This window comes from Cinclus cinclus, chromosome 6 (assembly GCF_963662255.1).
Source record: "Cinclus cinclus chromosome 6, bCinCin1.1, whole genome shotgun sequence".
In the NCBI taxonomy this organism is placed as follows: Eukaryota; Metazoa; Chordata; class Aves; order Passeriformes; family Cinclidae; genus Cinclus; species Cinclus cinclus.
Window position 1 is genome coordinate 18,579,074 of NC_085051.1, and position 72,089 is coordinate 18,651,162.

Consider the following 72,089-nt stretch of genomic DNA (forward strand, 5'->3'; position numbering starts at 1 on the left):
TTTGTATGACCTCTGCTGTCAGCATGGAGGGAGACAAAACTGCTCATCATAGAAATCTCCTTCCCCTCAGACAGTAAAACACTTTTTTTCCTCTGTAATTTACTTTGTCTTCAACTCCATACCATGACCATGTAATCTGTTACTTCAATGGCTGAATAGAATATAATTGTCAGTGAGTCGACTATGTCCTTTGAAGTAATGGAGACACTTCCACAAGTCTTGATGGAAATTTCTATTTTTCAATGCCTTTGAATGAAGCCTTAATCATATATTCTATCAGGAAATAGTCAATCGTCTCTTGTCTGTGACAGTATAATATGAGCCTTTTGTTAATTTATTAATTTGTGTGATTTAGTAAAGCTTATTGGAATATTTTTTTCCCATTTTTCTGTAAAACTTGTATATCTGCAGCAAAGGGAATTGCAGTTGGATTGATGCAATTTTATGTGATTTTATTCACACCAATTGTATTGTTACAGCAGATATTTCTTATTGCTCACAAAAAAAACAAAGTCTACAATTCTGACTCATAAAGCACTCAACTTTCTTTTACAAGTCTCTCTTATTCCAAGCAGCAGCAGATTTTACTGGCAAGATCAAATGCTATTTAAGGCCAGACCTGCCGCGTGGCATAGAGGGGATGACAGGGTGCAGATACTTATTTCAGCTGGAAAGCTTGCAGACATCATAATTGTTGATTCTTCATGGACCAGTAGCAGGTCGATACTGAGTTTGTGAATCCCCTTTCTGAAGTTAGACTGAGCCCGAGACCTTGACGTGGGAACTGTGCAGTTGTTGCAGTCTGGGTGAGACTTTGGGGCTGTCCTTGAGTCCCTCAGCCTCTTGGCTTACCTCCTCAGTGCACTGCTCAAAGTGGAGCATTTTGCCATAGCAAAATACTCCCAGCCTAGTCCTGCATTCAGGTTGCACTTGGAGCAGGGAGCTTACTTTTGTTTTTTGACTCTTTGGTTCTACATCTGGTAAAATGCTTGCTGAATTTTAAACAAAAATGAAGGCTCCTGTTTCTTATTCCCTGCATCAACGGCCAAAAAATGCTACTTTGAAAGACAAGGATTCGGAAGGTTGGAAGGTTTGCAGTTGTCTTAGACACCTAGGCAAGATGCAGCTGCAAGAGAGGCTGCACAGCTGTCCCCCTTTCCTCTCCTCAGTGATAGGAAGGGTGGTGGGATCGTGGCAGACAACATTCTCCTAGATCTGTGTCTCCAGCAAAAATACTGCATGGAAAAATAGACAATAAGCAGTCTAGGGAGAATAAGGGAGCATAATATTTCACCCAAACCCCCTTTGCTTGTCCCTTCCCAAAATAATTTGCATCTTCTGTGCTTTGATGCTGTGAGACAGAGAATTTCAGGACTAAATTTAAGACAATCATAGGTTGTTATATTTTCCTGCTATTTTTTTTATTTTCCAGCACCAAATACTAGCAAAAACCCCGAGTGCATCTTTGAAGTATAGCTTGCCAGAGCACACAGGGTTAAGGAGGGCAAAGGGGAGGGGTTTACTTTAGGCACTGCTTGGTATTTGTGTCTGCTGTGAATGCAAGGGGTGTGTTCCACCAGAAAGCAGCCCTAGCGAAAGGATAATATGATCATTCATTTGCTATGTTGGTCTAAGGTAACCACAAAGACCTAGAGCTTGTACAGTGCCAGGTACTCCAAGCAGCACACTAAGATAACATTACCTGGCCCTAGTCCCAGAGAATGACTTTGCCCAGAGTCAAATTGACCAAGCCTATATTATATTACAAAATCTTACTCTGCACCAATTTGGGCTCATGGAAGAAGTACATCTGGGAAACTTTCTTAGGACCTCAGATTTGAAAATCCAGTAGTGATAAACTAAATATTCTCTTATGTCTTTTTAAAACTCTAGCCTTGAACCTCCTGGTTATGACATCTACTGTGGTACAACAGCATCTTCAGATATAGCTGCAACCCACAGAACAATACACCATGACGTGAGTATCACTTTTAAATACAGGCTCTTCAACATCTGCTTTACTTTTGGACAAGAGTCAAAGTCTTCAGCAACCCTATCCCAGCTGCCCCCCGCCCCCGATCCCAAGAGAGTTCAAGAGTGCAGCCACAAAACCTTTGTCAAACGAGATTCTTGCAGCCACCTCCCTCCCCAGTCTGGGGACTGCACAGAAATCCCCTTGCGAGGGAGTCCCTCGCAACCTATGCTCAAAGAAGAAAACAGTTGCTATAGTAACCAGTTCTCTACCTGCACGGAATTGGCTGGCTCTTCCCTCTTAATCTTCTCTGGTTTTATTAGTTCTGGGCGAGAAGCAGCTCGTCAGGTCAGGGCTGTGCTTGGTTCTGCAGGCTGGAGGAATGCGTGGAAGGCACTGAGGGGGCGGGGGGTCGTCACCCATCAGGTGGCTGTTGCTTGCTAACTTTGCCTGCTGAAGAATGTCCCTTGTGGGGGTTGCCAGCACTATCCTTTTGTGACAGAGCCACCTGAGCTGCAGAGGGACAGGCACTTAGCTTCCCCTTCCTGCCCCGGCTTGTGGTGGAACTCTACTGCAATCTTTTCCGAGATAGTAGACCTGCCACTTGTCACACACAGCCTTCCTTGCACATCCTTTGTAGCCTCACTGGGATACATTTCAGTGGAAAAAGAAACTGAATAGAGTTTCTTTGCTTTGATAGCAAATTTTTGCAACTCTTCCTGGGGTTAAAAATTACCACAGAACACTGGGAAAATTCTAAACTATGCTAAATTGTATATTTTCCAATATGTCTGCTGTGGCCAGATGTTAGACTAATAGTTTACTGCATTATGAATTCCATTTTGGAAGTTTATAGCTGGGAACCAAACAAACCTGCTGTAAGGAATAACATTCCAGACCCACCTCTAGTTCTGCCTGTGCAACACAGAGAAATTGCAGGCACAAGGTGGGGCATGTTCCCCTGACAGCAAGTGGACTCAGGAGGGTATGATGTGGTGACTAGGAAAGGAGAAAAATCCACAGAATTAACTACTGTAGATGTAGTTATGCCCCCTAATAAAAGGCTGCAGAGGATTGTGTAGGACAGAGCAGGTAGTGCACTAGAACAAGGCACCAGGCACTGTCACTGCTTGTGTTAAATGCTCAGAGCCTGTGTGCTGTGAAGGACCCAGAAGCATTGACTGGACACTGGGACAGACTAGGCAGGAACAAGCCAACTAGAAGACTTCCTTCTTATGTTCATGTAGCTGCCATTTCCATGATAAAAAATGCTCTATATTTAAGTACAACACAATAGAAAGATTCCAGAACACACCCACATCAATATGTTGCTTGAACAACAGCCAGTAGTAAAATAGAAATGTGCATACATTTCTAAAACATTTTAAAGTCTATTATTGATCCAAATAATGAGGTAGGTCACAGACTAATCTTAAAATGATTTTGACTTCTAAAATATCTTTTTTTTTCACTCTGTTTTCGCTTGTTATGCAACAATTCGCTATGCTAAGTATGCACAGCAATGGACTAATAGCAAGCTGAAATAACTGATTTGTGATGGAACTTGCAACTCCAGTACTGCTGGTTATTCAAGCATGGTGCAGCTTCCCCCTGTGTTAGAATGTAAAAAGTTGGATTCCAGATATGGATTCCAGACACCATAGTTTTGACTCAGGTGCTGATTATGCTTAAGCAATTTAAGCAGTTGGCATAGTTTTTATGGCATCCTGGCAGTTTCCCATTTACCAAAGAATGGTTTCTAGCTGGTTCTTTCCTCATGGGCCATTAAACCTCTAACAGTCAGCATAAGGAGATGGCAGAGGGAAGTTCTGGAATCTCTGGGGAGCCAAGCGTGCAGCAATGGCAGCAGTGGAACTCTGCCTGGGGCAAGACACATGTTCTAGGCAAGAGCTTCACCTCTTCACCTCACTCAGACCTATTTGTTCCTTGCCACTGATAACAATTAGCAGTCTGAGGTTAAAGAAAGGTCACTGAGTTAGAAAATTATTCCAAATGGCACAGTGTGATTATTCATGGTGAGCTGACTGCCAAAGAAGTGGTCACTGGACTCGGAGCACACACGTGGAGGTAAACATAGGAGGGTCACCAGAATAAAGAGGTTTGGTCGTTTCAGGGGCTGGCTGTGTTCTTCCTCACACACATGTACACACATTGATTTTCAAGTGCTCTAGCCTGAAACCTAGAAAACTACAGGTCTTGTCTGTTTTACACATACACTGAATTTCGTAGCCTAACTAATGAGATTTAAGTAATATTGCTATCTACAGGAGGAAGCACATCACTCTAAATTTCCTGTGCTCATTTATTATATATGTATATATGTATATATGTATATATGTATATATGTATATATGTATATATGTATATATGTATATATGTATGTATGTATGTACATATTCTCCCAAAAGATCAAATAAGATTTTTTAAGTCAGTCCTCTGACCTAATGTCTTTGACTAACAATATCTTGTTGTTTACAGGTCTTTAGACTTTCAATAATCTTTTAATTGCCATATTGGCATAAAATGAGTGGAGTGGGTTTTTGTGTGAAACACTCAAAATCATCCAGATAAATGGCCTTCCTTCAGAAACAGTCACTGATAATGCCTGGAAGATGAGGGAAACTTTATAGACAGCCAGAGTGATTTTGTGATAGACCTAAACTACCTTAATGTTACAGCTGTAGACTGGCTTTTGACCTCAGAATTAAGATCACTGTTAATTGTTACCAGAATAGTGCTGTACACTACAGAGCTTTTTAACTGTACATTACAGAACATTTTGAAACACTCATGATAACAATAACTCATGATAACTAGAAAATACTGGTCACCAAGAAATTAATCCAGATTAGAAACCCTCTGAAAACAGAATGAAATCCACCGTCTCTTTAAGCAGAGCATGTAGTACTCAGTTACAGGTATTTAACAGATGTATGAATTAAATGCAATATGATAGAATTAATTTTCCCTTTCCATTCTGATGATAACACGTGCCGACTGAATTTACAAATCTGGTTTGTTATATATTAACCAGTCATCTGTGAATCTGATTGAGTAACACAGCAGTTGTTGCAATACCAAGACTCCCATATAAATCATGCCTGAGTCCTAAGTCAATATTGGTTCAAATATTGATTCCCATGAGAGATAGGACTGCAGTTGAAGAGGTTACAGGTGCCAGCTGAACCACTTCAGAAAGGACTGCTCCGTCCGTGTTCGTTTGAGATCAAAGTGCTCACTTCAGTTTGGATTCATGAGAACAGAGCCTTTGCCTTCACTTTTGATGCTGACAGCCTCTATCAGAACCTAGTTTTGATGTGCTAAAATCAAAGGTATCATATTGTGTTTAAGTACTAAGTTATTCAGTTATTTATACTCCAGAGAGATGTAACATCTGGGAAGAGCAGAGTGAGACACAAGAAGTTCTTTATGGGGTACTAAAAGCAGGAGGGGTGGGGGACATGCAGGTATTTTTTTCTGCATATAGAAACTGTAACAGCTGCTACACAAAAATAAATGAACAAGTAGAAAAAGGAATGTGAAGTTAAGGAAACACTGAACATCAAAAGGAAAAAGTGTCTTCAACACTTTAGAAAACAGAAGTTACTCATTAGTTTTAGGAAGCTCAAGCAAAAAGGAGTGCCACATCCCATTTGTTTTTACTCTAACAAGAGGTATTGTGAGCCACATCTACACAGGCAATCTGGTCTTCCATTGCAGTACACTCACTTAGCCTTGAATCTCAACTGTTCTTCTGAGTAGGACAAGAACAGATCCTTCTGCATATACTTCGCAGTTAGAGATCTAAACGAGAATGAGATTCCCCAGACTCCTGGGCACTGCTGTCTTGGAAAACCCTTAGGCAGCAGTTAGAGAAAAGAGCATGCATGCTCCATTCCAACCACTCTGAATCAGTGCATTGTGAATAACATAAGCCAGGTGCTCTAAATCTTTATGTGTTGTAGATACTCATTTTAGGACTGGCACTATAATGGCAATATTGACTAAACCAGTTGCTAAGAAAAGGTTTATTCCACAAAAATGAAGTTCCTATTTTGAGCAATTTAAGATAAGTACATTTACATAAAAACAGCTCAATCTGGCCTACTTCTATCTCTTAGAATAGCTCATTGTTTCTATTATTTAAAGGCACAGAAAATAAATCTATGCATTATCTTTCAGACTAATACTGTTTTCTTAATAATATTTGTAACAACTCTATTGGAATCAATGCTTAGAGCATCACATCACATGAGACATATAAATCATAACATTTGGAAGTAAATACTACCTAAGTAGCCACTAAATTCAGACTAATTAAAATAATAGAATATCCTGAACTGGAAGGGACTCATGAGAATCATAAAATCCAACTTCTGACTGCATGCAGAGAAACCTAAAAAGTTTAAACAATCTAAATGTGTTGTCCAAATGCTTCTTAAATAGTGACAGGCTTGGTGCCATGACCACTTCCCTGGGAAGCTTGTTCTAGTGCTTGAGCACCCCTTCAGTGAAGAACTTTTTTCTAATATCTAACTAGTCCAACAAAACATCCTCTAAGTGGCATCTTTACTGTGATGTCCTTTCCACAATGCCATAGCACATAGTAAAAAAATTGTTCCTTGAACTCTGTGCAGACTCTCCTTGACATGGACACATCCCATGCATGCCGAACAGAATACTTTTGGGCTGCAGTATCTGCTGTGGTTGAGCCTCCCTACGCTCCATGGAATGAAGAACAGAGCAAATTCAGTTATCTCTTAATTCCTTCTAATTGCCAATAGCTGTAAGACAAAAACCCTATATGTATCATTCCTCAGCACGTTGTGCAATTTTAAACCCTTTCCTTACAAATGTAGCTAGCAGATTGCTCTGAATTGCACAATCAGTTCCTTTGTCCAATGGTTGACAAGCTAGTGAACTGTTAAGGATAATTTTTGCTATTACTGTCCAACTGCTGTAGCTGAAACAAACATGGTGGTTCCCAGCTTGTTGTAGCCATATTTTTTCCCCTGTATCACTGGCAGGAATTCAGTTTGCCAATCCTCTTCAAAATAAGCTTCCTTTTTGGGATAGGATTTAGGCAGGTGAAGGTCTGCTTAGCTTCTCTTCAGACTTTGACATGGGGCTGGCAAATCCACCTCCTTAGAAGAGCAAAGGACCTCCAACAGCAGCATATAGTAGCTCTCTGTTGTGAATTCCAGTAGGACATCAGGGATCTCAGCTATACAGCTCACCAAAACATCATGCCTCACAGCCTGATGCATCTGATGCTGCATGGAGTGATTCATTGCTGCATCTGGGCAGGAGGATGAGAGTGACCACAGCACTCGTTCCCCTGCATATCATGGTGGGATCTGTGCCTCAGCTGCCTGGGAAAACTTATGCTTCCATTTGGAGAAATGCCAAGTGTCAGTGTGGAGAACCAAAGCTGTGTGGTACCCAGCAGAATCACAGCTACATTAGACATATGATGAAACTACTAATTTAGGAACTAACTTCAGGAAGTGCTGCTCTGGACCTGATGTGCACCTTTTCTGCTGAGAAAAACAAAAGATCTCCTGAGCCGCTTGCAGTTCTCAGCACCACATGGGAGCAGAGAAAGTATTGTAAGCAAGGTGTGATTGATTGTTATGTCATTCCTTCTCCACCCTTCTCTAGTGCTGGGTTCAAGGAGGTAATTTTGTACCAGTGACACAGCCATTACTTTATGTAGAGGATTTTCTCCCAGCTTCTCAACAACAGTGTATAAGAGTAGTGTGCTTTCTGGACATGCTAAATATCAAAATACTCTATCTCAGCAATTGAGTGAGCTATGAGAAATAATTCTAGCTCGTCAACCATTTAAAGCAAAAATTATTGTAATTACAGGCTTACACAAGAACAGGGAAAAAAACAATTTAATTTTGACTACAGGACCAATATCTGTAAGATTCCTGTCATTTGAAGGTTTCAGGGCTGTCTTACTGAGCATTCAAGTAAGAATAAGCTCTTTCAAACACAAGTCATTAATTTGTTTTCTTATTCCTGTACGTAGATTTTGCCACACATTGTTTTGCAAGGCCCTTTGAAACCTACATTTATGCTAAATGAAGAGCTAGTGGATAAGACTTTTTTTCCTTGCGGAATGATGAAAAATCCCATTTAAACCTTTGCAAGAGGTTTCCTTCTTTCACATGTAGCATACCATGCCAAGGCTATGGCTGCCAAGGCTTTTGCTAAGAAAGTTTTGATTCAGGGATGAATAACTTGCTTAACACACTGACAGGGTGTGCAAGACATTGTTAAGATGCTCCCCATGCAGAAGGTTTGAAGTGTGCAGCTATTCTCTTGTCTTGTGACAAGAGAATTGTACAATAAGACCATTCCCCTCCTGGAGGTTCATTTTTGAGAACATGACCACAAAACCAGAGCCACATAGTGTGTCAACACAAGAGCAGAACCAGGTCAACTCTTTCATGCCATTAGCCTATTTGGTTTGGCCCATCCTGTATTTGTCTTTAGAAGGACGCCAGTATCCCCTTACCTGCCTGGCCATTGCTGTTCCCTGGCACAGCCCCAGCAGTCCTGTTATCCCAAGGAGGTAAGAGACAGAGGTCCAGCAGTGATGGCACCGGGCTGGGTCAGGCCATTCTGGCACTTGTGCATGACCAGCCTGTCAATGCAGCCTGAGGGATGCTGCCAGTCCTGTCTCTTGCTGTCCTTCAAAATTGCTCCTTGTGGCTGCATGGCTGCATGCCACAGAAAGACACTGCCCAGTTAAAGTTCAAACTGAATTTGTAGCCAAAAAAAACAACTACTGGTCCCTTCCTGTCCTGAATTAGAATCACTTCAAAACAAATAGGGTGACCCGAAAAAACAAAAATAGAAGTGCTATGCAGTCGTCACCTGCCTTCCTAGAAAATCCAATTTCCATCATTTGCACCTACTGGCAAGCCTCACAGAAGCTTCAGTTTTGTAAGGTTACACAGTCCAGCAAGCCAGCCCTGAAATGGATGACTTGCTGCCTGCAATATTTTGTCCCCCACCCTACAGGTCTCTGTTACACTTATTTTTCCCTATTGAAAAACCATCCATCTTCATGTAAACTTGGCAGAGTCACAACCTGAAAAGGATTTTCTTGTTCTTAATAGGTTTTTCATTCACACTCTTATTGTGATCCACACACATCCACACTTCCATCACAGTGCAGAATGACTTGGGTCTCAGGATCCCCCCCAGGATTTTATTACACCAAGGGAGGGATTTCACCACAGACACATGCATCTTGGTTTACCCCAAACTCCTGTGTGCAGTCAACAGCACCAAGGGCAAGATTTACCTAACCCTGAAAATTTTTCAAGCAACTGCTAGTTTCTTTCCTTTGGCAATTAAAGGAACCCAGACTGGCTAGCTTGGTGTTCACCTCTACTTTGCAGATATCTAGAATGATGATGTACACCATGAAAAGTGACTCTGAATTCTGTCTGAACAGGATTTCCCCTCCTGATTATTTTCTCACTATTCACACAAATGAAGGGAAAGCCAAGCATGCCAGGAACATGCTCTTTTTTTCCAGTAGGAGAGCCATACTTCCTTTTGGTTTGTACCTTTTGCAGCAAGGTTTCTTTCTTTTAAACACAAACATACGAGATTAGAGCTACCTAAATTCTGTATAGTCCTCAACATCTTGGGTGAGACAGTCTCTGGTATGTCCTTAAAGAGCATTTGCACTCCAGACAGATGCAAAGTGGTCACACAAAGATCAGTCCACGTGTTTTCCCAGTTCTGGCCCTTACAGGGCTTTTTGATCAGACACATCATTTGTCTTTCTCGATTTCAAACTTGGCCATTTGTTTGTGATAGGGCCCCCTTGAAATGACAGAAGACTGCCATGCACACACAGAAGAAGAAGAGGTAGCAACTGCTAGAGGCAGCAACACAAAGCTGTGAAAGTCTACTGTGTCTTAATGGTGAAAGCAAACTAGGACAGAAGGGACCTGTTGCAGATTTGCACTGGGAGGGTGGGAATGTGTGTTGGCCTGCTGGGAAGAGGGCAGAGGGCTTGTTTTTAGATGATAGTTAAGATTAGGTAGACCAGGTTGTTTGGGGAGGGATGAAGGTGTCTGTGTCTCTGTTTCTTCAGAAAAGATCTAGAGAAGTATCAGAATCAGCACAAAGATTGAGCACACATTCTGCAAAGACAGAAAGGATGGTATTTTCTGGTTTAGCCTAGTTGTTGCTTTTGGCTGATAACCAGTAAAAATAAAACTTCACTGTTATTATTGCCACATTTGAGAGATCAGTGTGAAGGACAATCCTGCCACCAGATAGAGAATAACATAGGAGAGAATCCAATAGTTCCCTCCTATCCTTTTCTCTTAGACTGTGCTAAAATGATAACATTTCCTTATCTGCAAACTAACAATAGCTCTGCAACAGAATAGGAAATTTAAACAAGACTTGAGTCAAGGGGATGTAGAGATTATCCCTAGGCACTGACTAAAGCTATAGACCACATATTCTTCTGGGGAAAAAATCAATCTGAAAAAGGAGCAAGTTTTGAGGTGTTACCTAAAACTGTAGTCTTGTGGCTCATCATGTTCCACCTTCAAATATCTTCTCCAGGTCTGGTCACAGGCTAGCAAGATAACATACATTATTTTTTTTTTGCCTTTAGATCAGAATGTATCCCCTGTCAATAACAGATAAGGCTCTAGCAGTGTATTTCATCCATGCAACAACAAAAATAGGAAAGAAACCCTGACACTGAGCCAGCCATCAATAGACAGGCACTGCATGGTGACTGAACTAATGTGCCCCCAGGAACTGTCCTGCTACAGAGAGGTTTCCTGCACATGGCAGGGCAAGAAGTAAGCTTGGAAATTTCTGCTCTTTTATTTATGTTCAGAATCAGGTAAATTTGCAGCTGAATGGTAAATACTTTCAGAGAATTCTTAAAGGAAAGACTGAAATGTAGCTTGGAGCATGTAGTTTCCCTGCTAGGACTGCATTAGCTCTGAATAACTCTGCTGCACTGCATCATGCTAAGCAGAATAGAGTCCTACTTCTAAGAAAGCTTTAGTGCTTCTAGTTACTGAAATCACAGACAATATACTTTGCATTGTACTTGTATGATTTTCCTCCTGTGCTACATCAACTTATTTAAAATATTACAGACTTCTGAGGAGGGCTTTCCAAGATGTAGTTTTTAAACCTTCTTAGCTTTCCTCTCTGTAAGGTGTGTGGTGTGTTCTCCTACACCCACCCTTTGGCCTTGAGAAGCAAATCCCTTAACAAACCACGCCACGCTCTGTTTGTTTTAATAATTCTTACCCAAGGTCTTTATCTTAGAATCCTGTTTGTGCAGCTTTGGACAAGATTCAGTACTTGGAGGGGAGGGTGAGTGAGGTGGGGAAGATATTTTAGTGCCTTTAGTATTTAATATGTTATCGCACCCATGACTATTAAGTAGATGATTTACAAGCTTGTTGACACTGAGATGGTGTGAGTTTCTGCCCCTTTACAGTAGATGCAAACACAACTTGAAAGAGCAGCTGTAGGAGGGGTAAGGGCTACAGAGAACTACAGTTTTCAACCTGTGCACAAAGCACCCAGGAAGTCTTTGAAGCAAACACCGTGGTGGGTAGCCCTTCACCTGCTCCTGGCAGGTCTGTTCACAGCAGCAGCACACTAAAATCACATCTATCTTCTCTTGTTGCTGCAAATTCACAGCTTACAGTGCTACTCCACACAGTGAATTTGCTAATGAGAGTTGTGTGTCAGTCCCTGACCAGGACACACTTGCCGAGGCCACGCTGCTGCAGCCTGAGCAGCATGAGCTGCTGCTCTGGGAGCTCAGCAGCACAGTGCAGGAATGCCTGGAATGTTTCAGTCAGCAGGTACTTCAGAGATCTTTCTCTAGGAAATGCCTGCACTTCTCATAGAAGTAGTCCCCCAGCCCACTGCTCCTCTGAGACAGTAACAGTGGGCTCCCTTTCTCCTCTTCAAGCCCCACACAAATCAAACTTTTCTCTCCAGCTCCAGTGTTAACCCCAGCTCCCCTTTGTGAGGCAAAATCTTAATGAGAAATGAAAATTCCATGAATCAGCAACAGAGCAGTGTCTTTCCAAACATGCTGTGGATCTGGATACAACCTTGGAAGGCAGGCTGCTTTTAGAGGATGATCCCCTCCATAGCTGTGGGGCCAAATGCTTGCAAACCATCAATTCAACAGCTTCCAACAGCCAGAAAAAGAAGATGCTCATCTGCCTGTTTCAGGCGAGAAAAGCTGTCATAGTTTTAAAGACCATCTCTGCTTTTGTATTAATCCTTCCTATGCTGTCTCCATCTTCCCCTACCTATCCAACACTGAAACACCTTGCAGACACTATGAGTTAAATTTTCTGATGAGTGCTTCTCTGATTTCCTATATCTTTTAAACTTCCCACCGCTGCAAACCAGTGCTTGGTAAAAGACCTTTGTCCCTATCACACTAATCACCAACCCAGCATATCAAGGACTTGCTCTCCCATGTCTAGGACTGTTGTGGGAATGAAGGAGATACAGTATGGACCTCTCTTTAATACATCTTAAAGCCACTTCCTAAGTTATTCTAACTGTGAAATACCTCTGTCCATTGGATTAATTCTTATCATTTCTGGACAGATAAAATGACTGTCAATAAACATCTTTTCCTTATTTATAATTGGTTAAGAAACTTCATTTCTAGAAGGAAAGAATGTGAAACACTCTAGCTGGCACTTAAATCGACAGGAAGGGTAGAGGTGTCAGTTTGAGGGGAAATGAAAGCAGGGCTAGCTGCCAATGTAGCAGTGTAAACCTCTGGAAAAACACTAGTCAACAGCATCACCTTTCTTGTGTCTGGGTTTACGCGGTCTTACTTGAACCAAAATGCCATCAACCAAACCAAACACTTGGGGTTTTATACCACCATCTGCCCCACTAATGAGATTTGTGTTAGGAACATGTGACCAGGGACAACTGAAACAGCTATTCCAAAATACTTTTTAGTCACCCTCTGCAAATAGAGGTCTCCTAGGTAAGTTGTAGATACAAATCTTGTACACAGGCAGGATATGCAGAGTTTTCTGAAAGAAGAATTAAGGCAGATTTGAGTGTTTCATACACAATGGCAGGCACAGTTAATTGAGTTGCTGAATATAAAATATTAATTTAATATATAAATATGAGAGGAAGGAAGAAATCAATTGACTTAACTGTAATTTTCTCTATGCTGTCAATCTACTAAAATCCAATAATCTCGGTGTTCAAAGCAGAGATTCCTCCAATGTTCAATGCATTCATTGTCACTGTTGACCTATAGCACTGGCAGAGGGCAGCTCAATCCTTCCTAGGCACGTAGGGCATAGAAAGGCTTGTTTGATAGGATGCCTCCATTTCAGTATCATGAAACCCCTCCTGAGACAAGCTGCTACTGCCTGGGGCTCAGCAGAAAGGAGCTCTGCCAAAGCCATGGGATTGGGGATCCTCCAGAGTGGCAGTGTTAGAGACAGACAGAGCTGCAGTCCTGAGTCAAGGAGCCTGGGTACCAAAGCTACAGCCCCAGCATTGCTGAGAGGTGGGGTGTCACTTCCATCTGGAACGTCCAGGACTGTAGTGTGCCAGGCAAGCTGTCTTGGCCAGGTTTCCCAAATGCTGTACCCAGAGACAGACTGTACAGAGCATGCCCTACACAGAGAACACCCCCGCTGTGCTGCAGCTCTTCCTCTGGGACCCAGTGTCCCATAAAAATCCTGAGCAAGGGGAGCAATCTGTCTGCCAAGGACACATCCAGAGAAGCTCTGAACTGCGACAGGATGGGCAGCACCCAGTCACGTGCTTCCTGCTCGTTTTGTACTCCTGTAGGCAAGAGAATCCATCCTCAACTTTTCCCTGAAGCAAAACTGTGTAAAGTGGCCCTGCCTAGATTGCTAAAGGGAAAGTAGGGCCTGTCCTCCATGTGCACTGGAATGAACTTGAGGAAAAAGGTAAAAAACAGCCACCTGAGCTCCTGCATACCACTTCTAGGGCCCAAGAGAGAGTAACATCAGCAAAATTAGGGCAGCTTCAAGGTTTTATTAACTGAAGAATGTACTGATATCCACACTACAGGCTTTGGTGAACCTGCCAAGTGTGTGGTGGAGCTGGTAGGACAGATTTCACTCAGTTTCTCAGTGGGTCTGGTCTGCCACTGACTAGAACTTCAAAGAAAATGAAAAATGTTACCTGCTCAGACTAGCTTGCATGGATGGTGCCACAAACTTTAGAGGAGGAGTTAGTTTGTCATGTCTTAACTTGTACAGAGAGAGGATTTTCCTTTAAATCATTATTGCTCTACCAGTCATAAAATCTCAGATTTCTGTTTGCGCATGACACTTCTCCAAACAAAGGATATTTTGTATGTATGGTTAAAATCCAGACCCTGGAAACTGTAAAATTGACTGTGTCTTCTGAAGAAGTAGCTTCTAGAAGAAAACCCAGCTCTGGAGAAAGGGCAAAATTTTTCACAAAACTGGGAGAAGAAACAGAAAAATCCCTTACTCTTGTATTTCTACTTTCTACGACAATGTTTCAGTCTTTCACTGCATAAGAAAATGGTTGCACCGTTGCCTGGAAATCTCAGTGCAAGGTCCCTCTGCCACAGCACAGTTTAGTCTCATTAATCTTTCCAAGGTCTCCCCTTTGCACTGTCTGTTGCCCTTCCTTCTCCTGGGCCATTGCTGTCTGTTATTCTCTCCTGCCAAGGTGGCTCTTATCTCTGTTCTTGTTCCATTCTTTCTACCTACCCCCTTCTCCTGTTACCATCTTTCAGGCAAATGCCACTCACCTTCTCTTGCTAATTCATCCAGTCTTTATCCCTTTCAAGAGCAGCTGAAAGGCAGGAAATAGGTAGAAATAGAAACAACAGCTTTCAAACCTGGATATAGGACCAATGTTTCTGCTGTCCCTCATAAGTGGAAGTCTTTGCAAAGAGACTTTGCCTTTCTGCTCTGGGTGAAGACACTGTGTTCTCACATAGTGTTTAAGTTTGTAACAAAAAGGCTTGTACACTCTGACTGTAAGAGCAGAGGAGAGACAGAGCAGGAAGGGCTGGGAGGCTGTTGTTCAGTTTGAACTGCAGAAAATAGTACTTCCAACTGGGAATATGGGCAGTCTGTGGTATCAGCTACTCTATTTCTGATTCACAGCTCAGGAGGCATCTATTTTCCACAGCCCCATGTTCAGCAGGTAGCATGGCCCATGCAAATGCCAGAGCAGACAAATGATGCTCACTCACTGGCTGTGGTCTGGCTATTGATATTCCAAAATTAGAGATTCAGCTCCATCCCTGCATGCTGAGTGCAGCAGTTTAAAGCACCATCGCCACCCTTGCTGCATAGTTTTCCCTCAGTGCATGAGTGACATAGGATGTCCTCTCAGTGCCCCAGAAGCAGGACAATAGCACAGAATTTACAGAGCCTGAGGGAATGATTTGCTGGAGCATACAGTGTTGGCCTGGTGCCACTACCATGGAGGTCAGGGTCGAATCAGCCATTGGCTTATGAAGCAGCTGGTACTATTGAAAAATCCCACCCTGGGCTCTGTGAACTTGGGCTGCTTTCTCTATCCCACAGTAGAATTAAAAACATCTTTCATCCACAGCACAGTGGAGAAGATGGGCAGTAGAGAAGAGCTATCTAGACAAATGTCCTTTTCTTCCTAATAACACTTGGAAATCTGCCCTTTAACCAGACTCCAACACAAACTTACAAAGTCACAACCATTTAAACAGGAACGTCTTCCCTACATAGATGTGTGTACAAGTAAAAATGAGACAGCCTGGCAGTTGTCAGAACCCATCTAAGGCCACATACAAAGCTTCAGTTGAACTTAGATTATTGTAAGAACCCATCCTGTTTGGTAGTTTTTCTCCATGTTTACATGAATGCCCAGACTCAAGCAAAAGGGGGGACAACAAAAATCCTGGGAGACCCACTATGCATTACTGTCACAGTTTAAGCATCGCTGTTGTGGTTTTAGATACAGACATATTTAGGCACTACAATGCCAGCAAGTAGAAGGAACATCTGAAAATAACTTTAAAACTTAAGCCACAATTGAAGTAATGAAACATGGAAGCAAAGAGCTAAAAAGACACCAAAATGAAGCATAAAGAGACTGGCCAACATCAACAGACAAAATCTGCTGCACACTCAGCCTTAACAGGAAGTAGGAATTCCTTGCCTAGGGATGTCTTCAGGACAAAAAGATTAGAAGACTGAGATTATAAACTGTCTAAGAGTCTTGTCCCTCGGGTGGTACCAGCCAACAAGTCTATGATGAGATGGCAAAATGAAGTAATACATGCTGTTATCTCAGAGCACATTACAAGGCTGGAGGTTGTATTGGTATTTATGAGGTGGAGATGGTATTTATATTGATGTTCAAGTCATTCTTTTTTCAATAAAAATGTGATTCTGTGGCCCTACAGTGATTCTTCAGCTGTGGAGGTCCAGAGTCTAAGGTCAGGTCTTCATAAATGGGAATTTACTCATGCTCAGCTGATTCTGATGTTGCCCTTTGAATGGACACATCAATGATACGAGTTAAACTGCCTCACCCACTTCCACTCACCTCCTTCCTTTTTTATACCGTATTGTGGATGCTACCTGGAAGCAGAGATGACAACTCAGACCTGTAAGAGTGAACTTTGGCTGCTGTGTGAAATGTTTACCCTGACTGCTGTGTCGTGTCACCCACCAGGCTGCAAAATAAACATGAACTACATGATCTGATGGTTCAGAGAACACTCACCAACAGGGGTGGAGCAAACCATCATACTCCAGCTAGTGCCTTGTGAACTGCAACACTGCTCAGGTGTAATATACTCTTCCACCCTAAGAAAGGACACACACAGCTTTACATCTCAAATCCCACTGTGCTCATGTACAAGAAAGGGGACATAAGCATAGCCTAGATACTGTTAAATGGGAGTGGAAGGGGCTGCTCACAACATAGACTTTTTACAGGTGCTTGCATGGCTGCTTGTACTAACTTAAAAGAGGCTATACTCTTAAGAGTTTACCTTGTTTAGGCTGTGTGTCTAGAACAGTAGTCTCCTAGGAGTGCTGTTAGCTCTAATACCTTGCACTGTCCTCAATCTGTCCTTCAGATCTTTGCCCGACACTCCCTGGAAAATTTCCCAGTGGTTCAGCTGACAGTAGCATTAAAAATCACAGCATGTGTCTGTAGTCTTCTTTGTATCAGACATTCAGAGATAGCACACTGCAGAGATACAATTGTTGCAGCTATGTGCTCTTAAAAGGCTGCATCTGTCCCAGGGAATGTCTTTAGCAGAGATGACCATCTCCAAGCAGACAGCTGCAGATCTCATCCAGTGAAAACAGTTTATTCCCCTAACAGCTATATAACTTCGTCTTTGCTGCAAAATCCCCTACTCAAGTTTTGCCCTTAATTTGAGGGTCACCCATGCACAAAACCTCTTAGATTTTTCAGTGGCACACCAAAATAAAGAGTAATACTATTATTCATGCCAGTCACTGCTATGACAGCCTCCCTGGCACACTAGTTTCCCAGGAATGCTGCTGAACAGATATCTTGTGCTGTCCTCCTCATCTTGTCCTTGAGAATTCTGCCCATTATTCCTTGGAAGTTTTCCCAGAGTGGTTCAGCTTACAGCAGTGCTAAGCATCACAGCATGCGTCAGTAGATGGTTTTATATCAGGTGCACTGAGATACAATGCAGCAGAGGGTTGAGTATCACAAAGTTAGCTGTGTTATATTCCCCCCTTGGTTATTAAAAACAAAACAAAACAAAACAAAACAAGACAAAAACAAACAAACAAACAACAAATAAAAAAACCCAAACAAAAACAAAAAAAAAAAAAAACCCAAACAAAATTAGAAAAAAAGAAAAACAGCAAAGGAAGGAATAAATAGTGAAGTAAGTCAACAAGAAACCACAATCCATTCCTTAAGTGGTAACCAGGCTACTGTGCTTTGGAACTTTTCCTGATACAACAAAAGACACCATGAAGACAGGAACTTTGGCAGCAGTGGTTTTGAACTTCACAACCCCCTGCTTTCCTTGGTTTTTCTATCCATATGTTACTGGAAATATAATCATCTGCTAGGGAAGCAGTCAACCTCCAAATAAAGACCTAAGCAGCAGCAACCCTCTGAAAGTTACAATTGCTAGAATAAAAAGGAGATTTTCAGCAAAGCACCCCTGAATTAACCTGAATTAAATTCCTGAATTAACCAATGTCCTCCTTTGCCCGACCACTGTCACCATAGTGACCACAGGAGCTGCTGCCGAGCTGAGCCACTGTCCTGTGGCTTGGGACGGAGGCGAGCGGGATGCCGTGCTGGGAATGAAGTGACTTTGACTCAGGGCCCGGTGATGGAGATGTGGGCTGTGGGACCAGGCACTAGGAGCAGCCTTGGGCATACTGTGGTGGGAAAGGTGGCTAGCAGAGAAAAGAGGTGCAATTCCTACCCTGAATGCCAGCCTTGAAGGGACAGCACGGCCAGAGCGGTGGCAAGGTAACCAGAGAAGAAGGTGAAACAAAAAGAGTTGATGAAGATGCATGAGGAAAGAAGGCATTGACAGCAGTACAGCAAACATGGTTATGCTGGAGCTGGAATAAGAACATTCATCCCCCCTCGACATCATTTGTGTGGACTGCTCCCTCTCCTGGGGAAAACTTGACCAAAAAAGAAAAAAATCACAACCCAAACCGTCCTCAAGCAAACAGTGCTCCCCCTGATCACCGGCAGACAGGCCCCCTGCTTCCAAGCTCAAGTTGGAGAGGGCAAGGTGCAAGACCCCTGTGCTGCCCTTGCCAGTCAGGCTGTGTCCTGGCTGCAGGAGCCCGGTGTGGTGAAGCCTGCTGTGACCTCCAGCCTGCGCAGACAACAGCAACACTTCTCCCTGCTTGCTGCTGCTTCCAAGCACCACCCAGACCATCCTCCACTCTCAAACCACTGGAGTTGTCCTGTGGCGCAACAGATGAGGATCCAGGAAACAATGCTTGCAAGCACTTTTCTGAGTGAATGCTGGAGTACAATTTCTTCTTTGCTGGAATTGGACAGAAATCACCACTTCCAGTCTTTAGTGCTGGCATGGACTGATAATTTTTAGCCACAGAAATGAATTTTAGAGTCTGTGAGTGAGGAAATGGAAGGAAAACCTTGAAACATACCCTCATGGTGAGAAATATTCACCACTTACTTAATTTTTGCTGCTTTAGGATTCCAAAGTCCAGTTAAAATCTTTGCAGTGAAGCTAGCTCAGAAGATCTTGCAATAAGATTAGAACCAGCTGCTAAAAAATGGCACATTACTACAGTCAGTAAATACCCACATGAACCAGTCCTAACGAGGTCAAAGGCTGTGCCGAGCTTAACAGCTCACGAGCATGTACCAAACTGGCTGATACTGGTGTATAAGCAATGCTTCTTCCATCTAAATCGTTTCCCAGATGATAACCTCTGGTGTGGAAAAGTGATGATTTAAATGCACACAATTAAAATGAGAAAAGAATTATTTCCATTTTACAGAGAGGGGTATAGGCTTGCCTGTAAACAGAAAGCAGTGACAGAGTGTAAAATAAACAACCAAATGAATACTTTCTGAAACCCTGGAGCTTGACCAAAGTCAACCACCTTGTCTACCTGCATGTGCTACAACAGCTTTGTAGAACCTTTCATCCTAATGTTGCAAGGATGTGAAAAAGCCTTGCTTGAGTCTTACTGATCTTTGAGAGTCATCATATGATACCATGTCAGGCAATCACATAATCAGCAAAGGTCACAAGACACACAGCCATTCCTCTTGGCTTTGCAGCTGCTTTCCACAGCCAAGACTCCTCCTTCATACACCATTTTGAAGTCAACTGCAGCAGCATTCCTGCCTGCCAAGCACTGGGGAACCCTGCCATAAGTCAGGCCCTGTAAAGGGCACATAATTTTTTTGTGTCTACAGGTGCCAACAGAGAACCATAATGGATTTACAACATCTAATTGGTCCAAATGGACCCTTACTGCAAGAGTCTGCAGGTGCATCTGCTTGGCAACATAAAAGAGGTGCAAGTCTCACTGGTACAGGTATGGTAGGTTGGAGCAGGGGTGAAAGCTTCTTCAAAACAAAAACAAATGTAGGAAAGTCTTTGTTGCTCTTTATCTTCTACACTCTAAAAGAAAAAAAGAGTTGTTCTAATAATTTTACTGTTCTAACTATGTGAAATACAGTTACCTAATTCAAGGCTCATACTACATACATCAAAGTTTGCATAACTAGGAAAAGTTCTTGTCCTGGGAAGCTTATAGCTTTATTGGACTTAAGGGCTTTATTAGGTGATGGGCAAGATCATCTCTATTTTGCAGACAGATTACAGATCAGGAGCCAGACTCCAATGCTTCAGTGATGTTTAAGGCAAGTCTAGTAAAGCCAATCTGAAGGAAACACAAGAACAGAATTAATAAATATGAGGTGGAAAAGTTCAGGACCATAAAAAATAATAAACAATGCAATCTTCCCAGAGCAATGCAGCCAAGAAGTCTTGATTCCCAGGCACTAAAACAGTCTCCTTTCCCAGAGACTGCCCCTCTGCTGCTGGGACTGCAGCATGGAATGGCAGCATGGGATGGCTCAGACTCCCTAGTGCACAGTGCTGTGCTTGTCCCCAACCCTCCTCAACCACAGACCATGTGTGCAGACTGAGAGGGCTGCAGTGAGAGGGCAGATCCCCTTCTGCCTTCCTGGTCTGCTACTTCTGGCAGAGGCATTTCTCAGTAAGTTGTAGAGAAGCTCAGTTCTCAGGGCCCTGAACCCACTGGTAACTATGACTACTCAGTCACTGATTAAAACCATCTAAATATGTTGTTTTGGTAGATTTGATAGATTTGGTAGAGCCTCCTATCTCCTCACCTTCCTTTCTGTGAGTCAATTTGACTTTCTGGAGAACCCAACCTAAGTCAGACTTTCGGAGCAGTTCAGCATTTGGGTATTGTTCTTTTTCTAAACAAGTAAAATTTGGATTCTGGGACCCAGTTCAAAGGCACACAAGCAGCTTATAATAGCCAATCAAGATTGCCTGCATCCCTCACCATTGCCACCCCTGGCTGGATGTCCCAGTCAGTTAGTCAGGGAATTCTTAAACTTCCACAGAAGGTCTTTTCTTAGCACTTTAACCAGTGTTTAGGAGATCAGTATTATTTCAGAATGTGCCAATGCTCTGCTGTCCTTCAAGACCATTGGGATATGTAGTAGACTGTTGCTGCATTGTTCTGGGTAATCCTTGATCAAAAAAAAGGCATGGGCAAAAGTAAGAGTGTGTAGACTAAACCCCATGGTTTCTCTGAGACCAGCAAGGCAGTGCTGCAGAACAAAGACAAACAACCACATAGCCTGGGTTGAAGGAAGGTCAGGTAGTGTTCAGCTACATCTTTCATTTTTTGTATTCATACATAATTTTTATTAAGACTTCACTGAAATTATTCTACCATGTCTGCTCAGATAATAAATGCCTCACTGTGTGGGGGAGAATAGCAAGTAAACCAAACATGAGAGAGTTCAGTATTCTAGAAAGAGATGCTGCCTAGATGGCCAGGATCTTCGTACTGCTGATAGTATAGTATTTTAGTATTTTATGCTGATAATATAGTATTATAGCACTTTTAAATTAAGTGCTGCATAGCAAAGGACAGGCAGCAACCAACTTGCTCTCACTTGATTTTGGGAGCCGTCAGACCAGCCAACAACCCTCCCCCCTGAAGGACCCATACAGCATTCCGGAGGCAAGTGTTAATACTGGATCTTGACCAAGAAAGAATTCCTATAGACTCAGGAGACGAGAGGAGGAGGATACACTGCTTGCTTTTTCCCACACTTGCCCTCATGCCCCTTGCACAAGCACCTTTAACACAGTGGCAAGCAGCTCCCAGCAGGATGCAAAGCACAGCAGCACATGCGGCCTGCCTGCCCTTGGCAGGAGTTGTTCTGACTAACAGAAACAGCAGAAACTTGAGAGACAGGCATGAAGAAGGCTGGAAAATGTTCAAGGGGGGATCTCCTGGTAGAATGCAAAAGGATTTAAACCAGCAAGAGCATAGCAGCATTCAGCACCAAGTTATTCCCAAACTGTCCTTACCGAGCATGGCTGGTTGTTTTCTTCCATCTAATGCACAGATATGATCCTGGGATACCTCACAGTACAAAACAATAAATGGCCAAACAGCTTGTAACTAACACACTCGTCTCCGGGAGCAATGCAGCATGGCTGAGAAGTCCCTCTCTTGGAATCTTAGTGCCACCTTGTGCTGGGAACGCTAACAGTCAGTGGATAAAAGAGCTTGTCCAGAACAGCGGACAGAAAGAGGAGGAGAAGCCGTCGTTTGATCAAAGATGCATTAAGCGTTTTGGATTTTGATTTTTCCTCTTGGTACAAACCAGCATCACTCCCAATGTCCCGCTGTAGGGTAGAGTCCTTTTATGAAGGGACAGGTGGGCTACAGCAAACAACTTTTGCAGGTTTGCCCTGACTCCAGACAGTGGCTTCGAGTCACATGTTCATTGTAACCGTGCACAGATAGGTGCAGCTGGCAGATGACAGTCTGTTCTTGGCACAGGCAAGACCGGGGAGAAACATGGTTTCACCGCAGACAGGAAAACTTTGCTGAGTATTACTGACATCCCTTCTGAAGCACAGTTTGCAGCAGGTAAACCCGTGAGTAGTGCGGGTGTGGAAGATGAATCAGTAACCTGCAACAAGCATTTTACAGAGCAATTTTCAGATGCAAAATACTGCCATCCTAAACCCATGCGCAGCTGAGAGGAGCCAGCTGACTTCCTTGGGGAATATAAAAGCAGGGTGTGAATGTCTTATTTGTTTCTTTTTAAATTATTTGAGACTTTTCTCTAAATATGGGTAAAAATTCTTTCTGGCCAAATTTGAACTTCTGAAAATGCTGGTTTCTCTACACTGAGTTTTAGGGGAGCTTTAGCATAGTCAGATTCGTGGTTTTGTTTTTTAGTTTGTTCAAAAATGAGAGGTTATTACTTCGTGGAAAAATTGTATTTCAAAGTCAGTTGAAAAGATTTTGAGCTGCTGTTGATCATTAAAATTTTACCTTTTTACCCCATAGAACATCTTTGCAAGTTGGCTGTGGAATTGCAGACAGCACTGCTTTGAGCTTTATTCATTTCAAGGTTTCTTTATAAACTCAAAGGAGGAAAAGAATTTTGAAAAATATTTCTGTTGCAAGGTAGGAATTCTCTTGGAAAGAAACAGGGTGCGAGTATCCTGCCAAAGGGGCAGGATGAACAAACACACGAGTATACTGACAGGGATGGGGCATCCACAGCTTCTCTAGGCAATCTGATCCAGTGTCTCACAATCCTCACAGTGAAGAATTTCTTCCTAACATCTTGCAGTTTACAGCCACTGTCCTTGGCCCTTGTCCTATCATTTGGGAATAGTCCCTCTTGAGCCTTCCTGCAGGCCCCCTTTCAGTATGGAAGGTGCTCTAAGGTCTCCGTGGGCCCTTCTCCAAGGGGAACAACCGCGGCTCTCTGAGACTGTTCTAACAGCCTCTCTCAGTCTCCAGCCTCATGGAGCTGGTGCTCCACGCCCTCTGAACATCTCTATGCCCCTCCTCTGGACTTGTGTCTTTCCTGTGCTGAGCACTCCAGACCTGGACACAGCACTCCAGGTGGGATCTTATGACAGCACAGTAGAGGGCGAGAATCACTCCTTTGACCTGCTGGCCTCATTTTATTGGATCTACCAGTTACCCACCAATTCTGTTATAGTGTGGCCAAACATGGCAATTACACAGAATCACAGAATATTCTAAGTTGGAAGGGACCCTCAAGGATCATCAAGTCAAACGCTTAAATGAATTAGGACTGGAGCAAAAAAAAAAAAAATAAGAAAAAAGAAAAAAAAAGAAAAAAAGACTAAAAATCTAATTACGAAATAGAACTGACTTCTGATGGACATCCTACAGGACCAGTGGAAAAAACTATGGTTTTGTTGGATCCATCAATAGCTCCATACCTGACTGAAACTCACTACTGAACATACAAATCTCTGCTTGTTAAGCAAAAGCCATCCTAAGCAACACAGTTTCACTTGTTCTGTATCTGTTTCAGCATTGAGATACCTGCACATGCATCAAGGAGTCTTCCAACACCGCTTGACCACCCAAGCTTCTGTGTCAGCGGCAGGAACTGTTCAGATCAAATTTCTTGTAAGGATTAATCCAAGTAAAATTACAGTTAAATCAAATGTAGATGCCTGGGAAGAAGTAATGGATTTTCTTTGTGTGGAGGAGTAAGACTGAGACAACCTGTATACCTTGCAATAATAAAAATAGTTGTAAAGTATTTGTAAACAAGGTATGTGAACTCAAGCACAACTGCCACAGAAGTTCCCTTGGTTGGCAAAAAGTGGGAGCTATAGCAGGCAAAAAAAGAGCAAATGTTACTGTTGCTGCCATAAAGTGATGCAAAAGAACAGCAACCCACCATAACCTCCTTACTTTGTGAAATTAAGAGTTTAGGAAGGGGCAACAGAGATTATGCCAGGCCATAGGTTTACTTAACACCCAGCCCAAACGGAAGAATAACAGAGGAGGGGGATTTAGGAAAAAGCATAGTACTAGAAGATACAATGCAAACTTTGCTGACTTTCCGCAGGTCTCTTTCTGCACAGCTCCCAACCTCAACCTTTCATTCTAAAAAGGGCAACCAACCATACAAATATGGGGAGCAAAGAAATTCTGCTTCTCATTTTAAAGAAGGTAAACTGGCAGTATTACACAAAATGCACAAAAAGAAACCAGGAAAAAACGCAGTCAACAGGAGACATGAACATACTTTGGCTATGCAAAGGGTTGGCAGCATAACTGCATGTGCCAGGATGCTCCCAAATCTGCAGCCAGCTACTCTGTCATTTTCCTAGTGCTTAGGATGTTTCTTTTATAGCTGAACAACCCGTCACACATAACACAGGATGAGCAGGCAAAGCTCACCTATAATACACTTCCTCCAGTTCTACAACCTGCTAAAAGGTGCTGTGGTCACCCCAACCCTACTCAGCTGTAGCATCTTTTCTTACCAGTATCCTGGGCAATGAGATGTCAAGGCTAGACAGGGTCCCTGACCATAGTCACACTCCTATGAGTTCCACAGTGCTTTGCAATCTGGACAAGAAACATGGCCAGGTTATCAGATTCTCATACAGGTGATGAACATACATCTTCCCCTGCTGCCAAGGTTATGGAAACATTGAGATCCACCAATTCACACACAGATGATGAAAGAAAAATGGCCACTTCCTGTGTCAGAGGAAGGGGGCACAACTGGGCTTGTGGAAGCCCTGCCTGCCTGCCCCACTTGGGGGAACACATTTAATTGTTTACAAGGTATCTGTAACACAAACATCGGTATTGCAGGACACAGCCATGGAAATGACTGGAGGTTTTGTTCCAGATTCTCTAAGACAGGAAGATTGTTCAATGAACAAGACCAATCCAGAGATCCTGATGCCCAAAACTACTTGTACTTACCTCCACAGTAAAGGAAAAGGACAGCAGCTCTCATTAAGGGGCTGGCTGAACTACAAGTTAGGAGGATCACCCACTCCAGGAAAACACCTTCTCCCTCTGAGGGCAGGATTCACTTAAAATTTCTCGTTTAATCACCTGCTCTCATTGCCTGATGCTGGTTTAGCAAGCCCTAACCTTGCTCTCGAGCACACTGGTCATAAATACCTACAATAGCAGGCACTGTTCAGTTGCTGGATTTACCCCCTTTCCCTCACATGTCCAGGTGAATGACATTTCTGCAAACCAACCCCTCCACTACATCCACTGAGGCTGCCAGAGGAGTGCTGAGTATGAACCTGCAAGCAGGAGCAGCAGGGGCACAGAAGGCCTGCAGGTAAAAGTGTGCAGCCAGATTTTTTGGTACAGTCAGAAATGCTTGTAGAGCACAGCATCCAGTGACTACGCCTGTGAATTCTGAAGGAAAGAGCTATATTAGTGTCATTTGCCATCAGCTGTTTCCTGAACACTTCCACATAAGGCAATCCCTTAATAACCCATCTCTCTCCCCTTTAACCCATTTTATGATACAGTACAATTAAAGACCCCACAAGACAAGTCACCACAGCTGTGAGCATACTTACCAAAGCATTTGGGTAGTCTTCCCTGAACTGAAGGCCAAGGTGTGACAGTATGAGCCAAGGACTGCACATACAGATCAACCCACTTTCTAAAAACATACACACCCTGGCATGACACAATGCCTTTCCCAGAGACTGCCAAAGTTACAAGTACCAGGTTCAATTCTACACTTAATTCTCTCCACTAATGCTTTCATCACTGGGTAACAGAGTGGCCATTGTAACTCAAGCTCTTGATCTTTAGGGCAGAGACAGTTGGACTTGACATGAAAATCCTGAGCAGTCAACAGTGAATTCAGCTGACCCAACAGCACCTGCTTTAGGATGCGACTTGTGTTTCTACACCCCTAGATACAAAATCTCAAAACCTTAATCCACGGTCAAGTATAAACACAAATACACAGACCAAAGCACTACACAGTTATGTCAACTCTGATGTTTCAGACTGGTTTGAAAGAAATGGCTTAAAAATTTGATTTATACATACAAACAATCCACTGTGCCCAGAAGTTTCCTAACATTCTTTTATTAAAAACCAAAGAGCCAAAGATTGCCCTGATGCTCTTCACTGTTATAAAGCAGACTCTGAAGTATTAAGTGAACTATGTATGAGCAAAGAACTCCAACTGATGCAGAGTTTAAAACTAGGTTTACAGTTTCCTATTTTATTGGCATGGATGTATTTCTAAACTTAAAAACCCTTCTGGCAACTTATCTCAATTTCTTATGACAAAATTTCTCACAACACACAAATATTTACAACATATACATATTTTTTCATTCTTTTACAACTGGTTCTTAAAAGACAAACAATTCTTAGGTTACCACAGAACAAAAGCTGTGACTTAGTTGTTTTTAATTTGATAAAACTATCATAAGTTAAAGTGAATAGATTTTTCTTTAAATTCCTTGTAGCATTTTACAAGTGCAACAGAAAAATATGAAGAACCAATTTAGGATAGCTGCAGTTCATTGGATAAATGTTGCCCGTCGTAATCACATTATTTCACAGCAAATTCTTGAAAAAATAAGCACCAATCATTCTTGCAAAGAACAATTTTATCTAAAAGTATTGAAAAGTGTTAAATACAAGGTGTTTAATTTACGTAACAAGCAATAAATACACCATATCCAAAACTTTATTCTGCATACTGCTACCCTTGTACATATAATGTACTAAAAAGTCAGCAAATTGTCAACACCTTTTCATATTTTTTTTCTCTTTTTTTTAAAGAAATCAATTTGACTTCCAACCAACGGTTTGCTACTATAACAAAGGCCACAAACAGTACGTCTGGGACAGCATACAGTGTTAAAACTGACAAACTCCAAGGGGGAAAAACCATCTAGCAAATAAACTGGAAAGCTGTAGATCATTGCTGGTGATGTTAACATATACTAGAAAACCTTAATATGCTGCTACTATGATTTTGTAAATTGTTTAGTCAAATATTGTAAGAGCAAACTAATGCTCCCACTGATCAAAAATAATTCTGTAGCCACACTGTATTCTCATTGTCCTGCATGGAAAGATCTGATGCAATTTGTAACTTTGCTTGAGCCTTTATTTTACAACAGAGCATTACCTCTAACTCGGAATTGCACATAAGAAGGCTATTAAAAAGTACAATAAAAATCTGCACAAATCAGACTTAAGAAGAGTCAGTATGCTGTACACTTTCTACAATATTACGTTGATAGGTGAATAAAGAAGTGCTGTCACTAAGTTTTTCAGAAAGTTCTTTAGTTGAGGAATAATCAAATGGAATTTTTGTTGGGTTTTTAATACTTTTTATATTTTTTTATTTTTTTATTATTTTTTAGAAATTACATCCAGGTCAGTTTAAGACCTATAAGCTTATGCATTGAGCCTTAAAGACTGATCTTCTCTCCTCCTGGAAGAAATATCAATATCTATTGAATCCTTGCCAACAATAAGCCTTAATCTCTTCGCTGGAGGAAGAGGAATAAAGTCATCAAATTCATCATCATAGTCATCTTCCTCTTCATCGTCCTCTTCTGATGAAGATTCATCTGCTGTTTCCTCTTCATAATGACCATAATCATCTACTTCCATTCTTGACTCCAAAAGGGAGAGAGTTTCACTACAACATACACCATTTTCATGAAGGTCCTCTGGGTATGTCCCTCTGTTTTCGTCCTCTCGTTTTAGCTGTATTTTTAATTTTGTTGAACTATTGCCTGATCCTGAGTTAAACCCATTATTTAGCTTTGCTACATATAAATTATTATCTTTTTCATGGTCTTTACTTAATTTTATGCTTATTTTTGAAGAAGTCATTCCATCACTCTCTTGATCATTTGCTTTGCTACTGCTATCATGGCGCCTGCGAAGAGTCAGTTTAGGGATCCCAGAGCTATTTTCAAGGATAAGTTGTGCATCATACCTCGTGATTCGTCTTTTCTTTTTACTTTTTGCAGTTCTAAAGCTGTCTTTTGCTTTAAAATTGTCAGTTGTTACAGAGCAACCACCAGATCCAGGGATACAGTCTTTAAAGCCAACAGGCGTGTCCACCACATTATTCCTCTCTTCAAGTTCTGAATGAGAACTAATTAAATCTGGTACTTCATCCTTCACAGGTGTATTGTGCATAGTATCAGTTTCCTCTGTTTTTGAAGATGATTTCACAAGCTTTCCTTGTCGAGATTTCTTTTTTGATGTGCCTGCATCACTTCTCTGGCACCGACCCTCCCCTTTATGTGATGGTCCATGAGCCACGCTGCTGTCATTTAATGCACAAGACTGCTGCTCTGCAATGTCCGATTGTGTTCCAGTCAAGTTACTCTTATAGCTATCCAACGTATTTGGTTCAAGCTTTGTGTCAGAGGTCTCCTTCAAACTCATCCTTGTTCTCATCGACCTCCTCGTGATGTATGTGCAGGGTGCAATATCACCATGCTCATAAGCACCTTTCACAGAATTCAGTTTATGTTCTCTCGCTGCATGCCTCGTTAAGCATCCGCTAGAGACTGCAACTTTGACTGGTCCCTCCAATTCTTTATCCTTTTTAATGGGCAAGTTTTTATATAAAACTACTTTAGGCTCTTTGAGAACTAAATTTCCCATTTCAAGCTTTCGAGAAGCATTCTTTTGCTCTGGCCTTTTGCACTGATTTCTCAACTTGATCTTTGAAAGTAAAGGCTTTGCAGGCTTTTTCAGTCTCTTTGGTACCCTGGAATTATTTATATGAGTTAGTTTAGATGAGGTAGAATTTGATGATGCTGGAATTCTTGATATAGACTGTCTGGTTAATGTTCTATTTTTGCTGTTCTTTTTTACGCCAATTGAAGATTTTCTGTTAGCTGAAAAAGAAAAAAAAACTTTTTGTTATGACACTGCTGTATCCTGAATTTCTCACTCCCAAATACTGCAGTTATTCCATTTATTTGGGGCACTTAAAAAAAATCCATGAGACAGGATGTAGTAAGGAATGAGACTGCTTAACTTGCAACTCAACACATGAAAGGAATTGCCAAACAGGCCACAAGGAGATCAACATTTCCAGGTACACTTCCCCTCACTATGCCCAGTATACCAAGCTGTGTTTTTACTGAATCTCTTCTTCTACCAATTAAAAAAAAAATCTATTGGACATTATCCACAGCTTTTGCTGAGTATTATTCCAGCAAAATCTGAGGATCAGCATGACCTAACATTATCTCCTGGATTTTTTTCATGGAGAAGCAGGAAAAACCCCCAAGCACCTTTATCTAATGTGATGGTTCAGTTTCAGGTGAAACTACTGCCTACTGTGGTAAGCAGAGGAGTTCACTCTGCAGAGGTGCAACTCTAAAAACTGGAAATTAGAGACCATAAAAAGATTGAGACATTTTATAAGGTTTTTTTTATTTTTATTGGTTGGTTTTTTATGTTTTGTTTTTGTATTTCATTATTTTAGTATCACAGCAGCAAACAGAAGACAACAGCTCCAAACCTGTTTACCAGTTAAACCAAAGTTTAAATTACTTGTATTTTGCCCATAGTGAGGCTGGTGGAGGTGGGGAAGTGGGGAAATCAAATAAATCATACTCACTACTCCATGGAGAACAGTCTTGCCAGAAGATTGCAAACAAAAGTCCCTTTCAATTTCTTCTGAAATCACTAACTGTGCACTTTCACTGAACAAGAGGTGCCTGAACTATCAATTCTGGATGTGGAAAGGTAAAAGCTGCCCAATTTAAAAGACCTCTAAAGGAAACAACTATTTGTTTAATAATATCTACTAAGAGTATTGATTTAAAACTTCATTTCCTAACAATTAAAACTATATAAGTTTGCTTTCCTACACCATACTACTGCCTGCAGTAGTTTACTGTATTTTGAAATACAGAAGTTATTGGCAGGACTTTAACTGACATGCCTGTAAATATTTGCTTTTGATATTAAAAAAAAAAAGGAAAACAAAAGAAGAACATACTACCTATTGTTCTTCAAACACTTGTGGAAAACCATGAATTAGCTGTTTAAATTGCCTTGAGATTCCTGAATAAATTAGCTTTAACTACCAGCATGTGAGAAGCATCTCAACACTAAGAGAGAAATTCCATCACTGTGAAAGTTTTCCATGTTTTTGTGAAGCCTTTAATGACTCCAAGGTCTTTCCCTTACTTACTTGCATTACCTTTTTCCTGAGTGGTATCTGCATCAGTGTTAGAGCTGACGGACTGGCTGTCTGAATTCTTGCTGCTGTCACCCAATTTTTTAAGTCTGTTCAATCGTTTGTCTGTTTCTCTCAGTCCATATTTACTGTTAATCACAGGAGTAGGTGCTGGCAATCCCACTCTTGATTTAAAAGCACCAGTTCCACGTCTACAAATAAAAGGAGGACACAAAGTATTAATAAAACTCAATGTAAACTTAGAGCTTTGTTTCATATAGGGTAGTTTAGATCCCAGGCGTATCTGGATCAATGACACCAACAGCCACAGAACTGGTTAGCATTTTGTGGACTGTTTTGTCTTCCACATGTCATCTTGGGTGCCTAAATGTCTCAGCTGGCCAGCAAGAACAGCAGGATCACCTAGGAGGAGTACATGGACATATGCAGAGAGATGCAAATCTTCCTGGTGATGACTTCTGGAGGCTTGAAAGAAATTGTACTGTGCCAAATCTCTGCTGCTCCAAACACAGCCACAGATCCTTAAATCCCAGAATTTTAACACTGCAAATTAACACTCTTTACAGCATAGTTAAAATTGGGACATTTAAATATGGATTTTTTTTTGGTGGTGTACAAAGTGACTGTTGCCTCATCAGTCTTGAAACAAGCAAAAAATGAGTCCTTACTAACTCCCCCTGAAATAAAATCTTATATATTTCCCTGCCTCTACCAGAGCTTTGTAACAGAAAAATGGATTGCTAAGGTTAGAATTACCTGAACACTTATTTAAAAAAGTAATGTTTTCATGTACTTAAAATATAAAAACAACAAGTAAATGAAAATGTTCAGACACATAAAACTACTCGTCCTGAATAAGGAAGTATGCCCATATTACACTGAAATCAATCATCAAAAGAACTTGAGAAAAACCCCACATTGCTCCATGTAACAAGAGAAGAACAATTCTGGTGCTTATTTATTCAACACTTCACAGTCTCCAGGACTGAAGCACATTTTTACTAGCAGCTCTCAAGATAAAGTCTGAGATTGCACCCTTCACTTGGAATGACCTATCAACATCACATGAGTTTGAAGGTCCATACCACAGTGTTTTCCCTTTAATTTCAAGATTTGTTAGTGACCAAAGTAGCCAATAAAATGAAAGTAGGATTATTAAACTATTTACATGCAGGTGTACTAAGCTATTTCTCAGTATGAGCAATATTTTGTCTTTTACAGGGTTTTTCTTCCTACAGTTAGATCAAACAGAACAGTGAGCTCTGTGCAGCTCCTCATGGAACTGAGTGAAGCTGTCTCAGATGATGCTGAGCCTCTCTGCTCACAGTGAGCAGAAATTTCAACATGGCAAAAACCAACTGTGGAATTCTTTCACCTGATTTTTGTGAAAAAAATAGGTTGGGACAGCACATGTGAAAAACAAACACTGAGTGATGGACGGAGAGAAGCAAATACTGTCCAAACCAGTTGATGTTTACAAATACACAAACCCCCAAGTTCTAACAACACTGGGTGAAAAACTACTTTGCCCATTCCCAGAAGAGAACTTCAGGTCCACAAATAAAACATTACTGGAATTTGCTTTATCAAGTGCATAGAGCAAAAGTTAGGGATCAGTTCACAATGGTTTTGTAGAAGCTGTAAGTGCATTTCCTTTCAGTTCTACTTTATTCAGTACAAATATTATTAAGAATCTACATCCCTATTTTGTTCTGTCTCATTTTAGGCTTATCTCCAAAATGTAGAATGAAAAGATTTAAGAGTACATGGTTTTCAGGAATCACCACCATTCTGTACCAACACAGAAAAATCATTATAGCAAATAGGTAGGAAGCAATTATTTTGTGTCCAAAAATCTGAGTACTCACAATAAAGGACTTCCAGTTTCACAAAATAGATCATGAACATACCCAATTCCATTTGAAAGCTATTTACATCAGTGTATACCTTTCACAGGTGTAACATTCGCAGTATTCATTATTTTCTCCAAAAAACCCATCTCCGTAATAACAAGAGATTTCTTCTCCAGGTTCAATATCTCTTAGAGCTTTCACACATGCTGTATCTCTGCCCGTTGATACAAACTAGAGAAGGAGATGACAGGAAAGGAAAACAAAAAAAGAAAAGGTTTAAGGCTGCACAGTAGCTGAGTAAGAAGTAAAAGCAGAACAGTTGGGGGAGAAAATTTGGATGGACAAAGAAATAAAAAGTGGGGTACTTTATTAATTTATTTATAATTTCTTGCTTACCTTACAGTTAGGTCTGCAATCTGAAAAAGGTCCAAAAGATAAAGTCAATTAACTGTGGATAAGACCTGAAACATGAATAGTTGTAGATATCTAAAGTAAGGATTCACTTTGACTTCAATGACTGCAGAATCTCAACTAAATATTGGGAGTTAAGTTAGTACTGCACAACAGCATACACCAAAAGATTCCTGCTTTGCTATAGCTACGTTTCTGAGCTCTTCCCTACGCTATCAAAAAAGTCCAGTTTCCCTCCTCTTTAAGGTGAACAGGATCACCTTCTTAAATCCTATCTGCTCTTCTTCTGGCTCACACAACACAATCAGCTAAGCTTCTGGTGCAAAAAGTTAAACAGCCGTAAGAAGTTAACCTAATAAAGACATTTCTGTTGACTGAGCTCACAAAGAAATCAAGGTAACCCACAATATGCTCCACTAATTTAGCTGTCAGTTCCAAAGTCTCTTTCAAGGAAGAAGGCATTGCTTCCTAGAGCTTCTCTGAGTTTCACAGCTGATGAGCTCTGGCTGGGAAAATCCCAGTATGATTTTGTCCTACAGTAATACAGTATGCCAGATTCAGACCTTTTTCTTCAAGTTCCTGTGCTGTTTGGCTCACATACAACACTTCTGAATTTCTTATGCCCTTCAACATGCTTCCTATACTTACTACTCACCATGATTGATAAATGCAGCAGGACCAAGCCACAGTTGTGCACAGTTTTTTCTTGTGGAATACATGACGCTAAAGTCATTTTCCCCATGTCTCAGCAGCATGTTTTCTTCCATTTCTGATAGTTCAGCAATACAGCCCACAAGTAATTCTATTTTATCATTTCTTTTCCTTTAATGTAAAAAGAGCAGCAGAAATAAGACTACATGTGCCAAAATTACAAAATAATTTCACAGAAAAGTTATTATAGAATGAATTACATCAAAACTGACGTCAGAAACAATTACCACTGTTGTTTCTACAATTTCCTAAGACTGCAGGCAAGAAATTTCAAGAGTTGATTACTTCAGCTTCTGCAATTGTTAAAACCAAAAGCAAGATCTTTTCATTTGTATACACTCCCTCCTCATCACTACTTGAGAAATTTTGACTTCCTCCAGCTGCTCTTGCTTGTGTTTCCTAAACTTCTACCTGTGGCCAGGAAAACCCCACATAATGAAAATGCTTAGAGCGCCATGGCTTTTTAAATGAGGCCCAGTAATGACTCAAACAAAGGCTGGAATTCAAGCAAGATGTTTTCCTCTCTCATGAGTAGTTCTTCAGCATGAAGCTGGTCCTTGAAATAGAGCAAGGAGGGGAAATGACACCTACAAAATTCAACACAACCACAAAGCCTTTGTGTGCAGAGAGTCAATGTGCCATCATGACTAGAGCAGTGCAGGGGCAGTGAATGCTCAGCCTAGTAGAAGCAGAGAGTTTCCATTTTCTTGAGTGGGTGTTGCTTCCACTGCTCTTCAGAGTGACCACACCACATTTTGGCCAGATAATTCTGACAGAAATGAACATGGAACTAAAGGTACATGAAGGACGCAACTTTTAAGTGCAAATTTTTCCTTTGACAAAGAGGGCTGGGAACTCTAATCAGTTGTGCATCTCGACAGGTTTCCAGATACCAGCAGAGTAAGATGCAGCCCTCCTGTCTTTCTCACTTCTCAGGCTACTCTAGATTTTGAACATGAAAAGTTAATCTGTTTTCAACACACCAACATGCAAAGCTTCCACCCCAAAGAATCAGCCAAGGGATAAATTTGAACAACAACAAAACAAACTCAAAACCAACCAACCAAAACCCACAAAAATACACCCCCTTCAAAACACCCACAAACCCAAACAAAAAGCAAAGAAACAAACCAACCAAAAACCCTCCCAAAAACCGAAACAAAAAACCCCCCCAAAAAAACCGCAAAAAATTCCAATCAGTATTTTTTGGGTTGTTATCATGATTGTGGTACTTTCAGCTCTAGTCTTGAAGAGCTGGGAACTGGCCTCAGCCTATTTAAAGCTTCCTCTACAACATGTGGAGGTTGTGTTGCCACCAGCAGGGTGTCCAGCCACTTAATCCCAGTGTGAACATAACCACATTTCCTCACCTCAGGTGTGCTGGTACGAATGGGTACTGCCACAAAGCAAAGCTCATACAATTGGTATCTACATTTGAATTAATTTTAAAATCTGAATTAAACCAGGATCTGCTGGTGTTGCCACACACATGCTTATAATGAAACTCCGATGTACCAAAATGAGATGGGGAAATACACTGGGCTTCCAGCCTTGTGTTTCCAGGAGAGATTTACCTTGTACAATGAAAATGTGCAAATAACACCCATTTAAGAAAGGTAAAAAAACTCACTTCCCCCACAGTTATTTGCTGTGTAACAAATATGTCATAGTGTCATGTTTCTCATGGAAGGCTAACAACTCTTGAGTAGAGAAAAACAATTATCTGACTGAAAACAAAATTAAAAAAAAAGTAAAATCAACACTATATGCATAAACCCAAATATACAAAGGATTATCTTCCAGAGGCATAGAACCTGTATTAAGTACTTAGCAAAAACCGAGAGAAAATTCAACTTGCAATTAATAAAACAAAATTATCTATTTCACTGGTTGAAGTCTTAATTCTAGATCACACTTTAAAATGTATTTTTGTAGATTCTTTCAAATAATTTACAGAAACAGAACACAACAGTAAACTGCATTTCTTACCATTCTTTTGTTGCAACGATTTTGGCTCCATTTTGCTCAGAAGAATACCGATTACAAGGCAGTATCTCAAACCCACTGTCAGTTGCAAACATTCGTAAATAAATAAATACCTGCAATGAAAAAACCCAGTACTTGTCTGTTACATGCAAAATGAAAGCAGTGAGGAACTTCTTATATAAACAATGAAAGTGAACTGTACTAAACCACACACAGAATGGATACTGGAGCGGAATACTGTCTGCTGAAATACGTTTCTATACATTTTATAATGTTTCTATATGTTTAAATGATACATATTATGTATATTATACACATATTAAGTTTCTTCACAGTAACTTGCAGGAATCCTCCCATAGGTAACGTGGTTTCCTGAAGAGTTTAAGAAAACTAAAGATAGCCGGAGTGGTAAAAAATTGGTCCAACTAATGAAAATGGACAATTTTTTCCTTAAAATCACTGAATAGTTGTATTCAAGAAACCTCATATCTTTAAGAACCACTAAGACCTAATAATCCATAGGATTACATTTTATTATTATTATTATTAAGATTATCAAGTTCTGAATATATTACTTCCACAACAAACCTAGATGCTGAATTCAGGGACTGTTGAATCATTTTTTTTAGTTAAGGTATGATTGTGTTGCTCTAAAAACCACTTTAACAAAGCAGAATTTTTTCTACTAACTCTCTTTTGCATTACTAGATTTGGTGCATTTTAAAGAAGGCCAAATTCCTTTTGGTTGTACCTGGAAACAAGAGACTCATTCCTGAAGAAGTGTCTTTGTTTTTTGTTAAGTAAACAATACTATGATTGTTTCACTTTGAACTTTGAGAATAAAAACCCTTTATGCTACATATAAAATTAATTTGGGGCATGGGAAGTAGAGAAGGAATAATACTCCCAAAGAAAGCCCCTATACCCACAACTGGGGTATTTTGATGTAACAACACCCCCACTCCCCCCCAAACAAAAAACCCAACTAAACCAAAATACAAACCAATGATGAACAATGATGAAGGGAAAAAACCCCTTTCTTTCTCCACTCTATTAATAAAAGGCAATGCAAGTTAACAAAAAAAAAAAAAAAAAAAAGGAGGGTGTGTCTAGTTAGGCTTTAAAAAACAAAGGAAGTTTCTCTTAAAAAAACAATAAAACAACATGTAACAAAGCACTTGATTGCTTTACTGTTGCTTCATTCTTAAGAAATTTTTTATGCTTTCTTTGCCTTTCAACCATCTGAAAAAGCACATTAATTACAAATACACCTACATGTTCCTTGAACAACCTTTCCTGCATTTTGTTCTTGTTAAGAAAATAGTGCCGGGCCCAGTCACCTGACGTCAAGGACTTGAAGGCTTTTTCTAAGTGCTCATCTTTCTTAAAACGTTCAATCACCTCTTTGAGTTCTTCTTGCCTTCCTTTAATAGGTCGAAATCTGAAATTAAAAAATAAAGCTATTCCAGTCCAACATCAGTTATTATCAATTCTTCCTCAGCTTCTCACAGTACACAGTTCTTTTGTTACCCATACAGATGTTTAACTCCCTGCATAAAGACACTGACCAACTTTTGCCAAACCCAAAGCCTTTTTCTATTGATAAATTCACTACATGGGTTTATGTGGATTGCAAACTTAACATGTGCATTCATATAAAATATAGCTCTTAATGACAACACAAGTAGTATCTACAAACACTAATACATGGAAGAGATGCTACATCTGTGGAAGACTGAGGTACTTCGAGTTAGTGCAATTTTAAGAATTTTTCCCCCAAACACGAAATCTTGGGCATGTAAATATGAAAACAAATGCCTGTACATTAGCAGAGAATTCTGCCTCCTTCCCAAAGCTTGAGATTTAAGAAAAGCGACCCTTCATATCTTCAGTGGGAAAAAGTAACAGAAAAGACCTGCAAAACTGCCAGAAGTGGAAAACCCATTTTTGAACAGCAGGACCACCAAGAGAAAGCAGCACTTAGTTAAAAGATTTTGCCAAATCCCTATAAATTGCCTTTGACTGAGCACATACCCATAAAAGGTGGGGTGTGGGTATTCTTAAATGTATTGCCACAGCCCAGGGGATTCTTCACAAAGTTAAAAATTTCCCAGGATCATAAGAAACAGTTTTCTGCAGCTCTTTTTACAACTCGAATGTTTTGCTCACAGACCATGTGACAGAAGCGCTAAACAAACTACAGGTTTTTGAGGAAATGTTTAAGAATAAGAATACTTGTTCCTGGAAGTGCATTACTATGCTGATTTTATTTCCTCTTACTTGCCAAATGAAATCTGTATTTCATTACAAAAGTAAACAAGGGGGGGAAAAAAATTCTTGAAGTTGATGGAAGGAAATATCAATCAACTTCCTCACTGATACCCTGTTATTTAAATTGCCACATGAACTGGCTTATTGTCACCTTAGAATGCTGAATGTTGCAAGTAACTTCTTTTAAATGCAAGTAACTTCTTTTAAATGACCAGTTAAGATTAGCTTCTCCCATGCAATTTGTATAAAGGAAACAAAAAAAGCATTACCTCCTGATTTCATTTCACTTAGTAAAATACTTATTTCTGATTAGACTCTTAGTAACAACCATGAGGATTCAATTTCCTTCCTTAGAAGGACCACACTGTATATATGCTCCTGATACAATGAAGACAGATCTAAGAGCAGAATTAGTTTCAGCAGATTAGCAGTGTTCCATGCTACTGCTTTTATGAATTTCTCAGATCTCCAAAAACCTCCTTGTGACATAATAACTAAGCACCCTTTTAGACCTTTTTGAATCCAGCAAAATTTATCAGCATAAACCTGTGGGCTTTCAGAGGACATGGCAGAGTAAGGAGCTCTGAGCAGACATCAGGGTTCAGTTTTCTTCTGGCTGGGATATGACATCAAACAAGACAGCAGGAGTCAGTCAAGAAACAGATGCCTGCTTACAACTGTAGCACACACCATGCCACAAAGTTTCAAATCAAGTTCTTTATTAAAGAATATACTTGTATCATCATCCCAAACAGCTAGCTACCTAACAAGACGACAAGACCTTATCATGCAACAAAACTCCCCTCAGACTACAAATGACACAATCATTATTTTTGTTCTGCAGCACACCGAAGTCTTCCTCAACCTGACAGTCACACATACAAATCTCTCTGCTCTCCCAAAACCAGAAAGACTTTGCCCAGATTTGTAAGTCATAAATCACAGAGCTTCCTTATACATTAAGGCAATTTAAATCATGTAGTCTGAACTGAACCTGACTAGTTTCAAAACAGGATTCGCACTCACTTTCAATTTCAAACAGAAACAACTTTCGAGCAAGGAGTCAATTGCACTTACACCAGGAGAAGTAGAGAGCTCACCAACTTGCTCAAATGAAAGGGTAATATCTTGCTTACACCTCTATCTGCAAATATTACATGAGGGAAAAACCCACAGGCTTTACAGATAAAATTATTCTTCACCTATGTCTGTTCTTGCTGGGCTACATGAGTGACTGCTCCCTCCCCTACACTGTATTTTATATGTTGAAATCCACCATTTTTTTAGCTAAGTGACCTGCAGAAGCAAAGCTGGATAGAAAAGCCATCACATTTGAAAATGCATTAACACCTGAGACAGGCAATGTATATGCTCATAGACACCATCATCATACTTACTTACCAGCAAGAAATTTGGTCTAGGCTAGCTAAAGAAAGCAGTATCCCAACTGAACAACCAGTGTAGAAAAGAAATACCAGGGAAAAAGGAGGGCAGACACTAAGCTTAACAATGGCTCTCAAGACCTACAGAAAAAGAATCAACACACTACATTTTCTAGCAATTTGCAGCACATCTTACAGCCCCAAGTGCCCGTATTTTAGGTCTTTCACCACACATTAATCTCAGAGGCTGACTCCATGTCGACCTGACTGCTACCTCAGGTAGCTTGAAACCTTGGCCCAGCCCTTGAAAGTCACTGGCAAACCTCCACAGATGACATTCAGCAGCTATCTCTACGGATTCTAGTCTCAGGCACCACACTGCTGGTGGAGTTCACTTAAGTGATTAGTAGAAACTTTAGTAACACCACTCCTACACAGTAAAAACAGTGCATGCCCAAGTACTGCAAAGGCCAAAAAGATGACTGGAAACAAGAAAGGGAGGAAGAGATTATAAAACTCCTAAGACAATAAAAGATCAGATGAATGCTGGACTGCATGGCAGGCATTTCAAACAGGAACTGGATTTTTCAAAGAACATGACACTCTGCTCCCAGGGATTCAAAAATTAATACCAAAGACTCTCTGCAGTACCTCTATCAAAATGTTGTTCTTATATAGAGACAAGACAGAGATAACAAGAAAAGAAACAGGAATCCAAACAAATAAGAAGTATCCACAAGTGTATGGAAAGATGCTGGAAACCAACACCAAGCTCAACATTTCACTCCAAGGGCTCCCAAACAGATGAAACAGAATGACACTGTGCACCCTGAGCTTGAGGGCTGTTCACAGTTCAACAGCACATGTAAATTGCACTGAGAGCATATGAAGTTTGTAGACAAATTCAGAATACTACAGTCCAGACTCCTCATGACAGCTTTAGTCTTCCACAGGTGTATCTCCACATATACTTTATATGGTACCTTCTCATTTGAGAAGAACTGAAGAAGCCAAGACAGCCTAGAAGTCCAACGTTCCTTAAGAATTTGGGTCTGCTGATAGATACTCCACTTCTCCCAGGAGTATAATTCATTAATTTATTTTAGTTTTTTTGCAACCAAAATGCAAATTGATTTTGAGAAGCAACCTTGTGTACTACCATTTTGGTGTTAACAGGGCTTCCACATTTACACACGACATCAAAAAAAACCCCAAAAACCTACACATCTGCTGGAAGAGTCTATACAACTCTGAGAGTTTCTCTTTCTGAAGAGAGCCTGAAAAGGCCCCACAGCTAAATGTATACATATAAAATGAGCCAAAGAAACTGGCTTTTAAGTATCAGTAAAATAAGAGACTAATTTAAAGAAGAGACATAAAAAGAGTTCAAAGAAACCAACAGAACAAACCAGCCAACCCAGTCTCTGAAAAAAAGGCAATTAAAATCAAAATAGTTTATCTGACTTCTGATTTCCTCCTCAGAACACTGGAATTATTAAATTCCATCATGGAAACTGAACAAGACACACTGAATCCACTCACAGGCACAGACTCCTTGAGCCACCCTAAGAGCAGCTTCACAGGTTAGATCTCATGGGATATGAAGCCTGCTGCCAAGACAGTCAGGTGTTAGAAGTGAGCCAAGAATAAAAACCTCAGCTATGACAAGTGTCTCTAAAGAAAAAGTATCAGCCCTTCTTCCTGACAACCTGCAGAACAAACTTTTCCCACTTGCCTAGAAAATACTTATTTTTTCCTAGTCAACAAGATCTGATAAAGCTGTGGCTACTGCAGTTTCAAAATCAGATAGAAGATGATCTCATCCAAATTAAGGGCAAACTGACATGGTCTCAACAAGGAAGATGTAGGAAAATGGCTTGGGGAAGCAAAGCTCTTTCTCTCTCAAATTTCTCTTACCTCAGGAGTACTTAAAGACTCTTGGAACTCCAAGGTATAAAGCCAAAGGTCAGTGAGATGCTTGCCTATAAAGGAAGTTAAAGGAGAGTTTCTGGTAAGTTCAGAAGCACAGTACCTTGCTCAGTCTCAGTCACTGAGAGCAGTGAGTTTGAACAAAATGGATAAATTGATCCTACAAGAGATCCAGTATAGAACTCCACACAGCATACCAGTGCATGATAAAGAGTTACTTCCAAACCTTGTTTCTTAACTTCTGACTAAGGAACATCAAGAAGAGTGAATTTATCAAAACCGTATCAATCCATTAGCCTTTTAACAACAGGCACCTTGTTCCGGATGGTATTTCTATTTAAGTAGCTCTGGAAATCATCAAGTTTATGTTCACCTAGTAACCAAAGATTGAGCACAGAAACTAAACCTGCAAGCCTCTTCAGCATTCAAGACAGCAGAACAAGAGCTGAAAATCATCTATTTAAAATAAGCATGAACAACTTAATTAGCATACATTTTGGCTTCCTCCCTGCCCAACCCTGTAGTGTGAGTAATTTTTCCTCAAAGCTAGTTATACAAGTTATGATCAACTCGTTATGCATTTATTGCCAGTGTTTTCATACAGAAAAAACCCTCATGTTCTTTAAAGGCCAAATTTTAAAACAGCACTCTTAATGAAGAAAGTAATCCACATTACTTAAATTTCTTGAACTGATACTAAATACACACCAGTGTGGTCAAAACTCCAATATAGCTGAGAACAGAAATAAAATTCTAAGACACACAATTTCATTCTCCTTAATATGGTTAGCAAAGTAGTACTTTTTAAAAATAAGTATGGGGGACACAAAAAACCTCCCACACCAACAATGTAACATTGTCCTCTCATCCTATTCTGACACTCCACATGGTAAATTTAATTTAGCAGTTAACATGACCACTGAATGCAAGCCACTCCATGTTTTGAAGATGTAACACTTTTTGTTGAAGCTTATTTCTTCAAATAAGAAAACTGTAAAAGTAAGGTGGTGGGTGTCGGTTTGAGGGGCAGGGCATGGTTGTTTAGGGTGGTTTTTTGGTTGTGATTTTTTTTAAAATCCAAAACATTTGAGAAAAGCAAAACAGTTGGTTCCAATGGAACCAATGTGTGATTTATATACAGGGAAGGAAGACAACCAGAAGCAAGGTAAATTATTTTACTGGATTAAGCTATCAGTAAAAATAATTTAGAAAAAAAATGGAAAAATCAGATTTTATGCAAAAGTCAAACAAAACAATTTTGTGAAGTACACAGACACTGAGGTCTGAAGAATATAAAAGCTTCACTTTGAAACAGGTTATCACTACATAAGAGTTGTGTACCCCTAATCCAGTATCTCCACAGCACCGCAATACCAAAGCTGAACTGTATGGCCACATAAGATTATTTACCAGAACCTTTTCAGTCCCCAGACCTCACTCAAGATGAGTACTGAATCCTTTAATTATTATATTGAAATAAACTAAAGAACACAGAAGAAATTCAGCACAGGATCATAAAAGCAATGATATGGAGCTGCTTTGTGCTTTTGGTCTCTACTGCCTAGTGGTGATTCTAAGGGATGTATCCTGTCAAGTTTTGTCACTTAAGTTAGTGACTGCTGTTGAGGCAGTGTTGAGAGAAGCAGCTTCCTGTACATCATCCCCAAGCATTTAATATTTCCAATGGAAAACATGGAAATTCTTAAAGTTTGGTCCTTTAGTCCCAATATAATCAGACAAAAAACCACTCACACCACACACCTGTTGGTAACTTCACTAAAAGGAACAGACTGCAACATATCTGACTTCCTAAACCACTTGCAAATTTAGAGACACATTGGAAGTACTCTCAGTATTCCCTAGCGTGATGCTGGTGCTTTAGGCAAGTGGGAAACAACACTGACTGATAACAGCAGCAATATGATCAGGAGTCTGGCTTAAGGTTTAAACAGGAACACCTCTGTATGTGGCACAGTATAAAGAGCAGATTAGCCTCTAAGGCATGTGACTTCAAGATTCAATGCTCAGCTTAGGGAAAAGCACCCAAAAAGAAGAGATGGTAAGACAGGCAAGAAGTCACTTGGCATTTTACAAGTGTCAGTTTTAATCTGTAGTGTTTGTTAACTTTCAACCTGGGAAGTGTAGCTTGCAAAATGAGTTTTGTTTTTACCACAACAAACAAACATAGGCTGATATAACAGGATTTGTACAAGAAGCAACAAAACCTCTTAGAACAGCAATATTTGACAAGAACATACTTTCCATGACACAGGGTTTCTTTTATTAACTGCTAAGCTAGTATTCTGTTGATAAGAGCTACGAATTTGATGAAAAGAATGACAACTGGGCCTGTAAAGAGGTTTGGAAGCTCCAAAAACAACCTGCTTTCTCTTGGAAATCCAAGAGGATGAAAAAAAAATACTTCTGGGTAAAGCCACTGAGGACATTTCCAGAGTTACATGTTATACTGTCCTTCAAATCCCTAGTGACAAGAAAGCATTTCAGAGGAACACTGGACAAACACATTAGGGGAGTCAGATGTAAGCTTTAGTCTTCAACTCTTTTAGACATTCCTGACTTGACAGTTTATAGAGCCAAGAGCCCTATCCCCAAGATGGTGGGTGCTCACAAACTGAAGGACTTTATTTTTATGCACACAGAAAAAAAAAAACCTCCAAACCAAACCACAAAAACCCAGAAAGAAGATCAACAGTCATGTTCTTGTCACCACCCTACCGTAAGATTGTTAACTCAATAAAAAGAAGATGGAAAACAAGAACATTTCAACACTGATTTAGATACTTTACTATGAGCTGGTTTTTTTTTTCTTCAATCAATATACTCTGGACAAATCAAATTTACAGACTCTTCAACTGGAAGAATTAAATAGAAAAAATGCTTAGAGAGAAGACACTCATGCATACAAAAATACAGATCTGGCTTCCAGAGGTAAGGGGAAGTAGAACTTCAGTAAGTGACCATCAACTTAGAGTGCTTGCAAAAATACAAATCTCTTATATTTTCCAACACAGCACAGCAGAATGGTGGCACAGACACTTTCACAGGGCATTCTCAAACAAATCAGAACAAGGGAACAGGACATCTTTGCTTGCCACCATAACTGGCTGTTTTATTTTAAGCACACTTCCATACACGAACTATGTAACTAATACGACTCCATGGCACTGAAGCAGAAGATGCCCAAACATAAACTGCAAATCTTCATTTCTACTACATCATAATATTTAGGTACTGGCACCTGGCTTTTTGGAAGCAGTATAGTTTTTTCATACCTGTTTTCCCCCCACCTCCCTCAAAGCTATTAAAACAATAGTAAGGATCTCTAGAGCTCTCAGGAGACCTAGAGAGACTACAGTTTACTAGACAGAAAAAGATAATCTAAGTATGACAGCCACAGTAACAAACAGGTGCCATCACTGCACCAAAAAGATAAACAAGAACTATGCTGATGCCCGGGCTTTAATTACTACAACATTAGGAACTTTCTCAATTGGACAATATGACAGAGACAGAAAGTGTGCAGCTAGTAAGAGTTGTAAGCCTCACCTAAGTATCTCCCATAGTGCTCCAAGATTATTAACTACTAGCCTTGAAGACTGCCTGTAACTGCTCTCCAAGTGAGAAAGGAAGAAATACATGATGATGCCCTTTGTGCAGCCTTTTGGTTCAAAACAGTAATTAAAGAAGTATTTTAGTGGGCAACCTATTAATATAAAACAGAATTTATGAAAGTAGCTTCTGCAAGTATTAAATAATGACTACATCATTTCCATAGCAAAAAGTCTAAGAACTAACAACCTGTGCATAACCTGCATATTATCATTCATGCAACAAAACAAAAAATTCCTTTCAGCATACACTCTTAGCTTGAGTAACTGATGAAAATACAAAAACACTTCAAACTGAACTGCAAGAATATCTACCTGGACAACGTGCTACTGTAACCAACAGCAGGGAGGGAAGAGGAAAAACTCCTTAAAGGTGGATGCTGCACTCCGCAGCAAGAAGGAATGATCTCTTTGGGTAAGTCTTTACAGTTATTAGGACCACAGTGCTGCAATTTCATGTGCAGCTGATGCTGTCAGGCTATAGCAGCAACTATTTATGTAACGTGATGACACCAATTCATCTAGCAGTCATTTTTTAATTAATCCGTTTGTTGCATACATACAATTTGCTTAACTGATACTGTGTGTATGTGACTGTGCTGCACAGGTGAAATGTCCTTTAAAAATAGTCACAGCAACACTTTGAAGGGCTGAGAGTCTGTTTCCCATGATGTGCCACCTGGAAACTCCAGCTCTTATTGTTGCACACAAAAAAGTAGTAAGCACACAATTCCTGTCCTCAAGAAACTTATAGTTTTATACATAGTTTCCCCACTCAGCTATCAATACAGATCTTGTATGCAAACAAGCTTAAGAGAGATCTGTAGAACACAGTTATCATCAGCATTATATCTGGAACAGAGGGAGAAGCAGTAATAGCTAAACCCTGAGACCACACCGCATTCACAACCAAAGCATTCAGACAGATGTGCAAAAGTAGGTGCACCTCTGGTAATCAAGTTTCCAACTGGCACATTTATTTATCTTATCCATACCGACACATGTGAGCAGCAATTCCTTCTGCAAGAACTTCAGATCAAGTAGCACCAACACTGAACTGCTCAGGAGCTACATCTTTCTTCTGATGTTTAAAAGTAAGGTAGGAAAAAAACCCAAAACATCCAGGCAAATGGAATAAACAGAAAATTTACCAAACACTGGCTTCTGCCTTAGAAATATTTCAAATGACCCCTGGTTTCAAACTTAAAATTAGTTAACTGTTTAAGCTAGAAAATGGTGTCTATTACCAACCTGTTCTACAGCACAAATATAAGAGACTAATGGAAAGACCTATGATGGAGCCCTGAGAGAGGCTGCATTTGCAGGGCTGAGTTCCAGACACACATGCAACACCATTTTAGAGGCAGAAGCTACTCACAAATTTTCATTCTTTCACTTTCTTAAAACATGCACAAAATTCCATGGTTCTGCTGATTTACACCAACTAAGAAGATGAATTCTTTTCTAGAAAAATAAAGACAAGTTACCTAGTATTCATTTTGTGTGTCTGAAAACCTAAATACGGATCAAGAACCAAACTAGTTGCTAGGTCATCATTTTCACAGAGTTCCTTGGCAGACATTCCAGAGGAAGGCACGTAACGACTTTGACCCTCAAATCCTGAAGCACCGCTACCTGCAAATAAGAGAGCACAAATTAGATATTTAAGGGACATTACAGAGCCCAGTTACACAGGATGGAGGCAAAAATACAGAACAATTGAGGAAGATGATGAAATACTTGGAGAAGCAGAATAAAGGACCTTAGTTTGCATTTAATCCTTCATCCCAGACCAACAGCAAAAATAAGAATCCATATTCCTTAAAACCACTGCAGAATGGCTAACAATGTAAGTGACTTGCTTAAAAAATGGGATTTACTTCTGTAAGTGTAATCACTGAAAATTGGGCAAGTACTTCAAGTTATGTTATCTGCTTCAAATCATACTAGTTGTCACTTGGTGCTAATCACATATTTTATAATTACAACAGTTCAAAATTATTTTACACCCAGTTATTCTTGACTTTTAAACTGATCTGAAGAGATCTATATTCCTGAAGATCTCCCTCATGAATTAAGATAAGACAGAAGACTGGCTTGCAAACTAGGAAGTAAATCATAGCACTAAGCAGCAGAAACATATACATACATCTGCTTGATCTTCTCTCAACTCCATTTTTGCCTGTCTTTGGATTCTCCTTTCCTGCATGCTGCAATTTGGTCTGCGTGTGGTCATTAGATGACTTGCTTCCACTTCTCCGGCCATTCACTACCATGTTCTTGGATTCTCCCAGCCACTTCATACCCACAGACAGTCTGACTCAGTTGCATTTAGTCACTTTTCAAAAGGCTTGGAGAAGTGGATGAATAAATTCAGTTCCAATTCCTACTGGAAGTAAAACACAAAACACAATTAGAACTTAGCGGGAAACTGTTTTTTCAAGACACAAAGTTTAACAAAAAATAATACCCCAACAACAATAATAATAGAAAAAGAAAACTGAAACACACCCCTGCCCAGCACCAACCGCCCCCCCCCCAGAAAAAAAACAAGTGGAGAGAGGTGGGAGGAAAGATGGCATTTGCATTAGGAGGAAAGAAAAGCCGTTCATTAGCACCAGCACATGGAACTGTGAACAGGTCAAGTATTGTCCTACAACTTGCATTAGCATCTGGCAACAAGGACAGAATTCTAAACCTGATAAATTGCTAAGGACAGTTCATTTTTAAGAGCTGGACTATACCCACGGATATACCTGTACAAGCATACACATACATGGATAAACATGCCCAGAGCATCTTGAAGTACATATCTCCTCATACATAAAACCCATAACCTATTGGGAACTCTACAGCAAAGACCATTTTACAAGCATACTCCAAGTACTAAAGAGGAGCAGTTTAGAAAAACAAAGGAAAAAAAAACCCAACCAGAAAATAGACATTTTTTGAAAGAGGTTAGGGGAAAGATCTTAAATCTTTATTCAAAAATCAGAGTTCAATAACCCTCACTGGCGACCTAGAGGACCCAGGCTACTATTCTTACTGTTCCATATTACAAACCAAACCAGTCACAACACACCTAGTTCAATATGCCAATACTAAGTGGGGTCACAAGTAGAGTTGAAATTCTACAGTATATAAGTGTCTAGCAAAGCACATGCTAATTTTTGTCTGCAGTCTCAATGTCTTTTGCATAAATAATTATAAGAAAGCTAATAATGTTTTTGTACACAGTTGTCTATCACTCTGCATAACTTGCAAGAACAGATCTGATTTACACAATTATTTTACAATTGCTTTTATGCATTAGTAATTCATTCTCTTGATTTTAATTCACCTTCTTCCCTACTGCTTCCTCACAAAGAAATGTGCCTTTTCACTTTACTGTAATTATTTAAAAAAAGCAATGCTCTGCTCACAGCTGGTAATAGGCCATAGTATCACACATTTCAATCTGGTGGAAGAAAGTCACAACAAACTAACAGATGTTTGAAATACTGTCTTTTATAGAAATTCTGCTTTTTATCAGGTAAGAGCAGTAAATGACTAGATTTCTGTTAAGACACCTATGTGATCCAGCTACCTAAAGAAAAGTTTGTGGCCAGATGTAATTATGTTATTTTTGAAGATGCAGAAGATTGAGGCAATTAGGGAAACATAGTAAAGACAAGTGTGTTGTATATTAACAGATGCATTGCCTCAAACATCTTACTAGAACATACTGCACAGAAACTGACAGGTTTTAGAACCTTTCACAAATTGTTACAGAAGGGCAGTAAAGACCTTCAACAAAGTGTAACAGAATCACACCGAGCAAAAGCTGGTTCAGGTACTGCATCAAAATCAAGAAAAAGAATTGAGATTATTTCAGCGGACAAAGAATTTTCTTGCTACCAGTAATAGAAGGGATTTTCTTTAACCTCATGATTAATTCTATGCATTCAACTATAGGTAGACTCAGTCCTTTCCACAAAGTACCTCCAAAACACCCTAGGATAGGCTTTTTTAAATTCACAGAACTTGCCTGATAACATACATATGTAAGTTTATAATAACTTACATCCAAAAAAACCCCAAAAACCTCAGAAACAACCGAACAACCCCTTTAAACTTCCTTGTTAAGCATCCCACCTGAACTGTCAGAAACCCAACTCTGTGAAGATCAGCCACTAATTGACTCTGATGTGAACACTTAATGACAAACCCACTCTCAAACTTCACTTTTCTTACATCTCAATCTATTAGTTTTATAGGTCTGTATACTCTAATTAACCCCCTTTCCGCTGTATTTTTGTAACATTGGTAATGAAAAGCATTAGAACAGAAACTACATTAAGGGCTTGCACAAAATTCAGTCTTGGTGTCTTTACACACCAGGACTGAACTCCACACTGTTCTGTGCTACAGCTCAAGAGCAGTACAGGTGAATGAAATTACCATGAAGTCTGACTGTAGATGAATCCTGTATTGTATCCAGCAGTCTGGGGGAAGTGCTGTGGTATTTTCTGACAATTTTTTCTGTGGTATTTTCTGACAATCACCAGGTACAATAGCCACAGTGGGCTGAAGGAAAGGAGTTCTCAGCATGAAGAAGGAAATGCATCTTTTGCAAGGGCCATTTGAGCAGGGTGAGTACTGTCTGTGCTAACATGCTTCTACTTAACCAATAACAGCAACGACAAGGAGTACCACTGCAAAGGTAAGAAGCAATGTGGCCACAGAATGATACTCAAACCATACTAAACATTAGGAAAAAGACTTTGTTCTGCTCTAAAATAGATTGACACAGACGTATCAACACAGCAATGTAAGTCCTCCTCAAGCAAAATTAGGTCATTTAGTGATGCATAGCAAAATTCTGGTGAAAAATCATTATTTGTTTAGGCTCATCAGCCTAATGAGCAAGAAAACCTTTGTCTCCATCTACTGCTGCCTCTATTTTCTAGTATCAACCAAACTTGAAGACTGCAAGTGTGCTTCTTCAGCCTCTATTCCACAGAACAAGAGGCAATGGACAGAAACAGATGCACAGAAGTTCCACCTGAATACGGGGAAGAACCACTTTACTGTGCAGGTAAATGAGCAGTGGACCAGATTGCCCAGAGAGGGTGTGGAGTGTCCCTCACTGGAGATATTCAGGATCTAGCTGGACACAATCCTGTGCTGTATGCTCTGGGGTGACCCTGCCTGAGCAGGGAGGTTGGGCCAGAGGACCCGATGAGGTCCCTTCCAGCCCGACCCACTCTGTGATTCCTTTTCCCAGGACCCAAAACCTGCTTTCCAGACATAAAATCAAAAGCCAACAGCCAGGATTCCTTTCCCCATTGGTATCACAGCTGCTAAAGCCAAGAGAAAACCTGAAAGGGAGCAAGAGATGCACCACCAACCACCACCACATGGTATTTAATGCATCTTCTGATGTGACTTGTTCTCATTGCTTTCTACATCAGATTGATACTGACAAGTCCTGTAGGAACTGAGGGAGAAAAGTCAGAGATGCACACTATATTCCCATTTAAGAAAACATTCAAATATACTTAAATCGCTACATACTTGGAAACTCTTGCTACAGAGCTTGGCCATCAAAATCTAACACCACACCTGGACCACTTAGGACTTTGGATTTACCTATTACTCTGAAGTTTACCAGCACAATTAGAACTTCCAAGGGACCTTTTGTATTTCAATATTAATGACTACACTGCTGTTTTAACCCTTTATTAATAACACCACCAAGCTTTAAATTACACTGCCTTTAGCAATTCTATTATGGTAGTTTGACAGGCACATTTCCTCAAATGCCAAAATATAGCTCAACTGCATTTGGTACCTCTCACTGAGGTATCTGGCATTTCATTGCAACAGTACTCTTAAAAATGAAAACTCAAGTTTCATTTACTTGGTTTGAAGTTTGCTAAACCTACTAACTGCACTTTCTGAGTACTATTTGCATGTCAGTAACATTCAGAAGCACCATTCAACAACTGAAACACAAACACAGTACAGACAGGCAATGGACCTCCTTTAAAATATAGTTTACGGATTTTTAAAAATTATTTTTAAGAACTCAAACACCTACATTTTGACTTGATTATTAACAATAGCTGCAAGAAAGTTTTCATCAATGAGACAGTGACCTAGAGCAAATATAAGACACAAAAAAGCCAAAACAAACTCAGCCTCAGCTCTTCGTCACTGATAGCCCTACAGAGTAACAGACCTTTGAATATGGGAAGCAGAGCAACTAGTTTTCCTACGGGATCACCAGAATAAAAATGACTGATCAAAATCACAGCTAAAGAAAACCTTGCACAGCTTTAAGGAGCTGTTCAGAACAGTCTCAAGTCTTACTTTGGTTACCACATTTGGGATGAACTGGTTCAGTAAAATGGACCCCCAGAAAACATTTCTGAGTGTTTCTTTTTAGCCAGTTAGTGCTGAGAATTCGCTCAGTGCAGAACTGGACATGGATCAATAGTGGCATGGGGAGGCTGTAAGACTCAGGTCTGTCCGGACTGTTGCAGAACTGCAGCCCCAGGATGCAGGTTGGAGAGAGCACACCTGGATCCAAAACTGACCAAACCCAGGCTCCAGTCTCTCACCAATAGCTTGGCCTGTACATTCCCCTTTCCTCCTGTACAGACACATGATTTTCGTGTATCAATTTGGACACTAACCCAAGCACAGTACAGGCACAGAAGCAATCCAGTACCAACACAAAACGAGGGTCAGAGACCGATTAACTTCAGCAGCTCCTGCCCCTTCTCCTCTGTCCTGCCATGCACTCCACTGGGTACTCTCTCAGGGTGAGGCTGAGCACAGCACCCCAAAGTCTGTGTGATTCCCCAAAGCCACTGCAACAACTCCAGCGTTCAGCAGTCACAGAGACAATATAAAAGCTTGCTGCTTCCAGGAGAGGCAGAACCTCCTTACTCCCACTTGCCAAACATTTCCACCAATTCCAGTGCTCCGGGGACCTCTCCATAACCCAAATTAACTGTGTGTGTGCAGCTATGTGACTTACACAGGTTCAGTTCAGGGCAGCCCCACCATGGCTGGATCAAACAGTTCAATGAAGAATCCAAACCAGTGTAATTCCAAAAATAGTGCAGCTGCCTCCCCACCTGCTTGTGCCCACTTCCACACCATCCTCCCTCTGTGCCAGCAAAACGAATGCAGAGCCAAGTGATCTGAATGATTTGGTCACCAAATCAGGGCAATCACCAGACAAATCTGAACCCGGCTGCTTGAACCATGAGTGGATGTTATGGAGCAGGGGGAACACAAAAGGTCAGGGAAGTGGTCAGGAGTACTTAAACTGGGACTTCTTTGCATCCTCAAACCACCGCTCTGGTTTGGCACAGGAGTATCACACCTTACACTTAAGCATACCGACTTGGGCAACTGTCTGTTACTTTAAAGCATGTGCTGTTTGCAGTGAGAGCATACTGGGAAGTGTAGTCCTGCAATAGGATAGCGCTAACAGAGCAAAAAAAGCATTCAAGAGCCCTAATCAGTCCTGTTAGTGAGTACACAAGGATACATCATCCCACTCATTCATTTTATATGCAATACACTAAGCAATTGCTTTAAATAAGTCGGAATTTCCAGTTTGTGAACTCCAGTAGGTATAAAGCAGAAACGTCTGTGTCTATCTGGTCCTAATAAGAAAATAGCCTGATAAAGAAACAATAACATCCAACTTTTCAACAAAATAAGCCTTGATTTCTTCCCACATTGTTACTTGCAAGAAAGCAAAGAACTGAAGAGAAAAATTCAGTACTAATGAAAATTGAAGCAGCTGCACCCACAGTTATAGTGGTCAGATTATGGAAACAAGGCATGGCTCCATGAGAACTTATTCTATAATATATTTTAACCTCATTGATAAAAACCTGTCAGTATGTATTTATAGTTACACTATTAAACACTGATCTGACTGCCATCTCATATCACAGAATCAATTAGGTTGGGAAAGACCTCTGACATCATCGAGTCCAATCCGTGACTGAACACCACCCTTTCAGCTAGACCATGGCATTAATTGCCACGTCCAGTCTTTACTTAAACACCTCCAGAGACGGTGACTCCACCACCTCCCTGAGCAGCCCATTCCAATGTCTAATCACCACTTCTGTGAAGAAATTCTTCTAGATGTCCAACCTAAACCTCCCCGGCACAACTTAAAGACTGTCGTCTTGTCCTGAGACCTGCTGCTCTGCACTGAATTTAACGCACCAGAAAACTCAACCAAGTTCTACACTTCAGGTTCTCACACTGCCTGTGACACACCCTAGCAAAACACCATGCACTCTCCCTCTCACTCACCGCTTTTCGCGTTTCCGAGAGTAACGTCTTAAAGGTAACTTCACTTTAAACTTTCAGATTCAGATGTTGGATCAAGACGTGCCTTTTACCCCTTCCCTAATGGCATGCATCTTCCGATGAAAAATCACAAAAAACCACTCCAACCAAAAACAAAAAAAAAACGTACCAAAAACGCCCCCAAGGCAACCAGTCCGGCCATTCCATCAAACCGAGGCAAGATCGAGAGGGTGACTAAAACCACTAAGCCAGACGTGGAACTACTGGAACCGGTCGAAACTCCCGGACCAGAACGCAGGGCCGGGCCCGCGGAAGGGGAACGGGACCGGGTCCGGCCCGGGCGGCGCCGCCCCCGCGCCCGCTGCTGCCCCCTGGTGTTCTCCGCGCGCCGGCGCCGCCGCACACCCCGGCCCCGCACGGCCCCCACCGCCCCCGGCCCCGGGACCCGGCCCCGCCCGCGGCCGCCCCTCAGCCCGCGGGTCCCCGCTGCGCCCGCCACTGTCAGCGCCCCGACAGCCGCCCCTGCCCTGCCCGCGGCGGCCCCGCACGCTGCCGGACCCCGGGCGCGGTTCCTCACGGGCCCCCCGCGCTCAGGGGCACAGCCCCCTCGCGGCCCCGGCGCCTCCCCCGCCCCACGGAGCACACACAGACCCTCCCCAGAGACCCAAACTCACCGCCCCGCGCTGGGGTCCCCCGCCGCCGGCGCTGCCCCCGCTGCCACTGGGGGAAAATGAATCATCAAAGGCAAGGGTGCGGGGGGGTGGGCGGGGGAACAAGGGGAAAGGGAGGAAGCTGAAGGGGGGAAAGTGAAGATCGAGCCAGGGAGGGGCGGAGTAGGGAGGAAAACTAAAGAAAGGGGGAAGAAAAAAAAAAGCGGCGATAGTGATAAAAAATAATTCCGAGTGGGGGGAGGAAAAAAAATGGCGGATTAAAATCCAAGATGGCGGCGCCGAGGGGCGAGCGGCGCAGGGGGGAGGCGGCGTGCAGAGACGCCTGGAGATCCCTCCGCCGCGCCCCGCGAGAAAGAGTCCCCCGGGCTCCCCGGCAGAGACCCCGCGGGGTGGCGGCGCGGACCGGCCGCCGCCTCCTCCTCCTTCTCCTCCTTCCCTGCGGGGAGCCCTCGTTCCGCCGCCCTGCCGAGCCAGGCGAGCGCCGCGCCGGCCGCCGCGTCCCGAAGTTTCTTCTTGTTCCTCCCGGCGGAGCCCGCGACCTCCTCGCCCCGTCCGGGGAGACGCCGAGTGCCCCTGCGCTCCCGGCGGCGGAGGGACACCACGGACAGCCGCCGTCGCGCAGTCCCGCCGCCGCGGAAGGATACAACGCTCACAGGGAAACACAGCCCGCCCCCAGCCGCGCCGCTCTCCGCTGCCACCGCCTCCTCCTGCCGCCGCTTCACCGCTGGCGACACGGGGGCAGCGCGTCCGCCTGCGGAGCGGAGACGGTGGCGGCCGCGGGGCCCATGACCGCCCGGCGCGGCGGAGGGATCCCTCCCAGGCAGAGGGAACGAGGCCCGGGCCGCCCCGCACGGCCGTGTGTGCGGGGAAGAAGTTCCGCTCTGGGATCCCTCCGCGCGGTGCTGCCCTTTAAACGCGGGGACTCCCCGCTGCGGGGAGCGCACCGGGATGGGTCTGCTCGCGCCGCCTCGCGGTTTCCCTGCCGTGCCGGTCTCGGGGGTCCGTGAGGCGACAGCTCCCCTTACCCCGCCCCGCCCGAGAGGGGAGCGGGACCGCAAACTCAATTCTTCCGGCACCTACTTCCCCCTCGCGCTGCTTCCTGGCTGAGGCATTTAAAAATGGCCCCCGCGTGCTGGAGGGGCTGGGACGGCGCCTCCCTCCCCCGTTCCCTCTCTCTCTTCCCCTGTCTCAGGGAAGCGCCGAAGGCACCGGCGGCGGGAGCGCCCCCCGGTGGCGGGGCAGGGCCGTGCCCCCCCCGCGCCCCAACAAAGGCGGCGGCGTCAATGTCGCGGCCTGTGGCGATAACGGGGCGGGGAGGGGCGGCTGCGATACCGCCCGAGGACAGGAACGGGCAGGAGTAGAGGCGCTTGTGGGGAAAAAGCCTGTTAGTGCCGTAGCTGTTGAGCGGTACTACATTGGCGAGGCTTGGAAAGCTCCGAGGCCAATGTTTCCTTCCTGGAAGTTCAGGAATTCTATGATGTGCGTGGTATTTCATGTTGCACATTCTGTATTTTGTTGTACAATAAGCTTGCGGTAGTACAAACTATTCTCCAATAGGAGCTTTATTTTTATAAGTTTCCCGAAGCTTTTGGATTGTTTGTACTCGTTCTAAGGCAACCAGAAACATCTGTGGAAGAGGGAAAGCTTTTCTGCGTTAACACCTATCCTGTCGACAGCTACTCACCCAGAATACCAATTCTCAGCTTTATGCCTAGTAGGATGCTGAAAATTTTCAATTGAACATAAATTTGCATGCAACTTTGTTTAATTTTGCTTTAATAACACCAGGGAGACGATATTTGGAAATGACATGTGTCTCAACAAGCCAAACCGCTTGGCAAATTGATTTTCCTCTAATTTGATAACAAGAAATACCCTCTGAAGCTGATATTTTGCCTGCCTAGTTGCTAAACCAGGTTAACATAGACTTTTACAGGTGAATTATAGAACCTCTAAAAGATTTAATTCAAACTAGAATAGACTGTCAGCAGCACTGGGAGCAAAGGCGCTGTGATAATATTAGTAACAATGTGTGTGTATTGCTCTGTAGGTTTATGGGAATGGCTAGAGTCCTCTTAGAAGCTTGGATGTTGTTGGATTGGAAGATGCTGGCTTCAGTCTTTGTGACAAGAGTTTTCCATAGCCCTAACAATGGCTGTTGAATCCTTAGGGTGGTTGAAAGCAGCATGCAGAAAAACCCTATTTACATCCTTTCCCTAGACTCCAGCAGGTGATCTGGTGACAAAGCCCTGGCTACATATGAAAGGACAATTTTTTTTTTTGCCTCCCCAGAATTCGTTTATTTGAGACTTATTTCTTCTGTTCTTCTGGTTACAATTGCAAATGTTTAAGGGAAAAATAATCACTTTTCCTACTTCAGTTACAGTTGAGCTTATTTCTTCTACGTTGTTGTGATTGTGCATTGTAGGCCTTTGATTCAACAGAACAAAATATTGTCCTTGAAAATAAGAAAGCTGGGTGATCAAAACATGGTCAAATCATAATAGGATGCTTCAAAAATAAGTTTACTATGTTAAATGTGCCTTTTGGTATTTTTGGTTTTGTTTTGGGTATGTTTGTGGTTTTTGTTGTGATTTTTTTGTTTGTTTGGTTTGGTTTTGGTTTAGTTTTGTGGGGTTTTTTGTTTTGTTTTGTGGTTTTTTTTGTTTGTTTCTTTGAAACCAGCAGATACATGGCAACTATCTCCCTCTAAATTTAATTTGGATAATTTGTTTTATTTTGTATAGTATGTTCAGGCTTCAATTTAGAAACTATTTAGGTTAGTTTCAACATTGGTTTTACTTTCTAAGTTAATGTTACCATATCAGCCTAGACCCTCACCAGTACATGTAAAATCTCAGGTAATAAACCTCTGTTGTTTTCTACTTAGTTATTAAAGGATGGGAATGATGGAATAAATTTTTAAAGGTGTAAAAATTTAATTCAGTCACATCACTCAAGATATTTGTTGATTTTGTGACTTCTGGAGGATTTTATTTTCTGCTACTATTAGACCAAAATATTTTCAGAGTGCACCAAGCCCTAGATAAGTTTCTGTGTGCATAGGTGGGAATCAAAGTACTTTTAAATTCCCAAAGTAGTCTTCCTAAATTGTTACAGTTATAAAAAAAATTGCTTTTCACAGATTTTATAGATGTTCCCACTTTGGGAATAGTTTTTGCATTTTCAGCGTCCCATATATGCTCTGTACGCACAGCTCTAATATTGTAAACATTTTTGGTCATCCAGTTTTTACTGAAAATTTGTACTTACTAAAATACTAATGTGATGAATGGTTTTGTACAAGCCATATCTTTTAAGAAGCAATAGGGGAACTTTAGACTTGAAGTTGCGTGTAGAAGCTGCTGCACTGTGATCTCTGGGGCTTAGTGTGGGCCCAGACCTCTACCCATGGCTGCAGGGTCAGAATCCAGCCCTGAGGCTCCCTCTTCCAAACCACCCCTGCAACAAATTGCCATTGATATGAAGCCAAATCCAGCTTAAGCTGAAAAAGGTTCAGCTCTAGTTGAGTAAATGGTGTTCTGTGCCTGTGTGCCCACTCTGACTTTATTTGCAAATCTGATTTGCAGGCTGTGGCAGTGGGTAATTTAGAGAACTGCAAACATACAACCACGATTGAGAAGTCCATCACCTGCTTGACAGTTCTACTCTGCCATGCAGGCATTGGGGTTTCATTTCTGACTTTTATTCGGCAGTGCTTTTACAGAGACCCAGCATCAGCAGCTGTGACACAGACATCTGGGAGCGTTCCTGTGCTAGTGTCAAAGCTGAGTTGTCATGTATGTTCTGGCTCTTTAGCATGCCTGCCTGGCTCTAAGGCACCCTCATGCCATAAAAGTTTTAAAGCACACATGACTTATGCAGTGTCTTATGTAAAACTTGTGTTGGATTTCTAAAGTGGAAATACTGTGCCCAAATTGTCACCATCAGTTCTGACAGTCTTAGAAGCCCAGCGGTGTCACCGTGGAGGTAAAGTATGAGTGGAGGTAAAGTATGAGAAGCAGAGAGTGTTACAAGGAAGGAGCCAAAGGAAATCATCAGGTGTAATGAGCCTGATCTTTCATTTATGGTGTTGTTTTATATTCTGTGCAGGGCAAAGAGTTGCTCTGTAACCATCACTTTCACTACTGGGAAGAAATACAAAGAGGTAAGAGGTTTCACATTGCAAACAACAACACTCTTCTGTTGGCATGGTCGCAATGAGAATTTGCTTCCTTTGTGTGCTGAGTGAGTAAATACCTTTCTGTGGTACCTGTGAGAGGATCAGTCCCTTCCCTCTGTGCAGGAGCAGGATATTAAGCACCAGCCACTGTGCCTTGCCTGAGGTGCTGGCGGGTGGACCCAAGCCATCAGGTGTGACCACTTCTGGCTGGTGTCACAAGTTGGTTTTAACTGACAGTCACAAACCTCAAAGCTGGTTATCACTAGTGACTATACTTAGGAAGAAAATAAAAGATGTTTCCCACCAAAGTCTTATTAATTTATCAAAAGTGTATGTATTCTTAGTAGCAGATGGTCAATAATAGATGATAGATGGCCTCCTCTGTGTAAATTAATGGCTGTAATTCACTTGAGGGGATCTGCTGATGTCATAAGCTGCCAGAGTGCAGCTTGAGTGATTTATTAACAGCTGCAGAAATCCTAGGCTGAATGACATCCTTGTATTCACTTAGGGTCTGCAGATTTTTATTTATAAAAGGTGTAGGTTTGGATTTCTTGATGATTATAGGGATCTCTTGTGTGATTCTAGTACAGGGGCACAGTGAGGAAATGCTGACTATAAAAGCTCAGATGCCTGCCAGTGATTAAAAGCAGATTTTTTCCACTGCTGCATATCAACACCATCCCTTTTCCTTATGTTTTAAAATCAGCTAATCAATATCTATTGAGGTTTACAGAAGTCCTGTTTTGGGTTTTGTTTTTCCCTACCATCAAATATAAACAATATCCTTATCTTGAGGTACAGGAACCTCTGAGACTCAGTGTTGTAGTCACAGTCTCTGTGCACATTGGGCTATGTCCAGCACAAAAAGCTGGGAGAGGGTTGAGGGCTAAATGGAGTTTAGTTGTAAGTGTTCTCCCTAATAATAACTGGATTCTGCTGTTTAGAAAGAAGGCAACAGACACAGAAGGCTAGAAAAGGTGCCTGGAAACCAAAAGTCTTTGTGTGCAGGGAGGAGATTCTCCCTGGTCGGGGAGAAAACCTTCATTTCTTCCATAAAATTCTTGAATGGTGAAAATAAAAATTCTCTGAATATGGATCCTAGATTTATCACACCCTGCTAACATATGAACACATGCAAGGAAATGGGACAGTATTAATTTCAATTCCTTTTTTCCTCTTCCCCCAAAAATTTGGGCTGATTAGGATGATATTGAATCCTGCTTCTCAAACAAGGGATGCATTTCCAAAATGTAATTCGAGTTGTAGAGGAAGAGGAAAAGGGAGATGAGAATAAATTATGAAGCTGCGTAGCAGGAAGGAACAGTCAGAATTCATTTGCAAATAACTATGCATATTGCATTTGCTAAAGATGCACAATTTCTTGAGAGAACTCAAAGCAAATGTTTGGATGGCAGTTTGAACCCACTGAAAACCCTTCTAGTTTTCTCTCTTTTCCCTCTTCTCTGAATTAGTTTTGTTTGTTCATAGTTAGATTTCCCCAGTCCTTGGAAGGGTGCTGCAGTTATTGTTCTCGGCGAAGAATGCTGATTTGTTATGGACCAAATACTGCTTTGCTCTGGCTTTCCTTCACCAGTGTCTGTCTGTCTGACCTGTCTCTGGTATTTGTACAGAAAACAAAGGTTAGAACTTGAAGAAAAACAGGCTCCAGGTATTGTTCACAGACTTTAGGCAAAGCCCCTTCAATTCATTATGAGTTTACTAATTTCAGCAAGCTTAACAGTAAACCTGTTATTGCTCTTACAGTCTCATGGACAAAACCTGATCACATCAGGGACCCACAATGTTAGATATTATACAAATGCACAGAAAGGTATCAAAAAGGTATTTTAAGTAAAGATGTGGGTTTTTTTGGCTTGGTTTGTTTTTTGTTTGGTTGTTGGTTTTTTGTTTAGGTTTTTGTTGTTGTTTGTTTATGGTATTTTTTTTTCTGGAGTGATATGCTCACTTCTGGATGCTTTTAAAATTGGTTATAGTTTCATAGTAGCACATCTCTGGAAGCTTGACTCTCCTGGCTCACCTTTAACTTCACAGGAAGTGTACATACAGCAGGTGACCAGCTGGACCAGGGCCAGCCCATGATTTGCAACTTCCAGGGCAGTTACGAAAGCATCCTCCATTTCCTCTTGAATTGTACCTGAATTCATTCCTTTCCTTTTCAAACTCATCTTAGGCTGGTTGGGGTTGCTTTCCCTTGTCTCTATGTGCCTTTGCTTGGCTTGTTTACTTTGGATGCAGTTTGTATGAATGCTACTATGCAAAAACACTGAGAGATTGGCAAGTGTCTCCTTTAAGCTGTATTGATCTCTGTGATTGTCATGCTTTGAAGGGAGGAATTGTTACTGTCTTCCCAAAGCTCCACTGTTATGCAGAAATTCATTGTACTGGTGTGAGTTTTAAATTTTCTTTTGCATACCAACAAGGAAGGCTGCTAGTTCTGTATTTTTTTTTTTTTTTTTTATAACCAGCTTTTTCCTCCCTGCACAGACAGGCAAATCAATGCAGGACTACAGAGTCCCAAGGAGTTATGATACAGAGTGTTTATCTCCATTCCTGATTTTTCTGCAAGTTCTGAGACAATTTGTTCCACAAACAACAGCAAAGGTACCTGGTACTTTCAGTCCCCCAGGTCCTCTAAAATAGAGACAAAGCAGAGGTAGTTGTTACAGCTGACCTAATCCTCACTGGCCACCAGAAGAAACAGTGCACTGCTTATTATCTCTCATGGTAAATAGCAGTGAACCAGGTTTTGCTATGCAGACTCTTTGGGCTGCCTGGACCACACCTATTAGAAGGGAGGAAGGAATTTAATCCATTCATTAGAGATTGCTGAATCCAAAGAGATGGTATTTGCAGGTCTGTTACTGTACGGTCTCCACCCACGTGAACAGCAGTGGGAATCTGTGTGTCAAGTGATGGACCAAAACCACGGATTTCACCTTGCAAGCTTTGTTCTTGTGAAAAGTTTGGGTGGGTGCTTTTCTTTTCTTGGACGGAATTATTTTTGCTTTGAGGTTTTGTTTGTTTTGTCTTTAAACGTACAGAATCATGGAATATTTCTGATGCACACTGATCTGATTCCACCTGAGTGTGCTGTTGAAAGTGTTATTTGTCCATCTATATTTTTCTACATTATTTGTACTAATACGCACCTGGAAAAAATAGTGTCTGTTCCTAAAATGATCCAAAGGGCAAAAAGGAGTGACAGATGTGCTTGTTTCATGTTCTTGTAGATTTTCATGCACTCACACTGTTCTGCCATTATGTGATTACAGAATCTAACAGTAATTTGTTCTCATCACTGCTTTTGGATTTGTTGGAGAGATGTGGGTATTTATCTTTCTCCCTCTCCTACCAGAGCCTGTCAGGCTTGTCCTGATGGAGGATGTTTCTTGGGGTTTTTTTTGGTTGTTTTTGTTCGAGTGTTTGTTAGTTTATTGTTTGGTTGTTGTTTTTTTTTTGGTTTATTTTTTTTGGTTGGTGTTTTTTGGTTTTTTTGTTTGGGTTTTTTTGTTTGGGTTTTTTTGTTTGGGTTTTTTTGTTTGGGTTTTTTGTTGTTGCGTTTTGGGTTTTTTTAATTCATGAGATGCTCAGTCCTTTTATGCTCTATGAGCACTAAAGAGTTGCCTCACAGTGAGCACTGGATGCACATGCAAATCATGTATCCCTTCTGACATAAACCACACAGGCACTTTGCCTAGAGTAAATCCCATGAGGAGGGCAGTAAATCAAGCACAATGTGCTCTTTTCCCTGTGGATACCTCAAGCCCCAGCTATTGTTTCCAGAGAGGCTGCCTTGCCCAGCAATGATGCAGTAACATGGATAATTTGTGCACTTGTAATTTTGACTTCACATCCCAAGGTTGACCCAAGAATTTTTCCTCTCCTTGGGGTGTGGGGGGGGGGGGGGGGGGGAAAGAAAAAGGGGGAAAATAGAGAATTTCTGTCAAGTGGCATAAAAAGCATCTCTACAGCATTTCCATCAAGCAAAATGGAGTTTACTTGTTCACTAATTGCTCAGAAAGGGGAATATTGTCTTCTACCATGTGATTACACATTTTGGAAGAATGCAGGAGGTTAATTTAGGGAAGAAAAGGATGAGGAGTTAAAAAAATTATCTTTCTTTTGGCCTCATTTATGTGTTTTGGGGCAGAATAAAAAATCTGAGCTGAACTAAGTTTGGACCAGATGATTTATCAACACCTGCAGCAGTGGAAAATGTCTCAGGATTTAATATATGCAACTACTGAGCATCTTTTTTTCTTGCATGTCTGTTACATTGGAGGCTTGCATCTTATGGAGGTAGCTTTGAGAACAGTTTGGAAAGAAGCCAGAAAAAGTCTCTTTCTAAGCCAATTTTTGTTAGACATTTGGATACAGTATCAGCCATCAGTTATGTAGGAAAAAACACTTTGGTTTTATTTGATGTTAAAAGACATGCAGGAGTCATGGTGTTCCTCTGGTGATTCAGCTCTGGAGTGCAACACATCTGCTTTGCTGTATCGCCCTGACAGTTCTGCAGATGGGAGTGTCACACCATTTTACATGATGCTGGCCCTAAAACTGCTTGATCAGCCTCAGGAGATGTTCATGAAGGTCCAAGGCAGTTTCACTCTGTAGAGGTGGAATTTTCAGTGACTTTCCCTTTGATTTTTCAATATCATTATCCATTTAGGGTGCCAATCTTTGACTGATTGAGAGAGATCATTGCTTTGCTCTTTTGAAAGTCAGAGATCACTGTAAAATGTCACAAAGTGGGCACTCTGTCTGCTTTTCAAAATTTTGGTCGTAATGCCCAGTTTCCTGCTTTGCTCATGTAATGGTGACTTCTGCTAAAGTCTGTGATAAATAATTTATTTACTAAGAGTGAAAGAAAAATAGATAATTTGTCTGTGCTTACTTTTGAGGCTTTCCCTCAGTGTGCTTGTGAAAAGTATGTGTATCTCAGTGCAAAGGAATTACAGCTTTGATGTTTTCCTTAAATATGATAGAAAGTCTTGCTGGACTCCAATGAGCAATGGAGCAAATCTGCCTCAGTTGTTACCACTTCAGGAACTGTCATAATTGACCTGCTTCCTTGTGGCTGTAAAGCATATTGAGCTATGCTACTGTAAAAAGCCTTTTCACTCTCCTCTCAGCTTTGTCTGGGACTGAAGCATGGAAAAAAATTTGGTTATTGCCGTGGATGTACATGGAGGAGGTTTGATGCCTCTATTCTAAGGTATGGAAAGAGACTGTGTTATTCCCAGAGGCAGAATGGAAAGCAAGAGATGGAAATTTTGTCTGTATTCATTTTTTCATACAGACAAGTGAGAAATTACCAACACATCTGGACTGGGCTTTGCATTGGCAGCAAGGGGGGTTTTGGCTTGACAGTTTGGTTTTGTTGTTTTTTGACTTTTTTTTTACCCCCCTTCCTTTACTGACTCCATCCTGATGACTTTGGCATTTGTGTGAAACCACAAAATGGTAGATGCAAGAGGCAGGATTGCAAAGCTCTGAAGTTGGTGAGTGGACTGATACTTTTAAATGACAGAAAGGTAGAAACAGAAAAAAGAGGATGTAACATGTTCTAGACATGCCTGCCTGTTCTTCTGTCTTTGTTTTTCTGCAGACAGCACCTTCCTCTTGATCAGTCTCAGAAGCTGTCTGTCTGCTTTTCTTCTTAGTTGTAACACTTCACTAGCAGTTTACAGAGGGAGCATAATGAAAACACAAAATTCTTCACTGGAAATGGTACCATTAGAGGATAGGGAAAGAGTGGGACAACAGATTTCTCTATGCAGTTCTAGTTTTGCATGTGAAACATTGCAAAAATTTCCTGTCTCCCTCTGTTATTTCATTGTCTCTTTAATGTTTTTTTATACCCTATCAGTTAAGTAAGTTGATGAAGTCTGTCCTAGAGGTCTGCTATGTGATTTTAGAGTGTTAAAGAGTGCATTGCAGTGAAGTAAAAGATCCTCCTGAAATTCGGCCTTTCACATTCTCCTCCTTTCCCTTTACTTAGAGGAAGAATGAACTTGTATCCAGCTTTCTAGATGAGCTAGAAAGAAAAAGTTATTTTTGATTGGCTGTAACTTTGTGATAACTTTTTATCATTCCTTCTCAGCATTCTGACAGAAGTAACCATAGTCATGGCAGTGCTGTGATAGGTCTTGCAAAATGAAAGCTGATTGGAAGTTTTGGCTTTCTTGAAATTTCTGTGGGTTTTGAAGGCCTGGATCAGCTTTCTAGGAGGGTATAGTTTCACCAGCAGGAGCAAGGAGGGCCCAGTGTCCACATACTGCTTTAATGAGGCGTTGACAAAAAAACAGCCTGTGCTCCAAGACTGAGGGCAGGTCTGGCTCACATGATTCAGGGTGCTGAGTCTGTACCTGAAGGCTGGTCACTTAAATGCCAAACCCATTTACCTCTCTGAAGAATTCTGAGGTGCCTCTGAGGGGAGGTGGAGACAAACAGGGAAACTTGGTCAGTGATGCACCAGGATAAACAAGGAGTTTCCCTGTTCAGAGTGAGAATATGGAGTGATTGGAGTAGATGCTTGCACACGTCTACATAAAGCAAATCAATTTTGCTTCTCCTGCTTTACTGTACTTTCTCATTCCCATTAGCTGAATGCAAAAGAACATCTGATGATAGGGGAAATTTTTCTTGATTCTTCTGAATATTGATGGGAACCCCCTTTTTCTTTTAAGGAGCTCTGGCTTTTCTAGTTAGTGTTTTTTTCACACAAAGAGGAGCATGATGTGCCATCATGTCACAAAGCTGCTTCCCCAATGGATGTCTGCCAACATGAGAGGTCATATCTGCCTGACCTACCATGAGCAGAGAGCCTGCTCTCTATCTCTCAGGGACTCAGAGCCCAGTTTATCAATACAGCCTTCTTCACATCCCAACTACTCTGGGAAAACATCTACTTGCTGGCAGCTAATAAATGATTAGTCCCAAGAAAAGGCTGCTAGGTTCAAATCTGTAGGTGACATGGCAGGGGAGTGGGAGAGAACAGCTGTCTAGGTGGCTGCAGGATGTAGGGATATTTCAGGGAAAGCTGAAGTCAGTGGGAAGGCCCTGGTTTCACTGAGGAACCTTGAGCGTAAGAGCAATGTCTTATTAAATATCTAAGTTGTCTGATAGACTCTGTCTTATGAACAGAATTCCAGCCTTGAGATCAGGCATTAAGGACTGCCTTGTGTTCCTGTGCATAAAGGGCACTGTGTGTAAGGCCCAGCTGCCAAAGATGTTGCTGCCTGTGCAGTGTTGTGCTGAATGCAGAGATTACTGCACCTTCACAGCAAACCCTGAAGGTTTTCTTCAGCTGCCTCAAGAAATACAGCGACTTTATTATTTCCTTTGAAACAGCTTCTGTGCTGAAACTGAGAAGTACAAAAGAATTAAACTTCCAGTTCAGCTTTGCTTTTGGTAGTGTGTTTCTCTCCTCAAGAAAGCCTTAGACCTGGTATGTAAGAGCAATGTCTTTAAAGGACTCTCCATGACCGAAATCAGAACTCTTTCTTTATTATAGCTCACTCACAGGTCTTGGTCGTCTTTTCATTACAGTTAAAGAATATAAATTCAGTAACTTTTTCATAGAAACACCTAATATCTGATATAGGTATTCTCTTGGTTTCTGCTATACTTTTTTGTCCAGAAAGTATAGATACACAGAACAGATCAGTGCTTTTAATTGTGTTTTTTTTTTTTAATATTAAAATAAACTCCAGGATTCTAGCTTACAAGATCCTACCCTGCCTCAGCTTCTTTGTGAGGCTACAGTCTGTGTATGATCCCCAGCCTGCCAGTCCTATTGCACCCCATAATAACCATTAGCCTGTTCTCTTGGCTTTTATCCTTTTCATTCAGTATCCATCCATTAGGTGTAGCAGGCAGAGCTTGTAGGACAGGGTTGGCCGGTCTCATCATCCTTGCCCCAAAGAGGCCACTTCTCTGAGAAGCCCCTTTCCCCAGGCATTGTCTCAGAGCTGCTCTGACCACCTGGCCATGCTCGGGTTGGGCAGTGGACACCCCTTGTGAGGCTGCTGCTTCTTTGAACCTGAGCTCTCTGTGTGGATTTCAGGCTGTACTTCTGTATTCACACAGAAATGCAGACACTAATTTCACATTCTTCTTCCAATTGCTTTGCGTTTGGGGTGGAATTTTAGATTACAAATTTGACAAACAAGCAGCAGTGGTCTAGCTACAGTCCCTGTTAAGTTTTTAAAAGCCAAATGGCCCCTCCTAAGTGAGAAGTCATCAGTGTAGAAGCCAGCTATTTGTTACTTAAGCTAGACATAAAATATGAAAAAAAAATACAAACCTCTTTTAGGTGTTAATTTTTTCCTCATATGCTTGTTTACTCAAGGCAGAAAAATGTGTTTGGTTAAAAGACTAGTAAGTGGAATTTCCAGGAGGGGCTCTACTTTTGGTGTATTTTTCATCAGCATTTTATAGCTAATGCCTAACTGCTGTACTGCCAAGTTGTTCTGCTAAAGCATGTCCTAGCCCATGTTCCTCTCTCCTCCATAAGGAAATGGAAACGCCACAGGTCATAAGCCAGTAATCTATTGATTCATGATATCAGACAGACACTACGGAGCAGGCATTTTGTGAAATCCTGCTGCTTTAGTTCTGCTGGCTGTTCATCTGTCTGTTTCTTCTTGTGGAAAGGTTTCTTGTATCTTATGGGCCAGATGATCTGATTTTTATGTGAATTTTCAGTTTCTTTTGAAGTAAAAGGTTTTCTGAAGTGGAATTTTGCTGAGGAAATCTGTTAATGCACTGTGTCTCTGTAACCTCTTGTGGTGAGACGGTAGGTATAGACAGGACACACTGACAAAGGCCTTTTTCATGGGGGCGAGCACAGAACAGAGTCAAGCTTGCTTTCAGGCAAGGGATTACTGGATCCTTGTTTGCTCTCCTGCTGTTTGCAGTTTTATTTATGAGTCTACTCTTAGTCCTCCTATTTTAGGAGACAATTGTGTAAAAGGTGATTCATCCCTCATGATGTCTGACACCCTCTGACGCTCTGGAGCCTGCATAGTTTGTGTACCCTGTACAAACTTGGGTGACTCCATTAGTTTTGTGGCTTCCTGTGGTCAACATCTGATCCTTTTGGGTCATCTCTCTGATTCCCTTAACCGTGGAAATACTGATGTGCTTAGACACTGTGGTAGGGACACACATGTTCTCTAATGGCCTAGGCAAAAGTAGTAAGCTTGGCTTACTTGTTTTGACTGTCATCCTCCTTATCCCAAAGTGAATTGAGAACTGTCAGTTTTTCTGTCAGCCTCTCCCCAGTGCTAGAGCTATTTCAAGGTAACAGTGAGACCACACAGGCCATGCTATCTGCAAAGAGTTTAATTTCTTGTTTGGGTTTGTTTAGTCAGCTATGCATTATCCTGCTGGCAGGACATGGGGCTGGAGACAGATGAGGTCAGCACAGCTGTCAGGAATGAATTTAGGTCAGGAATTTGGAGAAAGCAACAGTCCATTCTTGTGCCACCTGAAGGATTTCATAGTAACTCTGCTCTTCACACTGCTTGTGCCTTAGGATTAGCCATGAACTTCAGGAATCAATGGGCAAAACGTTTTCTTCAGGAAACAGCTATTTGTGCTGTGCAATTTTTGCTGGCTTCTGGATTGCCAGATGCAGTGTGATGCATGATGTCCTAAATGATTGATTCCTGGTTACCTGGAGAAGAGGAACTGATACTGCTGGTTGCAAGACTGTCTGAGGTATCTGGGCTTATAAACTCTTCCATTGCAAGACAGCTGCCAGAGAAGGATCTAGGGCTTTCCTTGAAAATGAATTTCTGATGAAATGTTTTTCCCCCATTAGGCGGGTAGCCTAATTTATCGACTTTCAGTTCATATTTTGTTTCTATACTTGTTTTCCTGAGTTCCTCAAAATGCAGATGCCTGTGTTGTATGCGTTTGTCCAAAGTTTCCTACTGCTCTGAACAGTGGAGACTTGGACATACTACCTTATGTGGAAAGCTGGCTCTTGTAATAAGTTCAAAAGTTGTATTCTGTAACTGCTTAACATTCTCCAGTATTTAATAGGAAGATCCTGTTAACCTCCACAGGCTATGAACTTGGAAAACTGAGAACTAAATAGAGACCAGGGATTGTCCCAGTACTGACCTTCTGACTACCCATTTCTTGCTCACTGCCCCAAATTACTTCTTTTCTATAGCAGAACAATGTGATGATCTTACTTGCTCTCTATATTTCTGTAAGGGCAAAAAAATTTACCAGGATATTTTAAATTAGCTCCTAATAAAGCCATTCTGATTTATTGCAGACTCTTCTGGAAAGTTAAGCCTCCCATAAAGTCCTGTAGCAGTGATTTGGAAATTTAATTATGTTTTTGCTTCAGAGGTTATGAAAAAAAAAATTTCTTTGTGAGGGAGGGGAAGGAAGCTGAACTTTTGAAATCAATCTCTTGCACTGAGGAAGGCCAGCTAGAGCTAGGTTCATGAATAAAACTTCTTTTTATGGAGCAAGGTTTCTAAGCAAAGGAAAAGACAAACTGTAACTGAGAGCTAGTATTCAAGGAAGCTCTTGAGGCCAACATCAGCAAAACATTTGGTTTATTACCATAGCTCAGGCACAGTTATACTGATGTAAAATAATGGAGCCAAAAGAATATTACCATTTACCTCTGTTATTGATGCTAAGTATTAGTGCCCACAATTGCCCATTCTGGGTGGCAGTGAGGATGATGATGCACAGGCAGGACTCTACCACCATCTCTATCCAAACCCATGAAAATCCCTCACCACAGGGTACTCACCTGGAGGAGATGCTGATGCTGATTTCAGAAGGAAGAATGAATGTCAGGTCCTTAATCTGTCTGCTTTAAGACCAGATCTTTGCCCTTTTCACCCCTTCTATGCCATTCAGCTAGTGCCTTTTGAAAGTTTTATTCTAGCCTTATATATTTACCTACAGCCACACATCAAAACCAATACCTTCTCCTTAGAATTCATTTGATGCATTACAGTACTGGAGAGAATTTCCAGTGGGAACACTGGGAAGTTGGAGATTAGTTACCAAGTAAATATCTGAGGTCTGGTGCCAGAAGGCTGTTCTGGTTTCATAAGCACAATTTAATAATTTTTTGCCTTTGTATATGTCGAAGTTGCAACTGAATGATTCTTGCTTGTGATTCTAAAGAAATGTGACTGAGATCCTTTTCTCTTTTTTTCTCTCAGTGGCAGCTTCTGGAGTCTTTCCACTCTGGTTGTGGAAAAACCTGGTCTAATGAGGCTGCACAAGACCAAATACATCCCCCATCTTGGTCCCCTGGGTCATCAGAGCTCTTCTTTGCTTTGTTCCTCCTGATGTTTAATCCAACCTGCTGTGCGAAGGAGGCTGCTCTAATTGTGTTTGCTTCCTACACAAATTTTTGTGGTAAACAAAGGTTTTGCCATACTTTTCATTATGCTAGAAATCTTAGCAAAACACTTCCTCAACTAATGACTTTTTCTCCCCCCAAAAATTTGGGTCCAAATAACGGTGTTGCTCTTTTCTTTCAGCACCCTCTAATAAACTAAGAGTAAATTACTGCCTGACCTACTTCCTGGGATTGTTTAAATAATCCTCAATATGGCAGTATAATTTGATGCCTTAAAATACAGGGCATACGAGCTGCAATTTAAAAGAAGAAATATTGGATGTTAATACAAGAGGTTAACACAATAGCCTGAGGAATATTATGTTTCATATCTAATGTTCCCCTCCCTTCAGAAACAGCGTTTTGTTCTCTCCTCTTGTACATTAACTAATTCCTGAATTTCTGAATGACTATTTCACCCATATCTGAATGGTATGGAGCTAAACTAAGTTATGTGTTTTCTATCTTTAATAGGTACTATGTTTTAAAGGGAGAACAAAACACGTGCTTGCATTACACTATTTCTTGCTTTGTGCATTTCTTGTGCATCTCTGAACATTTATCAGTGATGGCCCATTTAAAGAAGAAGAGTGTTTCAGGAGTAGGGGGAATCACTAAGATACTAAATTTTCTTTCTTAAAAAGGTGATAGAAATATTCCAAAGTCAGCAGTCAGGCAGCTATCTTCCTGATTTAGCAAAATATTGTACTTAATTCTACCTAAAAAGCATTTTGTGTTGCAGATTCATGCTTTAGCACTGACTCTCAGTTTCTTTAGATCCAGAATGTTGTAAGTCTATAACAATATTTATCAGTTTGGGACCCTTTCACAGAATCACAGAATGGGTCAGGTTGGAGGAGACCACAGTGATCTGATCCAACTACCTGCTCAAGCAGGACCATCCCAGAGCACATGGCACTGGATTGTGTCCAGAGAGATCCTGAATATCTCCAGTGAGGGACACTCCACACCTTCTCTGGGCAATTCAGTGCACGATCGCCCACACAGTAAAGAAGTTCTACCTTGTGTTCAATTTAAATTTCTTGTGCATCAGTTTCTGCCCACTGCCTCTTGTTCTATTGCTTGTCTCCCTCCCTCCTCTTGGCACAATCACTTCAGATAGTTATTTGACATTGATGAGGTCTCCTCTCAATCTTCTCTTCTTGAGGCTGAAGGCCTAGTTCTCTCAGCATTTCCTCATAAGTGACATGCTCCAGTCCCTTAACCCTCTTTGTTGCCCTCCACTGGACTTGTTCCAGGACCTCCATGTCTCTCTTGTTCTGAGGAGCCCAGAACTGGACACAGAACTCTAGACGTGCCTCACCATGTCTGAGGGGCAGGATCACCTTCCCTTGGCCTGCTGGCAGTGCTCTTATGCACCCCAGGATCTCATTGGTCTTCTTGGCCACAAGGGCACTGATGGCTCAGGGACAGCTTGTTGTCCACTAGGACCTCCAGGTCCTTCGCCACAGAGCTGCTTTCCACATACACATATGTATATATAAATATGCACACACGCAGAGTTCCAATTCAAATCTTGACAAGGATGGATCTACTTTTGATTATTGCTGCACTGGTGTGGCAAACTCCTAATTTAAATTTATAAGAGACCTTCAAGACAATTGTATTCATCATGATTCACCCTGTTTTATAATAGGGTTTGGCCTGAAATTCTTGTGCATGGCTGCATTTCAGAGTTGCTGAATGCATGTCCTGGTCATCACTTTGAGTAAGTTATTTTATTGCAAACCCATGAGTAATGGGATTTCTGATTTCCACTTTGTTGCTTAAGTAACCTCTTAGGATTTGGGCCTTCATGTGGATGTTGCTGAAGACTTTCAACAAATGTGTGGTTACTGGCAAACTAAAAAATGTTGCAGTTTCAGCTCTGTGGAAGCCTCTGCTCATACATACTATCTTGGGTTAAACAAGGACCTTTTATTACACAATTAGGAATCCTCTCTATATGGTTTTATTTGATTTCTGTTCTGACAAGTGGCAGACATTAAAAAAATTAATGTCTGATCCAAGATACCTTATTCTGCCAGAGGAAGGGCTTTATTGAATGAGAAAGATCTCTACAGGAAACTAAGTGAAAACAGAGCAACTTGGTGTAGTTAGAAGAATGTGCCAAATCTATCTTATCAACTTTCAATAAAGAAATGGGAACATCCGGATTAAAATGAAATGCCTGGTCACTTCAGTGTGTATGGAACAAAACTGAAAATTACCTAGTGACAGTACTCATCCACTGGTTCTAACCAGGCATTGCATTTACATTCAAACAAGATGAGGGGAAAAAAAGGACTCAAGAAAGAAGAACTCTATGTTACAGAGGCTTGATAACTATCTGGTGGTAGCTGAAATACATGAAGAGAGAAGTTGTGGAGCTTGGCTTGTTTACCAGATGTCTTACAGAGAACCTAGAATACAGCTTCTCTAGCCTAATTTTCACACCTATGTACTACTGTCATGTTGTCTAGGAGACTGATG

General features: G+C 41.3%; 1 protein-coding gene across 6 annotated transcripts; it reads right to left on the reverse strand.

Annotated features, from left to right (window-relative positions):
* Nucleotides 1–26,704: 26,704 nt before the first annotated feature.
* On the reverse strand, nt 26,705–54,074 carry KMT5B (lysine methyltransferase 5B). Of its 6 annotated transcripts, none has more exons than XM_062494355.1 (10): nt 54,001–54,074; nt 47,148–47,387; nt 46,486–46,633; nt 37,063–37,228; nt 35,791–35,900; nt 33,746–33,912; nt 33,076–33,095; nt 32,774–32,910; nt 30,821–31,017; nt 26,705–29,510 (listed from the first exon to the last, which is right to left on the reverse strand). In XM_062494355.1, the coding sequence occupies exons 2-10, from the start codon at nt 47,299–47,301 to the stop codon at nt 28,045–28,047; spliced, it is 2,565 nt and encodes an 854-aa protein (XP_062350339.1). In that variant the 5' UTR covers nt 47,302–47,387; nt 54,001–54,074; the 3' UTR covers nt 26,705–28,044. The 6 variants fall into 6 exon arrangements, with proteins under 6 accessions (XP_062350339.1, XP_062350340.1, XP_062350341.1 ...); XM_062494356.1 differs by having other exon boundaries at nt 47,148–47,384; nt 54,001–54,032; XM_062494357.1 differs by lacking the exon at nt 54,001–54,074 and adding an exon at nt 53,330–53,346 and having other exon boundaries at nt 47,148–47,384.
* Nucleotides 54,075–72,089: the final 18,015 nt, after the last annotated feature.

Coding starts and splice junctions, on each gene's coding strand:
- KMT5B (XM_062494355.1), bottom strand. CDS start 47,301: ATGAAGTGGCTGGGAGAATCCAAGAACATGGTAGTGAATGGCCGGAGA. Junction 33,096..33,745: donor TGCTGCATTTATCAATCATG/GTGAGTAGTAAG, acceptor GACCTTTTTCAG/ATTGCAGACCTAACTGTAAG. Junction 29,511..30,820: donor TCAGGAAAAAGGTAATGCAA/GTAAGTAAGGGA, acceptor TTTCTTTTTCAG/CTAACAGAAAATCTTCAATT.